General features: G+C 36.1%; 1 protein-coding gene across 2 annotated transcripts; it reads left to right on the top strand.

Moving 5' to 3' along the window:
• The first annotated feature begins 12,673 nt into the window (after window positions 1–12,673).
• LOC110695519 lies at window positions 12,674–26,674 on the top strand. Of its 2 annotated transcripts, none has more exons than XM_021872746.1 (8): window positions 12,674–13,131; window positions 17,278–18,026; window positions 18,936–20,278; window positions 20,857–21,029; window positions 21,207–21,858; window positions 21,964–22,045; window positions 22,789–22,833; window positions 26,030–26,674. In XM_021872746.1, the coding sequence occupies exons 1-8, from the start codon at window positions 12,813–12,815 to the stop codon at window positions 26,231–26,233; spliced, it is 3,567 nt and encodes a 1,188-aa protein (XP_021728438.1). In that variant the 5' UTR covers window positions 12,674–12,812; the 3' UTR covers window positions 26,234–26,674. The 2 variants fall into 2 exon arrangements, with proteins under 2 accessions (XP_021728438.1, XP_021728437.1); XM_021872745.1 differs by having other exon boundaries at window positions 12,677–13,131; window positions 22,786–22,833.
• The last annotated feature ends 45,415 nt before the right edge of the window (window positions 26,675–72,089 follow it).

Below are 72,089 nucleotides of genomic sequence, written 5' to 3' on the forward strand. Positions count from 1 at the left end.
ATTGCTGAAATGCGTGGGACCAACAGATGCAAATTATATCCTACGGGAGATTCATCTCGGCATCTGTGGGAACCACATTGGGGGAAGGACCTTAGCCCACAAGGAATTGAGGGATGGATATTACTGGCCCACCATGATCGCAGATGCTAAGGAGCTGGTTCGGAAATGCGAAAAATGTCAAAATTACGCTCCAGTTATCCATAAGCCAGCAAGGGATCTTCAGCCGATCCTTAATCCACTCCCGTTCGCCCAATGGGGACTGGATATACTGGGACCATTTCCAGAGGCTGTGTACCAGAAAAAATGGCTGATAGTTGGTGTCGACTACTTTAGTAAATGGATCGAGGCCGAAGCAGCCTCGAACATTACAGAGCAAACTGTCAGAAAATTTATCTGGCAGAATATCATCACTCGATTTGGCATCCCGAGAGTATTTGTCTTCGATCATGGGAGGCAATTTGATAACTTGCCGCTGAAGCGGTATACAGATCAGTTCGGCATCAAACTGGCATATTCGGCGGTATGCCACCCGCAAAGTAACGGACAAGCCGAAGCTGCAAATAAACAGATCTTAAATGCCCTCAAGAAGAGGGTGGAAGATCAAAAGTCCAAGTGGCTGGAGGAGCTCCCAGGAACCCTTTGGTCCCTTCGGACAACTGAAAAAGAGGCAACGGGCTATTCACCTTTTGAACTGGTGTATGGTGCCGAAGCCGTCCTTCCAGTGGAAATTGGCTCTTAGAGCCTACGAGTGCACCACTTCTCAGCTGAGAATGAGCGACTGATGAGGGAATCTCTAGATTTCCTCGACGAAGTAAGAGACTCAACCCGAGACAGAATGGCCGCCTATAAGCAGAGAATCAGAAAATTTTATAACCGAAGGGTCCATGCAAGGCCTCTCAAAATAGGAGACCTTGTCCTTCGGAATGCTGCTGCAGTTCAGAAAGGCCGAATCCATGGGAAACTCTCAGCTGCATGGGAAGGACCTTATGAAATTTATGATGAGCTTCAGCCAGGAACATACCGACTTCGGCAGTTGGATGGAACTGAGTTGAAAAATCACTGGAACGCTGATGTACTGAAAAAATATCATGTGTAAACCCTTCGGGGCAGAACAATCTTTGTAAGTACATTTTGAACTAATGAAAGGCCTTGGAGCCGCCATTTATATAAATGTTTACAACTTTTTATCCTTTCAAAGTTTTCTTTGTTCTATCTACTCTTTAAGGGTTTTTTATTTAGCTTCGTCTGAAACCTTCGCCTTCGGGTAACTGGGTTTCAGATTGCTGACAAAACTCGTCTTTTTAAAGAACACTGGTCTTTCAGCTGAAGTCAAACCTCAGTAAGACTTGTTCTCCAAAGACATGAGTCCATGGACAATTCTGGGATATTGCCTTAACTGAGCCTTGTATCCCAGAAAGCCATTATCTGAAACATTGCCTTAAGTTGGCCCTGTGTTTCGGGTATCCATTTTTCAAAGATAGACAGAAAATCAAGGATAGCAGCAATAGTTGAAAATTGTTTATTCAGCCTCGTCTGAAACCTTCGCCTTCGGGTTACTGGGTTTCAGATTGCTGACAAAACTCGTCTTTTTAAAGAACACTGGTCTTTCAGCTGAAGTCCAACATTCAGTAAGACTTGTTCTCCAAAGACGAGTCCATGGACAATTCTGGGATATTGCCTTAACTGAGCCTTGTATCCCAGAAAGCCATTATTCGAAACATTGCCTTCAGTTGGCCCTGTGTTTCGGATACCCATTTTTAAGAAGTAAAGAAATTGTTTATTCAACTGAAGCCATACTTCAATTTCTGGGGGGGCAAGAAGCACTATCAGTGCAAGTTTATGTTCAGCAGAATTGAAGAAACAGTAAAGCATTCAAAAACAAAGCAGCTGAAGAAAAGAGCATCAAATTAATAATTTATGCTCAGAAATTGAGCTACAAGTTCAATTAAACTGTATCGGCAGCCGCCCACAAGCGGAAAATAACAGCTGCCGAAATACGTACATAAGCAAAAAAATAAACTGTTGTACGACAAGGCAAGCTGAAGCAAAAAACAAGGCAAAAAATTCAGAAAAGCGGCAAGTCTAAAGTTAGGCGCATGATGAACCGCAAGATTCTGAAGACGACTGCCCGAGTTCCTATGCTTCAGCCCGAGGATCAGACTGATCAGCATTGTTGAGCCCCATGGTGGCCTCAACCCCAGCAGCAGAAGAAGCAGGCTTTGCACTCTGCCGAGCCTCCCTTTCCCTCTGTTCAGCCTCCAACTCCATTCTCTCAGCTTCTTCTTCGGCTTCCTCAGCCTTAAGAATTTCAGCTTCGACTGGAGTTGCATACTTCATATGAGGGTCTTCGGGATTCTGGACCCATTCAGCACACTTGGACCAGTCCAGCTTTGGCTCAGCATGAAGGCAGACTCTTCGGCATACTCTGAACCCGTTTCTGAAACCCATTTCATATTCTTCCTGGGTATAGACACGGACTTTGAGTAGAGCCTCAGCGTCAGCCAACTTCTTCTGGGTCTCCTCCAAGTCTTCCTTGGATTTCTTCAGCTCATCAGCGAGCTTGGAGGAGGAACCTTTTAGCTCATGCAGCTCCTGCTGAACTTGGGAAGCCTGTGTCTGAGCCTGGGCCATTTCTTCTTTTTTGGCCATCAGCAGATCCTCAGCCTCTTGGAGCTTAGCTCTCTAAGCTTCAGCAGCAGCAGCAGCCTCTGAGAGTTGGACATCCCTGGCCTGGAGCAGCTCTTCAGCAACCATTCTGCTGGCTTCAAGAGCTTCTAGCCGTTGCTGCACTTCAGCTTGTGCTGCAGCTCCTTCCTGAATACGGCTCTCAACGGCAGCCTTGAATTTGGAGACGTCCACTCCCATGTGCTCCTGGAGGAATTTTTCCCCTTCCATCAGTGGGGGAAAAACTTCCTTCTCCATAGCGTCGCAGAAGGTTTTGAGGGCTTCAGCAGCTTTTTTCTCGTACTCCTCACCCTTCTGCTGCTTCTCTTCAGCTGCTGCTTGCTTCAGCTTAGCAAGCTTTAATTCCTCTTCAGCTACCTTCTTGTCGTGCTCGGCAGCGTCTACCCTATCCTGTAGGGTATCTATCAGCTCTACAGTGAGAGTCTGATTATGCACGAACTGAAAACAGAAAGACAAGTTAAAAAATAAAAATAAATAAAAACAGAGTTGAATTTTAGAGGAAATAAAGGCAAGGAAAATCACCTGCATCATCAGCAGTTGGTTAGACCTGGCTGGGTCAGGAACTGATCTGCTGGATTCGCCCATCCCAGCAGTGGCCTTCAGCGACCAGATTCTTGCCCTATCTACTTCGGACATGCCAGCAAAATCGCCGAAGTAGGCTGCAGCTCCTTCTCGGTTCTGACCCCATATGAGGTCCCAGATGTGATCTGGGATTGGAATTCGGGGGGCCGAGAAACCCATTTCTCCAGATTGCAGAGTCTGGAAGGAGGGAAAGGATGACGATGGAGCTTGTTTAGCTTTGGATGGCTCAGCATCATCCTTCTCAGAGGAGTCAATTACTATGACCTCCTCTTCTTCAGAAGTGAGGACGAAAGCCTCAACCTCTCTTGCGATGTCTGCCGTGAAACCCTCAGCATTGGGCATCACGACATCCTTATTCTTGTGCTCAGCAGCACTCTCCTGAACTTCTTCTTGGACCCTTCCCTTAGATTCGGGAGTTTTTTTATCCACCTCCATCTCAAGAGGTGGCGGAGGGGTCTTTTGAGGTGATTGAGGTTGTGGCCGGGGAACCCTCGGCGATCCATTGCCTTCCTCGGGTTCCCTTATTTCAACGCCGATGGTCATCGGCCTCCGCTGAAAGTCATGCGGCCCGATGATGGCCATTCTTCGGCGCCTTTTCTGAAGGGGCTGCTCGTCCATGTCTGAGTCTGAAGACTCTTCTTGTATTTGGTCTTCGGGACGAACAGGGGCTTTCCCTTCTCTGTGTCTGTTACTCTCTTCAGACTGTAACAGACAGGGGGAGGAGGAATGTGAGTACAAAAAAAAAAAAAAAAAAGAAGAAGACAAAGTTAAGTCTGAAAGCTCACCGAGGTCTTCAGCAAAGCCTCGTCTTCTTCAGCTGCCCTAGCTGCAACTTCCTCTTCAGCAGCTCTGGAGGACCCTTCTCCTCCTTCGCAAGCTTCGAGAACCCGTGCAACCTCTTCGGCTGTACGGGCAGCTTCAGCTTCTTCGTCCAGCAGCTGAAACCAGGGGTCTCTCTTCTTCCACCAAGGCTTCTGCCTCTGATACAGAGCAACAGCCTCAATTTGGAAATGGGAAGAGTCTAGATGAACTTCCCTATGCCTCGGTTCAGTGATAGACGGGGCCCGATCAGTTACAACTCGTTCTCGGTTGACGCCAAGACGAGCGTAGTTAATGCCAACGTTGGTCTCGTCCCGCTCTGAAAAAGAAAAGGGGAAAGGTCAGTTCAGTTAGGTTGGCACAGCATAAAAAAGCGAAGTGAGGAGAAAAAGAGATAATTAAAAAGCCTCGGCCCCAGCCGAAGAAGCTTACCATCCTTAAACTTTCGGCTGAGGCCAACAGCTGCTAGCATGTTCTCTTGGAAAACATAATGCGTATCGGGGAGCCAAGTCTCCGGGATATGCTGCATTCGGCCGCTGCCCCCCCGGTTCGGCAGCTTGCCGAAGATATTTTGTTGATCAAGGTTCGGATCCGGCCCGTTATCTGCAGGGGGACCTAGACTTCCCATGTCGGGATCAGGCTCAGCAAGGTACCGGGGAGCGCTGAAGACGCAAGGGTACCTGGGGCCGAGACTCAATTCGGTACCACCCAGAACCATGGCTTCCGTGCCCACTTTGAATATTTGGCACTAGCCGATGAAGCTTTTTGAAGCAGTGCAGGTTCGGCACATACTTGAAGAACTTGCAGACCCATAGGTATGTCATCACCCTTCGGATGCTGGTAGGAGTTAGCTGACATAGGGAGATATTGTAATGGATCAGCAAGTCTCGGACGAATACGTCCAAAGGGAACCTCAGCCCGTACAGAAGCTGTCTTGTGTACACCCCCACATACCCCGGGGGTGGACGATGGATTCTATCGGATGCCGCGGGCATTCGGCACCAATACCCATCAGCTTCAAAAATGCCGTAATGCAACTCAATTTGCTCGGCAAACCGATATTGTTCGGAATTCTCCACCCACCATGAGTAGGGGCGGTTCTTTATCATGGCCGAAGCTACTTCGGCATTCTCCCACTCTGAAAACCCGGGGAGGATATCCCAAAGGACAGCGGGAACTTCATCGTCCCGTCCAGAAGCGCTCGGCCCCTCCGTTCTCTGAGGAGGAGCCGAGGAAATTGGAGTCGCCCTAATCCCTTCAGCAGGGTCAGACTCTGGCCTTTGTCCATTCCAGGTCCCAATCCTGTTCCTAGGATCGGGAATTGGCCTTGCTCTTCTTGGAGCACGGGCTCTACCTCTAACTCCTCTTGCCATAGATTATTTCGAAGAAAAAAGTCGAAGAAAAAAAGGGGAAGGAGTTCGAATTCAAAGAAAAATAAACTGAAATCAAAGGAATTTACCTTAATCTGAAGTGAAAGTTGCCGATTTACGAGTTCGTAGTGGCAAGTCTCAGTTTCTAAGCTTAATGCTCGGGGAATTTGCGAAGTTTTGATGCGGGTTCCTGGTTTCTCTCGAGAATTCTGGGTTTGTGTTGGTGAATAAGTGAGGAGAGATGACGCGCCTCTGTTTATATCTCCAGGAATGGGAATACGGGGAGTCCGCGTTTCAATTTCTCTTAAATACCCCACTAAGTAACCGTTAAACACACGACCTTGCGATTAAACTGCCCATTATCCGTCCAACTTCCACAATCATCCGCCTTAACCGTTGTTATCTCATTAATTACGGTTTAAATTCAAATTTTTGGATTAATTAAATCATTTACTTCCCTCCTTTTCTGAATTAAATCAAACCCGACCCGTCATCCTTCCAAATCGGGTCTGGGGGGCAAGTTGTTTGGGTCCAATTTAGTCCAATTGGGCCTAGGCATTAAATGATCCAATTAAAAGCCCAAGGTCAAGGTTCAACTCTCCAATTGTGTTAAAGTCAAAGGTCAGCCCTCAAAGCAAGCCAATTGGGCTAAGGCCCAACTTCTCCATGTATGAAGAGGTATAAAAGCCATCAATATTCATATATTCAGAGATTCATTCATAGGTTCATATATTCTCATATACTCAAATAAAGCCTCAAGCAACAAATTCTCTTGCATAGTGTTCTCTTTCTACACATTGTACTGACTTTAGCATCGGAGGGGCCTTCCTCGACAACACCCCCGAGGCTAGTTTACGTGTGTTTACTGTGCAGGAAACCTTCGGCCCAACATAACTTGGACCGAATCCAATCTTCTCCGTTTCATCGGACCTTCGGCAAGGTCCCATTGTTTTCACCCGAAACATCTATTATATTACTTTTATTGATTAGCATTATGTATATAATTAAGCTTTGATTTTTCAAGCACTATAGTGTGTAACATACACGGGATATATATTTTACAAAAAAGATATTTATGCTTTGATTTTCAAGCATTTTTTTATTAAATTGTTGTAAGGCGAATGATTGATAATATTTTAAACTACCGTCATGAATAGTTATCCTCTTATTGATCTTTTTCTGATTTTCTATGTCCTATTGTAGAATGACAAAGTAAACCTTATAACAATATAATAATGACGAGTAACCTTTATAGACACAGTAACCTTTATAATGCAATATTGGTTATATAGGACCACTATAACACTGACAAAGTAACTCCCATAATAGCTAGGTACATGATGTGGCTAGCCACAAACGTAGCATAATATTTAGTTACTATATCAAAATCAACTTCCTTTTTTTTTTAAAAATACAATTGTTGTTAATAGATTTTTATTATTATTATTATCTTTAGGTAAAATATATATCCCGTGCATTTTGCATGGGTACACTCTAGTGAGAGTAAAATAAGGAGAAATCAATAAATAAAAGCCCAGGGTACACTCTAGTGACAGTCTACAATTACCAACTAATTATCTAAGAAGTATTATTATAGCTATTAATAATTATACTCATAGTAAAGTTTAGTTTACATTTTTTGAAAATATTGTGAACTAAAAACATTACATATTATGTTAATAATAATAAAAAAAATTCTAAATCAGTCTACATTTTTTTAATATCTTCACTATTGATATATAGATATAAGTTTTTAAACATTTTTAATAAGTTTTTAAATTATCATACTCCGTATAAGTTATTAGACGCATTATCATGTATAACTAGTGTGTGCCCCGGGCGATGCCTCTGGTTCCGGGTTGATAGTTGTGTATTTTTTTTTTAATTATGTATTTATATAGTTAATGTGTGGTTCGTGCATTGCCTTATGTGTTAATTTTTTTTCCTTCGTATGTATTCATATTCTAATCTTGTAAAAAATAAATGAATAATATTACCTCTAATGTACGTAATAAGTGAAAAGAATATACAAATTAAATAAAAGTTGGTTGAGATGGTAAATGCATTACCTTTAGGTATAGGAGGTTTTGGGTTCGATTTTAGTTCAAAGCATGTTTTATTTTGTTAAATGAAACCCTTATCATATTAGTACAACCATTCAGCACTACAATTGAACCCTTTATCATTACAATGGAACCTTTTGCATTTGAGTGGAACCCTTTTGAAAACTTTGCTAATTAACTAATAAACGAGAACAAGGGGACCCCAAAAAACAAAACAAAATCAATGGCAACAGTAGATTGTCCCGAATCCCGATAAACAACCATTCAACATCAATACAACCGTCCGCGGCATCGTTCCTCTTCAGCCTGGAACTCACCTACATTAGGTCTCCCACCCTCACCTCCATGCCATGCTTCACCAAATCAAACACTGCAACGTTATCACCGGTGTCACTAACGACAAATCCGTCGCTGCAACACCCTCCATAATCAACTGCGAGCGACAATTAATGGGAATTTTTGGCCCTCCTTCCCACTTTTTTCATCCTCCAATGGTGGATTCAAGTTTCCACCTTCGACATTTTCGAGGACGAAGGCTGGAAGTCTGGAGCAAACTTTTCACTTTTCCCCTAACTTTTTCAATTACCCCTAAAGTTATCAAATGTCATTATCCTTCTTTTGGGACCACACCATTCTATATTTTACTATGTCGTTTTCTTTTCCCTCCAAAAACCATTTTTCCACTTATTTGCAAAAATGCCATTGTGAGGCACTCTCTATTTGACTCTCAACCCTTGAAATATACTTCCTCTTTAAAAATACAAACCAACACAAGCAAAAGTGCCACATGTCTTCCTTCCCTATACCCTTTTATATTCTTTTTCCTTGAATCTAATTAATGTTTTAATTTTTCTTTATGTTTTCATAGGATTTCTTCAGCTTCCCCTTTATCTCTTAAAAACTATTTATATTATACAACTTCTAATTTAATTCAACAAATTGAATTTCTTAACTTTCTACTCTTCTCTCTCCATCTTACATTACAATTAAATCACATTCATTCAATTTATTTGACCCCTTATCTTCCCCCGACCTATCTCCTAATCTATACAATTTTTCAATAACGTTTTTTTTTTCTTTTTTTTCACATCACCTAAGTTTCTTTAAAAAAAAATATTAGAGAATCCAAAATGTTTATGTAAATTAAGATTGCAAAGAAGGAAGAATTGATTTTGACATGAAAAATGAAGAAAAACCCATACATAATTTGTGAAGTTTGATATTTAATTTAATACTCCGTATTAACTTATGCACAGTCCATGCGTAGAACGAGCCAAAAAGCTAGTTAGAAAAAAAAAACGGAGGAAATTCACTTTTACCCATTGTACCCCACTGTTATCATACACTAAAGTATGGTGGCGTCCAAAGGGAAAGAAGATAGAGCAAAAGAGTCGCCTACAAGTTTTAGAAACTTGTAAATCATTCGCGAGGTGAAGGTTACACCCCTTAACGATCCAGGAGATCGTAAACTCCAATAGGTCTGGAACCATGACTAAAAGTTCGGAGATGAAGGTACAAATCCAACCTAAAGAGATTGAATCTGCCCTAATAATAGGCCTCTACTTTATTATTATCGTGTTCATGTGCGCTTTTTGACTAACATGCAATCAATAGGTTTAACCTTAAACCTGTTTAATCTATGTTGGTTGAATATTAATGCACAAATAAGCCTATTATTGACGATCACTTGAATTATAATCATATTAACTCTAAATTAGATTATTAATTATCTTATTAAGCGTGATTACAAGTACCAATTTCCTTTAAACATGCATAAAGGTGTGATCAAGCAATAAATAATAAATATATATAAAGCAACATAATCATAATCAATTATATATAAGTTACCTGCCAATTACTCCCTCCGTCCCGGTTTAGTTGCAACGGTTTGGCTGGCGCTGGATTTTATGCAAAGTAATTGACTTATTTATTATAATGTATGTAAGTTAGTAGTGGGCATTTTTTTATTATAGCTAGTGGAAGTGGGCCATAGCATTTTTTTGGGGGTGGGGGGGGGGTGGGGTGTGATGTTGGATACACGTGCATCTAACATGTGAATCCAAAAAATTTGATTCCTTTTTTATTTTTTGCCGGCAAACACCATAGTGGTAGCCACTACATCGAATTTTTAAATTGACGTCCGCTACTACATCGAATTAGCTTTGGAGCTACACACACAGGAGTGGTAGCCACTTCACGTTCTGGAGTGTTAGGAACAACTCACTCTTCGTGCTCTACCGAAAAAACGCACTTGGAAGAAAAACGTCCGGTGGAGTAGTCACTTCACGCTCTCGAGTGTGGAGAACGTCTGGCGGAGTTTCAGGAACTATTGAAAATGGTTCTACAGAATCATTGACCCAAACCCCAATTACATCATAATTGGGGTAGATGAATGAGCTTGATCTTTGTTTTTAGCTAAATCAGGATTAATTTGATGTTTTTCAGTATTATTCATGAGATTTTTTCTCAAATCTACAGTAATTTGTTTCATGATTTGGGGAAGAAGATGAATGGAAAGAACCTTGAAAATGGGTTAAAATAATTTGGAGTGAGAAAGTGAATTGCAAAAGTAAAAGTAAAATAAAAAAAAAATATATGAAGGAAAGAAAGTGGCCTGTGAAGTGAAATTAGATCAGGGGGTACATATGGGTAGGGGGGTGGGGGGTGTAAATTTTTTATCATTTTTTTACAAAAGTGAAATAATAGTGGGCCATTGATATTTGAGATAAATATTAAAAAAATAGTGGGACCATACCTTTATAGAAATGTTGCAAGTAATTTGGGACGGCCTTATAAGGAAAGTGATGCAAGTAATTTGGGACGGAGGGAGTAACAAATAACATTAAATAATTCATAAATTAACAAATTACGTAAAATAATTCGCTAATTAACAAATTACGTGAAACAATTTGCTAATTAACAAATTATGTGAAACAATTCGCTAATTAACAAATTACGTTAAATTATATAATTCAACACAACAATAATCATAATCATAATTATAATAATCATGTTAAAGCATAATATTAATAGCAAGATCTTAGGCATGATACTAACAAGATTAATAACAAACCCTAGCATGTCACTAAACATCAAAAATCAAATATATAGCCATAATATGATACTAACATGAATATTAGGAAAAAATATAGGAAGCATCGCAGAAATTATAATAAGCATATTTGATATTATAACTTTTTCCCTAGACATAATACTAGGAATCATTGTTGTCATTTAAAACATCTAGCATCCTAACATGATATTAGGAATTATAAAAACAAACTAGACATGATTTCTATATCATAATATCAATAAACAATTAAAACACTTATTTGGATGCCTCGTATCTCTTTCTAATAACAAAATACACACGTTAATAACTTCAAGAAAAATAATAAATCAAACAATTAAATTAAATAATTGAAGTAGAGATTTGGGACCAAACCCTCAGAAACTAAAACCTTTCACGTATAGGGCGAAAGCAACTTCGAACTTGGCTAGGTGTTTCTAGATCTTGTGAATGAGGAATTTCGTATGAGAGAAGGCTAGTTTAGAAAAGAGAGTAATCAAGAATTTCTTGATAAGAGTTGGTGAAAGAGAGAATTAGAGAATTGATGAGAAGAATTGATATTTGATGATTGAAAACGGAGGTTTAAGGAGGCTATTTATAGAGAAAATCAGCCGGACGGATAGAAAAACAAATCAGAGTTTCGACGAGAATAAAAATAACTTTAGCGTCAGGCGCTAATAACTGGCGTCAGGCGTTAATAGCCGTTTTCACGCGTTTTCTTAATTTTGATAAAATTTCGTCGTACAGAAGGGAAAAATCGTATTTTCCTTAAAAACACTTCTTTTATTTTGATTAGAACTCCAAAAAGTCAACCAAAGTCAATTTATCAATGCTAATTGAATTAGGAATGAAAAGAATCTTCTAGAAGAATCTAGAAGACTAAAATCAATTCTAATTGCATTAGGAATAATAAATCAATATTAGGCCCTCCTCTAGATAATTGGGCCGCATATAAAGATCAAACCAGGTCCAGTTTAGTAATTTGGCCATAACTTCCTCACTATTCATCGGAATTGGGCTTATAATATATCGTTGGAAAGCTCTTTTAAAGCCCCATCCAACTATACCATTATTGGACCCTTGCCATGGACCAAACCAAGCTGGATTGGATGTTTTCTTAAAATAGGTTTTCAAAAACAGAGAGAAAGAAAAGAATTAAAAACTATCCGCAACACTAGACTTTCCACACTTTCACCTCATTCGATTATGATTCGACGCGAAAGGTACTCATCATCGTGTTTTGGGGAGACACAAATGGGTGTCTAAGGGCTCATTTGTGCCAGCTAATCAATGACAGAAAAAATAATACTCCCTCCGGTTTCAATTATCTGCAACAATGGTACTTTTTACGGACTCCTAGGCAAAATTTCTTAAGCATGATTATTGAAAATTAAGAGGAAAGAAAAGGGATAATTAATCCAACACCCACACCCACACAACCCCCACCACGCAACCCCACGAAACACCGATCGACACCCACGCAACCCTCACCACTCATGCAGAATCACCGACCTCAGACCACTGAAACCACCACGCAACCCCCACTGACGGACGCAAAACCACCGAACTCAGACCACCGAAACCACCACGCATTCCCATTCACGCAACCCCCACTCACGCACCAGCCCCACTTACTCAGACCACCGACACCCACCACAAAACCCTTGACCCCAGGTCTTGAATCGAAACTGACCGCCCAACCCACGACCCCAGATCTTAAATCTAAACCACCGCCCAACCCATGACCCTGGGTCTTGAATCGAAACCGCCGCCCAACCCACGACCCCAAGTCTAGCCACGAAACCCACCGCAAAACCCACGAACTCTGATTAGTGGTTGTGGTGGAGTAGTGGGGTCCAGTCTAGGGTGCGATGGAGTCTGGTCTAGGGTGCGATGGGGTCTGGTCGGAGAATGGGGCGGCGAGCTAGGGTGTGGTCGGAGATTTATTGTAGATTATAGGTAACACCTATTTGTGGTCATTTTATTGTATAAAATTTACTAAAAAGGAAAAGAAAAAATTTATTGCAGATTATGGGTAACACCTATTTGTGGCAAATGTTGCAGATAATTGAATGCGTAGGGAGTATAAAAACACATTAGGCGAAAACCAAGGCGATTTAATTACTACTTTGCAACTTGATAACAGTCTAAAGATTATCATTTTGATAAACCGGATCGCCCTCAATCCAAACAGCCGGTACCTTTCATCTGCGGGCAGATCGAATGGCTTCGACGGAGCAACCTCTAAAGAAGAGGAAAGTTTACGAAACTCAACCACCACCACCACCACCACCACCGTCTCAGCCCCCCTCACCACCACCACCTCCTCCGCCTCCACCGCAGGAGAATTTCCCACCACCACCTCAAACTCCGCCTCAACTATCGCACGAAGAAATTCTTCGAAGACGAAGGAATCAGGAAGAAATTCGGAATGTCTACGAAAATTACAAGACTATTAAGCGCTGTATCTCCTCTGCCAAGGACCCCCGTTATATGCCTGAGCTTGAGCAAGCCTATCTTTCTCTAATTTCTGTTTCTAGAGGTTCGTCTTTCTCTTTCTCCCTCCCATTTTCTTTTAATTTTGTTTTGCAAATCTTTCTGAATTCGTGTAAATTAATCAACTTCTTGAAATTTTGGATTTAAAAATCTGGATTTTTGTGGAAATTTGGAGCTTTTTGTACTGGATTTAATTTGATCCTTTACTAGGGTTTTTCTAGGGTTTTGTTTTGTATTGCATGTTGACTTAATTGGTATAATTTGTGATGTAATATATAACATCTTGGTCGATGAAAATAGAAATCACTCTAAAAGTAAAGCACTTACTTTAGAGTGTTTTCTGAATCCATGTATGATTTTATTTGCTTTGTATATTTAGACCTTTCGTTGATATCTGTATAGACTACCCCGAATCATCAAGTCGTTTGTGGTTAAGATTCCATTAATTTGTATATATTTCTGGATGTACATGTAATTTTTGTGATTCATGGTTGAGCAAGGTATATATAGCTTGAGAATTTACTTGTTGAAACCCAATGTATTGTTAAATTGCTTGTTGCTTTTAATGGCATGGATGTGTTGGCTATGTTCCTTGGATTTAGGATGCAACAGGGCTTTTCCTTCATTTTCGTTGGTGAAAGGTTGTAACTATTAATCCTTCTATACACCATTTATGTAACTTGGAATTAAAGTCTTAAGGATATGGACCTAATTTCAATAAAGATGCTAGTCAACTTCCCAAAATCCCAAACATAAATATATTAATTGATCAAAGTTTGATTTGTGGACATTGTCACCGAACATGAACTATTATTCTGTGTTTTTGAATGATTTTCCTTAGATTAGTATTGGAGAGGGGAAAAAAACTTCTTGTTGCCCGGTAATGTGGCATGATTCAAGCCTACATGAAACCATAAGTTTATTTATATATTTATCAATAGGATATTTGGTAAGGAATCAATCTGGGAAATCTATCAATGCCTAGATGGGATATTATGAGAGGTATGGAAGTAATGTAATCGGGATGCTCTAATAGTAGTGGATTGCTAAAGTAGTGTACAATCAACCTTGAGTATGCGCAAATGCAATTTCACGATGGATAGCAATTGGTCAACCAGTCAGCTGAATTTTTCAAAACATAATTTCTGAATTATTTAAATAGTAAATCTATTTCTCAGTCGGAGAATTAGGGGGCTTTAAGCTGTATGTAGTTTAGATGTTGATATTTGATACTATGGTGGAAGTCGCACCATACGGAAAATTGCGTGTCCATTTATGAAATAGATATGTACTGTATTTGACACTGAGGTGGTTAGGATTGCGATACCATTTGGGAGTGGTGAGGCGGGGTAAGATCAAGTCTGTAGAAATGAGCCATCATGTTCATAAAATGTGACTAATACACATTGTTTTGAGTAAAAATTATGGTAAGAATACGCACTTTTGCTCGAGGCAGCCCCCATTTATCTCCTAGATAAACATAAAATGTTTATCTCAATGGCGAACTTGTAACTATATCCATTTGCTTTTGTGCCAACTCATTAAAAAGGAATTAAAAAATAAAAAATATTAGAAAAATAAAAAAAATGTTAACTTTGCTCGTGAATTTTCTGTCAAACATTCGTCCTCTCAACTTTCACTCTCCTTCCCTCCCATGGCTACCAATCTACCGCTTCCTCTCTAATATCAATTTTCTCTCTCATCCCCTCCCGTGGCTACCAATCTACCGCTTCCTCTCTAATATAATTTTCTCTCCCATCCCCTCCCATGGCAACCAAAAGCCCATAAGTTTCTTTAAGGGAGAAATTGTAATTGCCACTTTCTCTCTCCTCCCCTTCCATGGCGACCGAAAGCTTATAAGTTGCTTCAATGGATAAATCAGAGTTCTAAATTAGTGGAGGACACCGAGCTTAAAAGGCGCTTCATTAGGGGACTGAGACAAAGTTGAATACTCAATGAATTCAACCCTTACTCCATAAACATTTCAGTTAAAGTAGAAAAATGAATTTTTTTCTTATCCCCCATTCGTTTAGATAGAATTTCAATTTCATTTAGACAGTCTCATAATCAATCATTCACCATTGGACAAATTATGAATACAAATAATATCCAAATACCAGCTATATTTCGGAATTCGAAGACAAACTCCTAAGAAAATTATATAAATGAGGGCAATGGTTAACCCTATAGGGTAGGTGGTTGTGTTTGTTTGTGAGATTTCTCTCCACCATTGATTCACAATTGAAGATGGTTGTAAGCTTCTAGTATGTACATCACATCTTGAACGCTTCCATAAAATTTTGGTGATGATGGCAGCAAACGGAAATCGTTACATAATAGGCATAGTCTGATTGATTTTACAAATATAACCCCATTGTGCCACATGAATTTACAAAAACATCCCTTGATAAACACTACCTGTTTATTCAAGAAGATAAACTTGAATTTTCTCCATTTGCTCACATAAGATCAACGTTAGTGTGTTTCATTAGTTAAGAATCTAAGATAATATACATATAGTCTAAAGTGTACATAATCTAATAGTACAAGAAAAATATTGAGTTTGAGAATAATAATTAACAATCTATAAAATCAACTAGATAAATTCTTCATTAAAATCAAAGTTTTCTTTTGTGAGTAATCAATGCTCTTTATGTTCTGATCTTCTTGTTTCCGTGACTTTTGACATTGCCATCACAGTCCCCACATCCAAAGTTTGTTTATAACTTCCTGTAATTATTAACCTCATTCAAAACTACACAAATTTACTTTGTTGCTGTTGCGTTGTTATCATCACGAATTTTTAGTTGCTAAACATTCACTTTCACATTCACATGAAGGAGATGAAAGAAAGATGAATAATGTCTATTTATCAATTATTGCAATGTAAAATAGAATGATAACAGAAATATAATAAATCACCCAAAGAAAAAAACAAAAAAAATCACTTTGAGATGGGCTTGTTTGTCTTCTTTGTTTCTACTTAATATGTATTAGGCTTTCCTAGCTGCTCTTTTTTAGCTTGGGTAAATTTCCTATATTAGCAGCTCCTTTTTGTTATTTTGGCTTGAGCTTGAGGCTGTACAGCATACATCTTTAATGGGTGTAAACAATTCCTCTTCTTTGTATGTTCCTTCTAATAACATTGTATAAAACTTAAAAATTGTTATTTTAATATATGCTTACTTAATCAAGAAGCTATTGCTTAAAATTTGATATGCTTACATATTATTTGCAACGATTTGACATAAAGTTGAGAAAAAAAAATGTCTAATCGTTGCAAATAATATTAATTGGAGGTAGGGTTTTTTATTTTTATTTTTATTTTTATTTTTGTAATTTCCCTAACATAATTAGCAAACTTATTATCTCAAAGGTACTCAGTTTTTGCTCACAACTAGAGAGCTACATATTCAAAATTCGAGTAGCAAATTTCTGAAGCTTTGGTCTTTCATCTCTACTTGAATCCCACCAGTCAACTGCAGAATTAAGTACTTGAAACTTTAGGAAAAATGGGGGAATTGGGTGAACTTAGAGGTTTTTATTTATTTATCAATATTAATCACTGGATTAGGCAACCAAACACTCCAATTGCATTGTGAAAGGTATAGAGGTGCAAATCAATACAACTCATTCATCAAGGTCATAGACCATTTTGGTAAACACGCATACATTCTAGGGTATGAAAGTTGGTCTACAATGAATTATTGGGTTTAGATAATAATTGACAACTTGCAATGGCTATGGAGTTGGGACAACCCAAAAAAATAAAAAATCAGGCAATAAATTACCGGTGTAAAAAGATAATCTATTTTTGAGTGGGATGAAAATTTGTATGTAAAACCTTGGACATCCCCTCCAAAATCTGTGTAATTCCTTAAGTCATTGGAAAAAGTAATGGCCTCACAAGAATACAACCTAAATAACAAATTAATAGCATCTTAGACTGGTCTCATTTCTGTAATTACAGCATGTTTCCTAAGATTTATGAAAAGCATGGGGATGGCATCTAGGAATTGTACATATACTCTACCCAACCTCATGCAATCTTATATTTTTCCTACTTATCCTTCAATGGATTTGGTGTTACTGGTCAAAAGTGAACATTTTTCCATGAAAAGTTGTTTTATCCTAAACTTGGACTGAGAAGCTTGGTATTCAATACATATATCATCTGTGTCTCTTGTTGCAGGTTGTGCAAGTGTTAAGCGTATTTTATCTGAGTTTATCCCTCGGTATGGATCATACTGCCCTACAGCTCTTGAAGCTGCCGGACAAGTTGTAATTAATATGCATAATTGGAGTGTGCCTATGATAAGCAGAGGGGAGGATGCTGATGGAGTTTGCTTTGAGACTGCTAAGAATTGCGTGACTGGCTTGGTTGATATCTGCTGTACAGCCTCACTCGAGGCACCTTCATCATCTGTTATCCGAGGCATTTGCTCTGCTGTGTTTCTTAATGTTGTTACCTTCTTTTCATCATCACTTGATGGCAAAGATATTTTTCAGATTATGGATGGAGAATGCCTTAAGACGCAAGGCTCTGAAGAAACATTTAATCTACTAAAGCAGAGAATTTTAGAAGAAGATGTATCTCCACTACTTAAGTTATTGAAGTTTCGAGCTTTATGTCTTCTTAGGATCTTTTTTCTTTGCCCTAAAGATTTTCTTTCTGCTTGCTTTGAGCTCTTCAGTACCCATGCTGCAGATAGATTTTGTAGAGAAGGAAAATACTTTCTCACTCAGTTGTGTTGTGCACTCAGCATTGATGATGACTGTTATGTCTCCACTGTGAATGGAGAAAGTTCTGAGTCTGAAGCTAGCACAGGTTGTAAGGAATCAGACACTTTAAGAAAGAATGACAATAGCAAAAGGCCAGAGTCTGTTGGCGATTTTCAAGGAAACAGAAAAGGATTCATAAAAAGCTGCTTGCTGGGAGTGGTAAGGCTTTTAACTGACTTAGCCTTAATGTTAGTTTCCTCCCTCTTTAGTCTGATTGACAATTACTTCTCATTTCAAGGACACCATATCAGGGAAAATTGACTGAAGAACAAAAATATTAAACTGCATCTATATTTCGACATGTGACAACAAATTATGTTGTATACTTGTATAGGTTACCTACATAGAGTACATACATGTCACTCCCTCCCTAAAATTCAGTCCTATAACAGAATAGTTGTTGATTGGGTGTTATCGTTGTTGACCTTAGCTCAGTTAAACGTAATTTAAGCCGTGTGATTCCTTCTTTGGCTGATTTACCGTTTTACTTTTCCATTTTCTTCTGTTGATGACAGCAAGACGATCTTTTCTTTTTGTCTACTTATGTCTTATTCTCTTTGACTGGAGTGCTTCAATTTTTTTCTTCTTTCCTTTATTTTATAGAGGGATATGTAATTCTTAAATGATGATTTATCTTTGTATATTCTCTTTTATTTTAATATATAAACAGGTGAAGAATCAAACAGCCAAACAAACGAAGAGATTATTCTTAGTGGAGAGATGCTACCAACAAGATAGCATAAGTTCATCTTAGCCATTTTGTTTTATGTCATCCTACTGCCATTTCAACACAATCCAATGATTCTAGTCGGGTTACTATCTGGGCCTCTAGGGTCTTTTTTTTTTTTAATCTATTCTATTATAGGACATTAAGTCATCTCTGAGCTTTCTTTTTTTTTTTTTTTTTTTTTTCATTATTTATTTATTTTAATTTTGTTGTGGTTGTAGTTGTTGTGATGGTGGTTTGTTGGATTTCCTGGTTCCATTCTGGTTATGTGTCATTATACTAAATTGAGCAATACCAGCTTTTTCCTTTAGTTTTGAAAAAAAAATTATCTTCTGTTCCAGGTTCTTCACAAAGATCCTTCCTTAAAGAAGTGGATATTTTCTAGGTACCAAAGGCTGCAGAAATCTGCATCCTCTGAAGCTGTCTCTCAGGTCACCAACGCGTTTCAGGGAATTTTTGAATCTTTTAATGAACAAGTCCGTGAAGCTATAGAAGATAGTGATGAAGAAGGTTCAGATTCATCCAAATATGTTAGCAGGCATTATATGGTCCAAGGGATCTCTAATCAACACAGGGTCCTTCGTGAAGCACCTAGAAAAGATTCTTTGCAAATTCATGATAATTCATTCAAGGATGAGTTGGCAAATAAAAGTTCAGGGCAGTTTTTGAGGCGACATGGCTCTATGATATCTCTTGAAAGTAACCACCACTCAAATACGAGCTCTAACCATGATAGTGGAGGCTCCAAGTGCATGGAATTTGGTGGGAAGGAGCAAGATGTATGCCGTGGCTGGATTCCCATGGCTAAAGACCAACTTGGTGACCAGTTACTCTCCCCCATGTCCCAAAATTCATCTCAAATTAAGATAGATCCTTTTGAACAGCAAAGTCAGACAGCCCAACTTGAGAAAAATCATGCTTTGAACATAAATGCCTCGAGATTCTCTAGTGGTCATTCAGTTAATTCTGTTTTCGGAAGCAAAACAGGTGCCCCTTTCCCATCTGCATTGAACCAAATTATTTGGTTTTCAGATGGGGACCCTCAAGCAATGGATGTGTTTTCTGCTTCAAGACAGCTCTTGCTAGGTTCTTTGTCCTCTGACACTTCTGAGGCTGCAGTAAGATATGAACTTGAGAAATTTGGTCCTGTAGAAAACTTCTCAATTTATCCAGTCAAAAGGTTTGCACTTGTTGAGTATAGAAGCCTATTTGATGCCATTAAGGCCCGAGATTTCATGCGTAGATATTCTCCCTGGGGGTATCCAGTTCGTGTCAAATTCATTGATAGTGGGTTGGGAACAAGAGGCGCAGTCAATGGTGTTGCCATTGGCTCCAGCTGCCATGTGTATGTGGCCAATTTGATGAACCAGTGGGTGAAGGATGAGCTTATGCGTGAAACAATGAAGATAAGTGGTAAAGGTCCTCGTTTGATTACTGAATTGACCAGTGAAGCTGCATTGCTTTTGGAGTTTGAGACTCCTGAAGAAGCAGCTAATGCGATGGAATGTGTTAGGCTGATTCGGAGAGGGACAAATAGTTTTAAAGGCGCTGGTGCAGGAGCTGATATGTCCAGATCCCATCTTAACTTTTGGAATGTGGGTCCTCCTGTCAGCAGTGCCTTTGGGATGTGCAACACCGTTCTTGGTTCCCCTCATGGTCAAACAGCTGGAAGCCCAACTCACAGGTTTCTCCCCTGCCATGTTCCCCCCCCCCCCACACCCCCTTCCCCCAATAAGAAAAGAAACTTACATTTAACTAGTCCTTCAGATTTAGTCTATACCCCATAGGATTTTACTTCTTTCGTTCCAATTAAGTTGACATGTTTTGATTTTTGACTAACATTTGTGAAGTATAAATATGAAAAAACATAGTCATGTTGATTCTTTTTAGATCCTTTTCAATGTTAACTTAAAATTTAATTGTTAGTATATTTTTACAATGGGCAGTATAAAATCTTTGTTTTGGCCTTTGCTCTAATGTCGTGCTCTAACTCAAGCTGCTTCCCCATTAAATGTCTCTATGCACCTTCTTTCCCCACCTTCTGCTTTTGTAGTTTCTGTAAACTTTGTCATGTATTATTGTATATTGTGTGACCTTTATTTATTGTAATTCATGATCATGAATATGTATGGGCTCATTTATATTGATATATATGTCTACTTTTTGACTGGGAATTACTTTCAGTGCCAAGGCTAGTGTTTGAAACTAATTCGCTTCATATTAGTTCTTGATAAGACTTTTAACGCAGAACCTTTTTCACAGGATGCATAATGCAACTTTACCATTTACGATAAATTCTGAAGGCATTCCTCCTGAATATCCATCACCTAAAACAAGCTATGAGAAGCAGGGATATCTGCAAGGCGGACTAGTCTCTCAGCCAAATAATGCTGCTTCTTGTTGCATAGATACAAGAGTATTAGGGAGCAGCCAAGGTTTGTGCTCTTTTAATTGTGTGACATATCTAGGAATGCAGGAGCTTGTCATGTTAGCAATCGTCAATTATTTTTACATGTGATTTTGCTAGAAAATTTGCTCTCCATACACTGGTTTTCTGAATCAGTGGACTCTATTTAGATGAGTCATTCACACTAATATGTTTGATCTTACAGGTTACGCGCCGGGTATGTCAGGACAGATGTGGTTGTACAGGAAACCAGAGCCTGAAGTGCAAACTGCAGGAGGAACTGTTGCTTCTACACCTATAGCAACCCAAGGCCCTATTAATGCTCCACCTCAGCCTTTTCAAACTCCACCTTACATGCAACCTGTTTATCCACCACCCTCCAGTTCCTGGGATGCACACAGTTTGAGCTACCACATGTCTCTTAATCCAATTCATGCAAATGTTGTACCTACTAATGTACATAGTAATCCCATTCCTCCTTTTGCTCAAGCTTCAGTGACTCCTTTGTCACAAATATCAGGAAGCGGTATTCAGGCATTTAGTCAAATGGTTCCCCCAATTATACCTCCTCTTTTGTCCACAATGCCGCCACCTCAACCTGATATATCACCTCAGTTTCCTCCTCCACCTATTGTCCCTCCTCCTCCCTGTTCACCTCCGCCACCTCCTCCGCCGCCTGTTGTGGACCCACCCCTACCTGCTACCCAGCCTAATGACATGATAAGTTCAGTAGGTGGCATGCAGATCCAGTGGCAGGGTACATTATCAAAGAGTGGAGTTCATTATTGTAATATTTATGCACATAGGGTTGATTCAGATCTTTGTAAATATTCAATTTCTGTTTCAGAACCTGCTGGGTAAGGACTTTTCTTTCCTTTTCTTTTTCTTAAAAAAAAAAAAGGCAAACTATGGAATTCTCCTATATTTGTTAGTGATCAATGACAGGTATTTTGTTTTCTTAGGTGGCCAGCAAAATTGGACATGACAAAACGCACAGATTTTCGCCATGTTAAGGCTACATTTACCAACACCCCATCATCCAGAGTGAGTCATTTGTTTTTTTTTAATCAAAGATATGCAATCGAAGCCTAATAGGCATTGGACTTATAGTTAACTTCATCTTGAGTGAAAAATTGTTATTTCTAACCATGCATCTCCTTCCCTCTTTTTTCCACAAAGTATGCACGATAGGATAGATAGGGTGTATGGGGTATGTTTGTTTTGTTGTTATCCTAAAGAATGCTCATGATAAGATCACAAATTGCTCAATATTTCATCAACTAAGTAATACATTATTACATTAGTGTCAAAATTTTATTGATCGTGATACAAAGTTTTGAGAAAACTGTCTTGGTATTCGTTGATGGTGAAAATTTTTTTTAAAATTTGAGCCACTAGTACGACGGGGAATCACCAATTTTAACTTGCTCTCTCTCTCTCTTTTTGGGTGAGGGAAGAGGGGGGGGGGGGGGAGGGCGTGGGATGAGTTCGGCAGGGGTTTGTTAAGGTGTAATAAGTCAGAATTGGTAAGCAGCATTGTTATGCATTATAATAATATGTAATCTAAGCATGTATCGTCTAAGGTTTGACTTATTGTCTTTTTTGTCACTCCATTATATTGTTAGAAAGTAGAGTGAGGGTTGTGGTCATAACTTGTGATCACTATTACAGCTGCAATTATTGGCGTCAAAATCATACTCTTATCTTTTTTTATTTGGCTTATGTGGTTAAGTTGTATTAAACATGATTTTGACTAGCTTTATTTTTTTTTGGCTATGGGACAGAAGGAAGTATGCGTGCTTGTACCATCTTCAGCTGCTGATCATAAAGGAGTAAGTTACTTTATGTACCCAGAAATATATTCACGCCAAATAAAAAATACCAAAAATAAAAAGCTCACGTTAGCTATTTTTGTCTTAGGGAGTTAGGGGATGTTTACCATTATCTTGGTCTATTGGACTATAATTTCTCATTTTATGATCTATAGTACTTGTAAGAGTTACGCTGATGTGATGGAGAACCTAATTGGCTTGTGATGATGTTAGGAGACAAAACCTTCTTAAATGAATGCCCATATTTCCCATGTCTGAGAATAAATTGAACACTTTCCTCTTGCATTCATTCTATATTAATTTGAGAGTGCATATAGGCGCATAACACCGATTTGTTAGGCATATAGGTTTTTTTTTTTTTTTTTTTTTTTTTTTTTTTTTTTTTTTTTTTTTTTTTTTTTTACAGTGGTACATTTTTGTGTACTATTATGCATGCTTAATGTACTGTTAAAGTATAAGTTGTCTTAATAGTACTTTATGTGTAATATTATGCATGTAATGGTACTTTTTGCCGTCCTATGTCTTTGATTATTTTCTTCTAACATACTTATCACCCGTCAATTATTATGCAGTAGTGGTACGTTTTATCATCCTATTTGTTTCTAAAGCATATAGGCGCTATGCGCCTATGTTTATTCTAATTTGAGCACCTTATGAGAAAGGAACTAATTATTTAAATACACATCTCTTTTCATTACCAACAAGTTAGGGGCCCACTTATTTTCATTTGATAAAAATAATCTACATTTATTACATCAACATTTTCAATAAAAAAGTCACACTATCTCCTACCACATCTCTTTTCAGGGGCTGCCTGGAATGGGTGTAATGGGAGGGGAAAAAATACACGAGTAAAATTTCTGGAATTGTTTTTAGTATGGATCAAGGGTAATTAATTAGTGGGGTAATCTATTTCCTTAAAAAGGGGGTTAATAAGTACCCACCTCCCCCCTAGAGTAACAATCTCCCCTGTAAAAAAAAAATACTCTCCACTGTTATATTGTACCTTCCTTCTCCCCTGCTCATGCTATCTCCTTCACCTCCATATCACTCCGCCCAATTGAAGCTGTTGGCCGCCATTATTGCCGCCTGATGGAAGATGCTAGCCGCCACCATAGCTCATCAATTCCGGCGAATTACGAACAAATGTCATGAATTGAGCCATTGGTTGAAGAGATAGCCGAACAAAAGGTCAGGGCTTTTGATCTTTCAAGTGAGGTGATGCTTGTGGTGGTCTCAAATTTTGTCAACGACATGATGGTTGTCGTCGTCCGTCGATTGCCATGAAGTGGTTGTCTTTACCCAGGATACTTGCCAAACCTTAGAAAATGAAATATTACTCTCTAAATCAAAACTCAAGCAGAATCTACCCCATTAGATATTACCCCCTATTAATTTATGGAATTCCAGGCATGCCCTTAGTTGCAACAATTTTTCCTTTGCACTATTCACAAAATTCTATTTACCATATTTGTAAGAAAAATACATATAAGTGAGATCTTGCTAAAGTTTTGTCTTGATTCATTTTTCCAAAATACTATCTCCAATTTTTTTTTTAGTTGCAACATTGGAATATTTTATATCTCTCAAATAATACCTCAAAGTTGCAATTAAAAAAAATCGGAGGTAGTATTAATTTATATTTCCTTTGATCTTTTAGTTTATGCGTTTTTACTTTAGCACTATTCACACACTTTCTTTTGACCATGTTTTGTAATTTAAACATAATGAAAAATAGTCATGCAGAATCTTGTTATATTCATCACGATATATATATTTTCAAAATATCAATTGTTTACTCCCTTTGTGTTTTAATAAGTGTTACACTTTGATTGACACATAGTTTTAATTGATTCAAATAAAATAAGAGAAGTATTAAAAAATTTTAAAAGTATGAAAGCGGGGTTAATAATTTATTGAAAAGTAATGAATCTGAGAGTGAAGAAATAATAAAAAAGTAGTAATGGATTTGGGTGGGGACTATGCAATGAGAGAAATATAATATTAAAATGTAGCTTTTTGCAAAAAAATAAGTGTAACACTTATTAAAACACGGAGGGAGTATAATTTTTGTTTATTGGTAATCAAAGATGTTGGTGGTTGAATTTTTGCATTAGCAAATGTGACTAATGAAACATGTCAATTAATAGGAAACGGAGGAAGTATAATTTTACAATTTGGTAATTGAAGATATTAGTGGTTAAACTATGCATTGATAAGCATGAAAGTAGGAAAAAAAAAAAAAAGCATGAAAGTAGAATTGTTGCAAATAAAACCAAAATAAAGGAAGATCTGATAACATTTCAACTGCTTGTCACCTAAAATATATGCTCATATCAGTGCTCAAAATGTCTTGGTATTGCGGAAATAATAGTGTAAAAAGAACGGAGTGCAAAATACAATTAAATGCTGAGGAGAGTTCTTTCCCCTCATTGTAGTTTACTATCTTACTGTATTAATGTTGCTGATATCGTTCATGGCTGTTTGTTGAAGTTTTCCATTTTTAAGTGAACTAAACAAATTTGCTGTCTGGCTCACAAGTCACAACTACTTGACATCTAATTTTTAGGTGTTTACCCAAGAGTATGGCATCTAAAACCTAGTAAATTTACCTCGTTCTAGCTTTTCTAATTTCAATTGAACTTTTTTATTATATTTTTTTCTTTTCTATGATTAGAGCTTATTTATTATTATCTGAACTAATCTGATTAGATTGTTTGATTTGACTAAAATTTTTTCCTTACATACACATTGTACGCTAATCGGAATATGTAATTTTTGTATATTTTTTTATTTTATTTTATTCTGGAATTAAAGATATTGAACAATAAAAAATCGCTCATTAAATGATAAAATATGATATGAACTTTTCTTTCTGGGATCTAATCATCTAATCTGAAATAAGTATTAAGGTTTTTGATTGAATAAGGTGAACTAAACATTGCCTAATAGCTTCAGACCTTCAGCTATGATATTCTTGGTATGCTGTTTCAAACAGTATATGTCACCAACAATCAACTGTCCCTTGCCCCTTGTGTTCATGAAATTTCTTTTTCTTGATGTTTACAAGTATTGTTTTTCTTTAATGTTAAAATTCTTTTCCATTTTCACAAGCTCTTGTATCCCCTTGCTCCTTCCTGAAAAAAGTGGTTATGATGATTGTTGGCATGCTTACCTTATTCTTTTCTTGCTACAGTTTCAGGACTTTATTTTGTATCTAAATCAAAGAGAATGTGCTGGAGTTATTAAGATCCCAGCCACAAAAGCTGTATGGGCAAGGCTTCTTTTCATCCTTCCATGCTCACCAGAGGCTTGTTCGATGCTTTCCCTAAAGTCAAACCCTTCTGATTCCCTTATCACCGTGGTGTTGCCAAAAGATGCAAATGTGGAATCTGCATGACATATAAAAGACAATCCAGGAGGCATATATGTAAACTGGAAAGGCTTATCACATTCAACCTGCAATTCAAAAAGTTTACTGATATGGTTTCAAATGCAGTGCATGGAGTTAAAATTCAGTTAAAATAGTGAAGCTCAACTAGCGGCAAAAATATATTCAGTTATAGTACAGTACATAGAGTTATCAGAGCAAACATGTCAATTGCGGCTGCTTTATGGTACATGCAGTTTGAACCCTCAACTTTGTGAGGTGAATTCTTAGGCCAACAACTTCACAAAAGATGATTGTTAGTATAGTCTGTAAATTCTTGTTTGTAACTTTACAAATTCTGCATTAGGTACCATGTAACCTTGCACAGCTAACAACTTGGATGTATTGCAAATGTAAATAGTTTCCCTTGTTGCTTTGTAATTGATGGGATTTTTGAGTTACAATGATGTATTTGCTTGGTTACAATTCAGAATTAAAACTCAGTACTGCCGAGCAGTGGTGGTGCCATGTGGGTGCGAGATTGACTTCCCTCTTAGGGAATGGCAACCTTAGTACCAACTCCCGACTTCCCCAAAGTCTTACGAGGGTATTTCGCTAAAATAGGTAGACAATTCTTTCGGTTTCGTAATAATGACAACACTTTATTTATACATGTGTTTTATAAAATTGCAATACTTTTATATTTGATAAGTACTCACTATTATTTTAGAAGAATAATTCAGAATTTTTTTTTATGTAGGTGTTTTGGTTGTAAAGGCACAAAATGTCCTTTTAACAAGATTAGGGTTGTAACAAGGGTCTTTTGACTGGATTTCGGCCATTGATTTTTTTTTTTTTTTTTTTTTTTTTTTCGGCCAAAAAATATTGAAAAGAGGGCTTTAATTATATGGCCAATAATTAAGTTATAGATAAACCGCTATAATTAAGTAACTTTTTATATCAGTTTACTTTTTTTTTGAGGGGGAAGATTAAAATTCATTAATAATAAGCCATACGACACTTACATAAGAAATCGTAATAGAATATTACTAAGACAATTGAACCAATTACAAGTTCGAAATAAAATAAACTACAATTGCACGCGCAAATCGACTTCTTGAAATACCCTTGTCTCATATAACGCTGTCCTATGCAGCCTCTTGCAAGGGGGTCTGGCAATAAGTTGTAGTTTCTGATGTGAACCTTAATTGACTCAGAAGCCTGTACTCCTCGACCTGAATTCAAATTTGGTGTCGTACAATTTATCATTGACAAAACAATCTCCGATTCAAACACGGGTTTCGGCTTGGAAGCATAACCCTTCAGCCCAAACCAAAAGAAGATCAAACCAAAGCCCCATAGCCAAAAAACCCGGCTCAAATCCTGCACCAGAAGATCGGCACACCGATCTGCACTCCCCATAGCACACAAACGCACCACACAAAAAGAAAAAATAACAAACCCGAAAAACCACACACACAAACAAAGAAAAAACAGACCCAAAAACCGCACACATCCTTAATAGAAAAAATAGAAGGAAACCTAAAAAAGAAAACTAAGAACGTAAACATAACAACCGACCCCGCAGCTCATCCGAGCACCACCACCAATTCACCGAGATTCACCAACCCAAACCACACACCGCCGGACAGTAAGGCCCGAAGCACAGATACCTGCCCGAGAGGCCCAAACCCCTGAACCGTGGCAGCGACGGCTGGAAGCAGCAGACTGAGAACGGCCCTACGCGAGGGACTCAGAGGGAGATAACTCTCCCTCTCCATTCTCATACAAAACGTCGCGACGGCGGGCGAGGCGGTGGAGCAAAGAAACGGCGGGGAAGCGGAATATAAGATCGGCGGCATGCCAGCTTCAAGGCCGGTGAGGATAAGAGGCGGCCGAAAAGGGGCAGCGGCGCTTGTTGCTAGGCCGACCTGACAAAAAACCAACACGAAAAACGAAAAAAACACCTTAAGAAAGTAGATCAGAGGCTCGCTGACGATGTGGCATGGGCGGTGAGCCACACGCCCACCGGCGAGCCTCATGGCCGGAGAAGTTTTTTTGCGAGAAGGGTAGGGTTTTGGGAGAAGGGTAGGGTTTTTTATATCAGTTTACTTAAAACCACTATAATTAACTTTTTATGTCGGTTTTCTTAAAACAGCTATAATTAAGTAACTTTTCTATATAATAGGAGTCATGACAAAACCGCCATAAAAAATTGCTATAAAAGCTGCTCCCTTTTGTTTCAATTTATTAGTCCCATATACATTTTTTGGCGTTTTACAAAAATCTACCCATATTTAATGTATTCCACTTTTAACTTAGTTTTTATTTCCTATTTTATACATATTAAATTCTGATTGGTTTAATTAATTGATTGTGAATTGATGACATTACTCTAAGTAAACAAATTATTCCCTTGAATTATGCAATTATGTTTGATGGTTTCCTAGAAGTTCAAAACAATTTAAATAAGGCAAAATTATATATGAATTTTTTTTTACTTTAATGTTAGATTCCAAATATTCATGTTTTCTTATTTTATGTTATTGATTCCATATGGAACTATCATATTGAAATGGAGGGAGTATTATATGGCGTAGCTTGAAAAGAAAATTTGTTCTTTCACATGTGATGATCAATAATTATTGTGTGACCTGCCATCTCGAAATTCTGGATCTGCCAGTGTCTATAATCAGATGATATGGATATAGAGTCCTTAAAAAACTTAACTAGATTACACTATAAGATCACATTAGTGTTAAAGTAAAATGTACATATGTATGAATGTGAACCATTCTATCTAGCATTGTTATAGCAAACGGTCGTGTAAGCTTGGAGAATAAATTTATCATTCTATAATTAAATTTTTCCTCATCTTATTTTCCACAAAATCATGGAATTAGAAATGGAGAAATCCGCTTGTAGAGACTGATATCAACTCCATTATAAGCAATAGGTGCATACATCCATAAGTCATCTGAGCTCAACAGCTACAAAAATCAATAGAAGTGGTTTAGTTTTACATGCCATTTTAGTTAATAATTTCGTCCTTTTAAAATTTTCGTTCTAAATTAAAACCTTACCCGTATTTGAAGTTGTAAGAATTTTACATATTGAACAGCCTCTTCTAGCATTGTGCTAATGTCAACCTGCACCATAAATTAATTGAATCAATGTAACTAATTTAGGGACTAAGATTAAATTCCAGATTCCAGTTGCAAGAATGTCAAAGTGAACTTATAATTACCTTCGTTCCATTAGGAACTAGATTCTGTAAGATTTTCAATCTTTCATTTATTTTCTCCCTTCTTTTCTGCAGTAAATAAGTACAGAAATATATGAGCAAAATTGATGACATTCTTTAGGTTCTGTATTCATTGTGACTTTGTGAGGAAGTGAGTGTTCAATAGTTAGTTGGTGAATTGAATGCTTGGGTGAAGCTGATGAACTTACCGACTTTGCCGTTCCTCACGAGTACCCCGGTCGACTCATGTTCTGAACCAAAAGGACAAGGAGAAGGTGATAGACATGGAGGAGATGAGATATGTGTTGTACTATGTTGAACAGAGTATCAGGGAATCAGTGCGTGCGGGAGTCAAGTTCATATTCGCCCCATGCTATAGAGAGTAAGTCTAACAATGTAAAATTCAATCGATTTGGCCTCATTATATGTTGACTCCTAAATATTAATTTGCTTGTCTATTGTGAACTTATGTAGGGAGCATTGGAGCCTCATGGTGATTTGTAATTCCACTAACACAATTTATCACCTTGATTCAGCTCGATCATCGGAGAAGTGGCTCGTGAAGTCTATATTGCAAAAGTAAATATATATAGCAACCTAGTGATAATTATTTCTAATAATAACTAATTTAGTAATCATACGACTAATCAAATTTGAATGTACTTTTTTGTACTACAGTGTTATGAAGAAGCTACATTGTCGTGCTCCAAAGGGTCCAACATGGAAGTCACCGTTGGTAATTTACATGATATTGTGATTATCTTGAAAATCTATGTTAGTATATATTTGCTCATTTCCTTTGAATGTTTCACTGATGTGATTTGTTTGTCATATGCTAGTGCGCACAACAAAAGAATGGACTTGATTGTGCTTTGTATGTGATGAGATTCATGCTTGACATTGTGACTCATTGTACGGACACTCAACAGCTTGATGAGGTAAGTCCTAAAACTTATTAAAATGCTATATTGATGTGATTTATAGCCTTAGACACCTAATATTACCCAACAATGGCATGTTAAGAGAAACAAAAAGGCCATTTCACAAGAAAGGTAGAAAATGGGTTGAATAGAAGTCATAGGGGCCATATTTGGGCCATTTTGTGTTAATATTCTCTTTTGATGTGATTTCTTTCCTTATACACCTATAACTAGATAATATTGACATGTTATGAGATAAATAAAGTTCATTTAATAAGAAATGTAGGAAATGGGCAAAGTAAAGTCATATAGGCCATTTTCGGGCCATTTTGAGTAAAAAGCGTCATAAACCTTAATAAAATGCTCTCATATACAATTTTAGGGCTTACACACATATAACTACCCAACATTGACATGTTATGAGAAAGAAATAGTTCATTTGATAAGTAATGTAGGAAATGGGCTACATAGAAGTCATATAGGTAATATTTCATAAAATACATATTTTTTTGCCTAATTAATTAATTTTAATATAATGTTTTTGTATTTCAAGTTTTGCAAGGTCCAAAAGGATGGTCCGTTGACAATCAAGGAGCTTAATGAAGTTCGTGACTTGTTGGCGTCTTTTATCACCTTCAACATGTAAATGGCATTGTAATTGTAAATTATTTATGTTAACTTTTGAACTATATAACTTATTATTCATTATATATTTACTTACTATTATTTGTATATGTAAGCAACTTTTTTGTTTTTTTGTATTGCGTTTGGGAATATTTATATCTATATATATAATTGAATTCTTGTTTTTAATATTATTTTTGTATCTTATTGTAATAATTAATAATATTATTATTAGTTATTATAATAATATTATTAATTATTATATTTAATAAATTGCTGGAATTACAGGTTATTATTATTGCTGGAAACCGGTTTTTTTTTTAAATATTATTGCACGAAAATTGTAAAAAAAAAAACGAAAAAAGAATTATTTGGTGAATAGGCACCGGTTAGGCACCAATCGGTGCCTAAAAAAGCTACCACCCAAAAATAAAATGGCGGGAGACCAGTCAAAGGCACCGGTTAACCGGTGCCTAATTGGGCATATGGCACCGGTTAACCAATGCCTAATTGGGTATATGGCACCGGTTTTGAACCGGTGCTAAAAAGTTGGTTTTTGGCACCCCCCACATAGGCAGCGGTTCAAACCGGTGCCTTGGACCGGGTTTGAACCGCTGCCAAAGCACTCTTTTCACCTAGTGTTCTTTTATGTTAAATCTCCATTTAATGTGTTTATGGACTTAATTTCTTCATCATACCTCCAAGGACTAAAATGGATTAAATTAGGGTTGGAATGTATTTGGGAAAAGAGAAGAAAAATAGTATGATTGTAAGAGAAGTTGAGAGATTAGGGTTTTGAGAATACTAGGGCTTTAATTCTGAATTTTTGGTCCCCATAATGCTGAACAAAGACCCCTATTTATAGGTGTATCGATCTAGGTTTAGGGTTTTGTAGCCGCGCCATCAGGTGACGCAAGCAACTCTCTTAGTGGCGCTGGGTTCCGTGCGCATCTCAATGAGTCTCACGCTCCAAGCGCGCACAACTGATTGAGTTGCGCTGGTTTACGGGTTGCCTTATACGAAAACGTGTTTTTAATAACTTCCATAACTTTTGATTGTGGAGTCGGATTAAGGCGTGTGAGATAAAATTGGAAATCTCTTGACGTCTACTTTCCAATGCCGTTGGAATTAGGTTTAAATATGTTATGGATCAAAAGTTATGTTCGTTAGATTGCAAGGGGTCGGTTTTAGGGCTTGGTTTAGTCTTTTGATCATGACTTCTTCGTTTTGGGTCGGAATTGCATTGGAATTTGATGTTTGGTTCATCTCTTTTTGGCTCGATTTTTCAACAATGTAGGTTCCATTGGATCCCATTATTGCATTTGACGCATTTGGGTCCGTTATTAATCAAGTTTAAACATGTATAAACATATTTTAGGCCTAATTAGTAATCAGACAAGGCTCTAAGATAAATTGGTCTCAAATATGGGTTTTAACTTACTTCATAATTCTTCTCATAGTCCATAAACATTTCAACTTTGATCTAACATGAAGAAAAAATTTTTATAACATCATCGCACTTCCTTTCGGGACAAGAGGCCAAAAGTAGGTGTCTACAGTTAGCCCCCACTTTGATCGAGTCTAGAATAGACGATGATCAAAGTAGTCAAGGAAATAAATCCGAGACTCATTCTGCGAAGTTCTCAAGGAATAGAGAATCTTTTAGAAACATTAAGGATGTCAAAACGATCCTTGATTTGCTAAGTGTTTGAAACAAGTAGCTATTAAGGCTAGAAAAAGTTATCTCTAGTCTCAACGCGCTAAAGAATCTAGAATGATCCTTTACATTTGTAGAACACTTTTACATGTAAAGGTATTCTAGGTGATTTCAAGTCATGAGAAGAGATCAACTTAAAAAATGAGGAAAGGGGATTATTTCCTCTCAATCATGTCATCGTTGGTCTAAAGTCCCTCGATATGTCATTGAAACTGTAGCCTGACTTTAACAAAGTAAAAAGATGAAAAAGGTGTTTTTGGCATTCGAGCCTAGACGTTTTTGGCATTCAAGCCTAAATGTTTCAGCATTCAAGCCTAAATGTTTCGTTATTCGAACCGGATGTCCACAAGAAAGAAATACATGTCTTAGGACTAGAGGCACATATCCAAATCCAGTGAGAGAAAAGAAAGTCAGCAACTCTCTCAGCAGTTTTGTCCACATGATGAGTACACGTGTCTCATGACTTGGGGTACGTGACTACATAGGCGCGACATCGTCTCGTCGCTTCTTTATACAGGGGGTGGACGGACACCCCAACTGTACGGTAAGCTAGTAAGATCACTAACTACAATATTTGCTTCCAATCAAGAAGTGTCTGCACCTGATGGTTCGGTGCGCCTAACGACTCGTGAGCTAACGCCTAAAGTAATCTCTTACCTTTTAGTTCCGAGAGGTAGATCTTGCAAAGCTTGGGATGAAGTGAAATTTTACACAACACCTAAGCCGTACAATTTTACGTCATACGATGAACCTTTTTCATTTTTACGTTGCATGACAACGCCTTCCTTTTTGCTTCGGACGTGAAAAAAGAAGAAAGCCAGACATTTATAACGTCAGTACAGTAAAATGACAAACATGTCTATGGGTGCTTTTACGTAAATCACCACTACGGAACGTCTTAAGACACTCGTACGAAAAACGTTCAAAATGTATGCTTAGGGAAGGCACAAAGCACAGTGTGCATGCAAAATGATGCAAAAAACTATCAAAGAAGAAAAGAAACTACTAAATGTAAGGCAATTTTAAAAGATTTCGATAATTCGCGCGTTATTACATCTAACAACGTACAAAACCGTTGGGAAAAATTCAAAGCGGATCGAAATTTGATTACTGGTCTGTTAAGTGACCAGTGTCCGCGCGCAACATAGTAAGTCGAGCTGGCCAGGCTTGCGCAAGAAACTAAGTAGCGTCGGGATGCCACGCGCAACTTAATGAGTTGCTCGCAACATTTGAGTTAGTTAAATGATTTGGAGAAGCGCGATCTGCAGCTCACTCTCTTCTTCTCCTCTTTCTCTAATTTTGATCTCTTTCCATTTTGGTTGTCGTTTGAAGCTAAGGAAATTTAATCTTTCTCCTTTTATTCTACCAGACTTTGATCTTGGTCAATAAAATGGAGAAATTGAATGAAGAATCCTATGGGGCTTTCGATTTGATTTGTTGTCATGAATTTGTTTGTTTGTTGTGGTGACATGTTTAAGCAATATATTGCAACAAATTTCATGTGAAGTGATAAAGTATTGATCCTGTATGAGCATGTCAAGCATATATGTGTTTTTTTTCTTCATTTTAATTTTGACTTTGTGCTTGATCTTTATTTCTCTCTTTTTTACTTACATAGACTATACTTGTTAATTTTAATGTAACTTGAAGTGTTTGGAACAACAATTATGCATTAAAATTATAAATGAAATTTTGAACTTTTATAATCGCATGAATTTTCTTTATTGCGACTAATTTTTTTTTATGCGTAAGTTGCAAAATTGGTTATATCAATGATAAAAAAAAACCGATGGTTATTATTATTCACTTATAAAACCGTGATGTCAAGATTTCCACAAAACAAGTTAGTTTTTTGAAATTCTTGAAGAGATCATCGAACTGGAATAGTTTAGCTATACTTTGGGCTTTTGAGGCCCCCATTTTATGTTTTCGAATGTTGTACCCCCAATGTTGGGTGACTTCGATGACTTCTTTGTTTTTTAATAATTAGACCCTTTCATGTTGCTTGAAATGGGTCTAGAAATCCCGTGTTTCGTCTTATTATGATAACAACTAGGATATTGGAAACAATTAAACTAGTGTGTTTAAATTGTTTTTTTGACCATTCATAGTTTTAACAAAGAAATTTGCTAAGTCTAGTAATATTGGTCATACGTTAGAACAAGTAAGGGGAAAAATAAAATGTTGTTCAAATTTTCGTCTATTCTTGCTACTTTTGAATTCTTCTTTTTGGAGTTCAAATTTTGTCACTGTCTTGAAGCTCGAGAAAGTAGATGTTATCCTCCTTGCGAAATTCCAATGTGTGCAACAATGGAGAATAATTTAGAATGAAGACTCCTTTATTTCGAATTTAGGAGTCTTTTGTTTACATTCTAACTAATGAAAATGTTTGTCTTATGTTAATAATGTGTCTTCATACAATTTTCATGATGAATGATTGAGTACTAAACTTTTGTATGAGCAAATATCATGATTTTGTTGCTCTATACTAGTCATGATCTCTAATCTCTAGTGTAAATTGACGTATTGAAACATCAATTATGCACTAAGATTAGTTCTTGATGTTGAACTTTAAAATGGCTCGAATATGTAACTTGTTTCATGGCCAAGTTCAGTTGCAAACTTAGTTTTCATTGGAACAAAATGATTATTAAATTATTGTGATGCATTTGAAAGTTATAAGGCTCGAGATCTACAACTATTTAGGCGATTCTCGAAAGTAGCTCGAATGGCATCAATATCTTATTTTGTTTCTTTGTGGATATTGGAGCCCCCATGTGTCGGGTTATGCGCATTCTTGCTATTTCTCAAGTCTTGGAGCCCCCAATTTGGGATAGTTCTAATGACTTGCTATTGTTTAGGCCATTCATATAATCATGATATTGAGATGGACCTATGTATATGTCCTATTTTTGTTGAGATATTTAGGACAATGACATGGCTTTCACATTTTAGTTAAAGTCATGTTCAAGAAAGCAAGTTAGTTCTTTGCTTGTTTATAAACCAAAACAATTGTGTTTAAGCTTTAGTATATAATACCTAATGTCTAGAAATTTGTAAAGATCATTGTGGTGATTTTATTCTCAAAGTTGATTTAGGACATGAAATATTTTCTTTGTTCTTATCAATCATTAATTTTGGTCTTGCAGGTGGTTTGTTTACAATCCCTTAGCCAATATTCGCAGGAGAACTAAGTGAGAATAATTTCGAGTCAAGAAGAAGTCGGATGTTAACTCATTCCTTTTGGAAATATTTATGTATATACATGTATCATCCAAACAATTATTGAGAATATGAAAAATTATTTATTTGAGAAAACAAAAATTCTTAAAGGAAATTTTGAATACTATTTTTATTATAAACAAGTTGTTTCGAACTAGAATTCAAAATTTGAAAAGGGATCCAATAATTATATTATTTTCAAAACTAGACCCAAAATGGAAAGAAAAGTCTAGCTCGTAATTGAGTGTGACTTTTTTGTCCAAGATTGATGAAGATAAGTCGTAATTTGCAACTTATTTCAACGGTGAGCAAACTTTCGTATATCTAATTTTGTTTATGTTTTTCTGCTTGTCATCATTGTCATATTTTTCTAATTAAAAGTGAAGTTCTTTCAATTAATTAAGCACTGTAGTTTGAAAATGAATGTTTATCAAACCTTGGTTTGGTGAAGTGTCAGAATAATTTATAAAATCATTCGTATCACTTTCTAAAATATGGTCTCATTTTAAAATGAAAGTTAAGGTGAGACCTATATTTTTAATTTGAAGCCCCCAAGTGTAGACTTTAAGTGGATTTTGGAATTCATGTATACATATGCTAGGGGATGTTTCTCTTGTTTACTTAAGGCCCCAAGATTTATATTTTCGATTTGCGGAATATTGCATATGTTTATCATAAATTGTTTGATCAAGTAACATAATTAATTATCTTAGTGAAATAATAGGAAGTGGTATTCTTCCCTTTTGTCATTTAAAGTTATCAAGATGGTTTGTAATAAGCTTTGCATGACATTGATTTTGCAGCATAAATAGCGTGTTCAAATCTGTAAATTGAGAGAAGTAGGGATGTCCTGGCTTTTTTAAGCCCCTAATTTGAGGCAAAGAGCGAAAAAATTATACTATTTTTGAGTATTTTAGTTGCCAAATGGAAGGAATCATCCCGACTTACCCCCTAAAACAGAAATGAACAAAAAAGACGGATTTGTATAAAAAGGAAGGGGAATCCAATTTTCTCATAGAAGAATAAAGAAAGAAAATTAGACATGTTTTTTGAAAATCAAGGATTATTGACTTAATATTTGAATCATCGTGATGACTTGGCAGTGAGGTATACGTGTAATAGCGATAACGATCATTTTTTTCCATGTAGCAATCATGTTCAATCAATATTCCTCACTTAGAGAAGATGGAGATATCCCACGTAGGCAGATATTTTAGTTTCTCATGACAAATGAAAAGACCAATTCTCAAGAGTCGTAAAAGTCATCTAAAGTTGACGTCGAGGTTGTCGATATATCAGATCAATTTATTGAATTAATTCTTTTTCTTTCTAGACAATGTATATAGAACCTGAACTACCTTGGAAATAAATAGCCCTATTATTAAAAGAAAATAAGATGATTGTGTTTTTTTTAAAGTGATAATCATCTCATTTTTCTTTGGCAAATGACTTTTAAAATATCGAATTTAGTTTGATTCGATTGGTTTACTAACATGATGTAATCAAGCCAATGACTATCTAATCATCAAAATCATTTGAATTTTTTTCTATGATTTTGTAATCATAACTCAACACTTCATGCATTTTATATATGGGCATGACTACTCAATAGTAGGTCCATATATGATTGGCTATATTTTCGTGGAATGATGATTTTGGTATATGGTTATGGTCTACCTTAAGGAGGGCCTTTCCAAGGTTGTAACATGGCTATGCTTGGGGTTGTGAACAATGTACAGGCTCAAGTATACTCCCAAAATACTTTACTTTTGGTGCTAATCAAATTATAACCTTTTTGCTTTGTGTGACAACTCCTACATTAGGTGCGTTTTCCTTGTCATCTCTCCTTGCTTTTTTTTTTTACGTGTTTTGTTTTGGGTTTAGAACGATATTTCTTTTTTCTTTTGCATTTGATATTTCCTTTTGGGTTTAGACTAAATTTGTGTCCCCCTTTTATGTTTCGTTCCCCTAATTTCCTATTTATATCTTTGCACCATTCCCATCCAAAGGTATGGAATAATGTAAATAACTAAAGCTCAATAGACGAGGCTTAAAAGGGCCGCCAAAAAGATGGATTTCTCTAAGGTTAAGAACATGGGATTATATTTGTGGAGTTTCAAGTTGCCTCCTGTGTTGGAGAAATCATCATATCCTTTCTTTGTGGGCCTATGATGGACCTCTTTTTATTCTGAGTATGCCTTTTGATGGGCCTCTTTTTATTCAGAGTATACGTTTTATTTAATTCAATTCAATAACAATAAAGAGATTGAAAAGAGAACAAGATAGACGTACTTGAAAATATATTTTTTATTCATTAATTAATGAGAGCACAAAATAAGTAGATTTGACAGCATAAATCTCTTAGTATATCAATAAAAAAAACAAAGGAAAGAAATAAAACAAGACCTAGGGTGCTACATCCTGAATTGTTGACAACTTCTTGAGATTACATCTTTGAACTTTGTCCATTTCCAACGTAGGTGAAATCCTCTCTAAAAATCAAGTCCATCTATATGATTCTTAGTTTCATTTATCAAGTCCCTTTCAATTAATATTCCCACAGTATAGACTTTTTGAAATGTGTCTAAACCAAGGTATTGTAAATGGCACTTGTATGGTGAAGACATATTGTCTATGAACTTTGGGAAAAGTTAATGATTCGGAGGTTTTTTTTTTAATAAGAGCAACCTTTGATCGCCACCTGGAAAAGAAGTCAATGAAGCCTTCTTCTTCCCCTTGCTTAAGCAATTCGAGATCGCGCAAGGTAGTTGTGAGCTTGATGTTATCTCCATATTGGGTTAAAAACGCTTTTACAACGTCACTCCAAGTGAAAGTTTGTTTTGCAACAAGGTTATAAAACTATGATCTAGCAATTGGGTCCGATGAAAGAGGAAAAGTACATGCATATAGGCTTGGCTCAACCCCTTTCACTGCAATAATTCCAATAAAGCTCATTAAGTGTGTCCTAGGATTGTCTGTAACCTTAAAGGTTGGCAAATCCGTAGTCAAGAACTTTTTTGGGAGAGTATTGCCACTAGGCTGTGGTGCAAGCTCATAATTAAAGTACTTATTCCTTGAGTTAGCTCGTAAGACAAGTTTCTCCAATGCCTTTACTCATTCGGCTCTTGTTTTTTCTTACAGAATGTTTTCTTTTTCATTTTCTGCTTTTATTTAGCCTTTTCTGCTTTTTTACGAACCTTCATTTGGGCTTCGTCTTCTTGTAGGGCCTTTATGTTTTGGAGTTCCCCTCTAAGTTTCTCCAATGCTTCTTTGTCACCCATGATTGGACTAGTTTGCGAATGTGGAAGATGATCTAGTAATGTGTATCACGAGAAATTGAGCGCGTTCACTTAAATCTTTTCTGCCAAGCATTCAAACAATGAACCAAAGTCAAAATGATTGTTTCATTTATTTTTTTTACTCGTTGTAATACGAATTCACTTTAAGCAAGTTTGTTGATGAAAAATGTTAAAAAATTCATGAACAATTATTAATGGAATGTCATGATTCGTGTTGACTTTAACAAGGAAATCATCTAAGGATTTTACTTTAAATGAATTGTTTTCGTAAAAGGTAGAAGAGAAAGACAAGAAAGTTGGATTGAAAATGTTCATTAAATTTTAGAAATATTAATCAGCCCGAACATACTCCTTAAAATGATCAAATATACTATGGTATTTGTTGATCGCTTAGATTGCAATAGAGATCTATATCATTTTTTTCAATTATGATTCTCATATTTCTCATCTTTAAAGGATAATATTTTATTATTTGCTTAAATCGAATGATGGCCTCCGAATGTAAAATCCAAGAAATAATTAAATCATTTTCTAGGTTTTATTATTCATTATCTTCTCTCTTTTTTTTTTTTGAGGACTATAATATAATTTTTTTCTTTTTTTTTGTATCATTATTTTTGTGAGGCAAACATCCCAAGTAAGGTTCTCGGGATTTTCTTTTTAAACCATAGAAGAGGTAAATCAATTATATACTTAAATCAAGGTTGATAAATTACAACAAAAACATGATGAACACGAAAATACGCACGTTTAAGAATAAAGATATTTATGACGTTCTATTAAAGGATGTGAACTTCTAATGACGAACCTCTTAAGAATTAATCTCATTAGTTTGATTATGAAGTACGTAAACAAATCATCTTAACCAAAAATAGTATCGCGCGCAATTTTCTGTCTTGCGCTAAGGTGGAAAGTGCACATTCAAGATTAGCATCTACCACATTTACTTTATTTTTATATTATTTTATTTTATTTTTAAGGAAAACGCAAAAAGAATGATTAAAAAACGTTTTTTTTTTTAATTTTTTTTCTTGCGAAAACGCAAAAAGAACGATAAAAAACATGTTTTAGGATTTTTATCACCTACTTAATGATTAACCTTGAAGCGGTAGTATCGTTTTCTCTGTATGATATTGCTCGTAACGAGTAAAAGTGAACAGTGGGCGCACGCAACACACAATGTTGCGCAGAGGTGCCGCACGCAATTTCTAAACTTGCGCTAGGAGGGCGCGCACAACTTTGAAAGTTCTGCGTGCCACGTGGTAGGTTCGACAATTTTTTTTATTATTAATTTATTTTTTTTCGAAAACGCAAAAAAAAAAAAACAATAAAAAAACTCTTCTTTTTTTTTTTTTTTTTTTGTCGAACCATAATTTTTGCGAATTTTTATTATTATTATATCTCCAGGTAACAAGTTGGAATTAGTTAGATTAGACACGAAGCACATATTCATGTAGTCACATAAGCACATAAAAGGAACCGTCAAAGCATACAATGTCATTCTAAGGTCAAGGCTTGGGTGTCCAAAGGTACCATATCTTAAGGGACGATGCACGAATCAATCACTCAACGTGTTGACCCACGACATAGCCCGCCCAACATTTTGTTGGCGATATGGGTGGGATGATTATTATTGATTTGGGATAGAAGCCTAGTGTTCCCAACCCCTAGTCCATGAGCCAATCCCCAATGATAAAACTGTGTTATGATTATGCATGATGTAATGATGCTTGTTTGATTTTTACTTTTGTAAAAAAAGAAGATATTATGCGTTCGAGTTTCGCTCTCTAACTAGAGATTATCCAAGTTAGTTCTCGTTACAATCCGTGGGCAACCTAGTGTTGGAAACCTTGAACCATAACTACGAACTAATCTTGTAACCTCTAAGTCCCCAGTGTAGTCGCCACTGTAAAGAAGGTGTTCCCATCGTAAGGGGATCCTTCTTTAGATGCCCATTGGCCCTTTAAAATCCTAGGAGTTTAAAATTGTTAAGGTGTAGTAGTATTTGAATTCCCGACTGTTTGGGGGACCTTGAAATAGAATTGATTTTGTCATCACAGTTTTTTATAAGAAACAAGTAGGGAGTCGCCAATAAATTTTAGGAAAACTCATAAACCTTGTTCATGCCTTTCTCCCATGTGGAGTTCATGGGATAATAAGCATGAATCGTAAGTTTACCCATGCCCAAATTGGTCTACATAAACCAGAAATGAGTTCAGGGGCGAGGGTACTAAAATAACGTTCCTTTTAGGGAGGAATCTCTATTCTAGCCCTAGTGAGGCCTCTAATAGCTCTTCCTTTTTCACAATTTCATCACCAAACAATACATGCAACCTGATACCTAAAAAAAAGTCAGTCAATTTTATTTACACGCATGAATCATGTAGGAATTACATTGCAAAAGTCGTTATTATTATTTAATCAATGTTCGTGAAAGAACAATAAATAAACAATATTCGCCTTGTCTTAAGTGATAAAACAACAACTAATTATTCAAATTCTAGTCTTGATTAATGAAAGAGTACTATGTGAATTAATTGATTAAAATTTTGTTTAAAGTGATCAAACAACACTATTTATTCAATTAATGTTATTTAAACAATAAGGGAAAAGTGATTTATCTAAGTGCTCAGGAAACTAACTGTTTTTCTTTTATGTTAAATCTCCGTGTAATGTGTTTATGTACTTTCTTTCTTTTTCGTACCTTCAAGGACTTCAATGGATTCAATTAGGGTTGGAAAGTATTTGGAAGAGAGAAGAAAAAGTAGTATTATAGTAAGAGAAGTTGAGAGATTAGGGTATTGAGAATACTTAGGTTTTAATTCTGAATTTTTGATCCCCGTAATGCTGAACAAAGACCCCTATTTATAGGCATAGGGAACTAGGTTTAGGGTTTTAGAGCCGCTCCATCAAGTGGAGCGCGCAACTCTCTGAGTTGTAGTGCTGGGTGCCGCACGCATCTTAATGAGTCGCGCGCGCCAGGCACGCACAACTGATTAAGTTGCGCTGGTTTGCGGTTTTCCTTACACGAAAATGCCTTTGTAAAACTTCCATAATTTTTTATTGCGGAATCAGATTTAGACGTGTGAGAAATCATTTGAAATATATAGATGTTTACAATCCAATTTCATTGGAATCAGGTTAAAATATGTTATGGATCAAAAGTTATGGTTGTTAGAGTGCAAGGGTGTCGGTTTTAGGGCCTGGTTTAGTGTTTTGTTCATAACTTCTTTGTTTTTGCTTGGTATTGGGATTATAATATACTGTTAGAAAGTTTTTGAAAGGGCTATCCATTTGTATAGGCCGTGCGTGGGAATTTGATGTTCGGTTCATCTCTTTGGCGCGGTTTTTCAATAATGTGGTTCCATTGGATCCAATCATTGCATTTGACGCATTTGGGTCCGTTATTAATCTAGTTTAAACATGAATTAACATTTTTTATTTCCTAATTAGTAATCAGACAAGGCTCTAAGATAAATTGGTCTCAAATATGGGTTTGAACTTCATAATTCTTTTCATAGTCCATAAACATTTCAACTTTGATCTAACATGAAGAACGGATTTTTGTAACATCATCGCACTTCCTTTTGGGACAAGAGGCTAAAAGTAGATGTCTACATAGTCCGCCACAAAGTTACCTATCTCCTCACCCACGGTCCCTTGCATCATAGTTCCTTCCGGGTGAGCCCGGTTTCGTACTTTATTTTGCAATGTACCCATGTGTCTTTCAAAAGGATAGCACCACCTCATGAACACTGGACCGCACAACTTAATCTCACGCACCAAATGATGAATTAGATGAACCATTATGTCAAAAAAGAGGGTGGGAAATACATCTCAAATTTTCCCAAAGTCACAACCACATCCGCTTGCAAATCATCTAGTGTACAAGGATCAAGCACTTTGCTGCATATTGTATTGAAAAACGAACAAAGGCTTGTAAATGGCTTCCCTCACGTGCTTCGATAAAATACCGGATTGAAATCGGTAGGAATAATTACATCATAATGTGACAATCATGGGATTTCATACTTGTCAGCTTCAATTCTCCATTCAAGGATACAAATCTTTTCATGTTAGATGAGTACCCTGATGGAACCTTAATGTCGTATAGACATGCACAAAACTTACGTTTCTCTACCCTTGACAATGTATAGCAAGCCGAAGGTAAATAAGTCTTTTCATCCTTCCCTTTACCCTCAACTTTCTTCTTTGACGCATCTATGGCCTTTCTCTTCCCCATTCCCTTGCTCTTCTCCATCCCTGTTTTCGAAACATTTTCATCTTCTTTTCCCGATTCCTTTCCCTTTCTAGCCTTTTCCTAAGCCCATAATTCTGGACGAATCCCCATCTCTAGCAAATCTAACCGTGCACCCTTTCCGTCCTTGGTTTTGCCTTGAATATTCATAAGCGTTTCCAAAATAACATCACACACATTCTTCTCTATATGCATCATATCAAGATAGTGCCTAACACCATTTTATTCCTTCCAAAAAATTAATTCTTTCTTAAACAGAGCAGCTAAGACCACAGTTTTTTTCTAATTTTCCAAACACCATTCGTATACCTTTCACCCGAGCACAAATCTTAACACCATTCAATGGTCTAAGCACAGTATCCTCTTCCACTGTCCCATCGAAAGCCTTTTTCTGCCTACGATACGGGTGATCACGCCTAAGGAACCTTCGAGTCCACAAGTAGACATCTATGTGAATAATCTTAAGGTATTTTCTTGATGTGTCATCAATACATATGGGGCATGTTTTTTTTTCCTTTGACCTTGTACCCACACAAATTGCCATATACAGGGAAGTCATTCACGGTCCACATAAGGGCTACACACAATGTTAACACCTCGTTCTGATGAGCATCGAAAACGGAAACCCCTTCGTCCCACATTTTTCTCAAGTCATCAATAAGCGGCGCAAGGTAAACATTTAAGTCGTTTACAAGTTGGCTAGTGTAGGGAATATTTCAAGCATTACCCTAAACTTGAACCCCATTGTGATCATACGCTTAAGTATGGTGGCGTCAAAAGGGAAGACAACTAGAGCAAAAGAGTCGCCAACAAGTTTTAGGAACTTGTAAACCGTTAACAGGGTGAAGTTTGCACCCCTTAACGATATAGGAGATCGTTAACTCCAATAGGTCTAGAACCAAGACTGAAAGTTTGGGGATGAAGGTACAAATCCAATCTAAAAGAGATTGAACCTGTCCTAATAATAGGCCTATACTTTATTCTTCTCGTATTCATGTGCGTTTTCTGACTAAAATGCAATCAATAGGTCAACCCTAAACCGGTTTATCTATGTTGGTTGAATATTAATGCACAAATAAATCTATTATTGGCGATCACTTGAATTATAATCAAATAAGCCCTAAACAAAATTAATCATTATCTTATTAAGTGTGATTACAAATACAAATTCCCTTTAAACATGCATAAAAGGTGTGATCAGGCAATAACAATAAATAATATCCAACAACATAATATTCATCATAAATAATAATTATAAAAATTATAAAAATAACAATCATAACTAAAATAATCATAATTGAAATAATCATGTTAAAAATAAAGCATAATAATAGCAAGATCCTAGACATGATACTAACAAGATTAATAACAAACCCTAGAATGTCACTAAACAACAAAAATCAAAGCTTTAACCCTAACATGATACTAGCATGATATTAGGAAAAGAAAATAGGAAACATCATAACAATCATACTTGATTTAAGGAACTTATTCTTTACCCTAAACATGATACTAGGAAGCAATAAAACATCCTAACATGATATTAGGAATCAAAATAACAATCTAAGCATGATTTCTATATCATAATATCCATTAAGCAATTAATGAAGTTACTTGGATGCCTCGTATCGATTTCTAATAACAAAACACACACGTTAGTAACTTCAAGGAAAATAATAAAACAAAGAATTAAATTAAATTATTGAAATAAAGAATTAAGAATACTTAAACTAGATATGGGACCAAACCCTCATAAATCAAACCTTTCACATCTAGTGCAAAGGCAACTTCGAACAATGCTAGGTATGTCTAGGTCTTGTGAATGCGGAATTTTATTTGTAAAAAGGCTGGTTTAGAAAAGAGAGAGAGAGTAATCATGAATTTCCTGATGAAAGTTGGTGAGAATTATATGGAGAATTGGTGATTAAAAACGGAGGTTTTAGGAGGCTATTTATAAAGAAAATCAGTCGGATATGATAAAAAACGAATCAGAGTTTCGAAAAGAATAAAACACGACGCTGTCGCCAAACACGTGCCTGTCGCCAGACGACAGGGCTATCGCCAGCCATAAAACGTGTAGCTGTGACGCCAGGTCTGTCGCCAGATGACAGACGTGTCGTACGGCGCTGCAATCAATTTTTCCACGCGTTTTCTTATTTTGTTAAAATTTGAGCGTACGAGAGGGTAAAACTGTAATTTATCAATGCTAATCAAATTAGGATTCAAAAAACCTTATAGAAGATTGTAGAAGACTATAATCAATCCTAATCACATTAGTAATGATAAATCATAATAGGCCCTCCTCTAGAACATTGGGCCGCATATAAAAATCAAACCGGGCCCAGTTTAGTAATTTGACCATAACTTACTCATTAGTCATCGGAATTGGGCTTATAGTATATCGTTGGAAAGGTCTTTTCAAACCCCAACCAACTACATAATTATTGAACCCATATCATAGACCAAACTAAAATGGAATGCATGTTTTATTCGATAATCAAATGACGTGAAAGGTATTCATCATTAGACTTTTTACACTTTTGCTTTATTCGATAATCAAATGACGTGAAAGGTATTCATCACTGAGTTTGGTTTTGGGGAGACACAAATGGGTGTCTACAGAAGCCCCCACTTTAACTGAGTTTGGAGAAACGCAAGTTTCGAAAACAAAAGTCAAAGTATCGATAGGGACGGAGAATGATTCAGAACGTTCTGCGATCCTAAATCATTCTTGTAACGCCGATACCCGCAAAACTAGCATTAGTTAAAACAAATAAGAGAGTTAAAGAAATGCGTATGTTGTACCGTCGAGCACACGTCTCAGGGGTAACCGTTTTGTTGCATTTTGCTGTTGTGACAACCTTCCAAAAACTAGGGAACGCCATCTTGCTATTTTGATGTTCACTCATCTCTTAAGAATAGAGCATTTTTGGATATGTTCACTCGTCTCTGAACAAAGAGTTTCTTTTTAATATGTCCACACGTCTCTAAACAAAGAGCTTCTGAATGATATGTCAACGCGTCTCTAAACAAAGAGCTTTTGAATGCTATGCCCACGCGTCTTTGAGCAAAAGAGATTTGATGATATGTTCACGTGTCTCTAAATAAAAAGCTTTTGATATGTCCACGCATCTCTGAACAAAGAGCTTTGAATAATGTGCCCACACGTCGCTGAGCAAAAGAGCTTTTTTTATATGTCCACGCATCTTTGAACAAAGGAGCTTGAAAGGATTGTCCACGCGTCTCTGAACAATAGAGCTTTGATACTTTAATATTTTTTGCGATCGTTCGGTTGGCTACGAACAGGAGCTTTGCTGAATAGTTGTATCTTGTAAAAAATCAAAAGATTACCAAAAGACTTTGCTAGTGCTTTTCTTAGGGTTGACCTAAGGCTTTATGTTTTTTCTTAGGGTTGACCTAAGTGATCGACTTACTTGGGGTTGATCCAAGGTGAATAGACACATGTGACTCATGATAGTGTGTGCATTGTATTGTGATCGTGCGACTCGAAAATGCAAGAAGACAAAAATTTTCCATCATTTTTATGGAGGGTACCGACTTTCTTCCGAAAAAGAAAGACGCGAAAAAAGAAAGAAGCAAAGTTTTTGAAGGTGCATGTTGAATGAGCTTAATCCGTTGATGTTGTCTCTCATAGTACAAGGATTGTAACATCTTAGACTATCCTAGTTGACTCGATAATGAAAGTATTTAGGTAACTTATGAGCGTAGGCTAAGTACTTCATACTTTGTGATGCAATGATGATTGATGTTGATATGACAAGGCATGCTTCAGCGTTGTTTTAAGATTTTATGACAAAGGGTTCCTAAGGGAAGTATATTTGGTCATGTATCTGTGATCTGTGATGTGTGTGATGGTGATACTAAAGTTAGGCCGTAAGGGCTAAGTGTGTGGAAAAAAATATATTAAAAAGAGTCAAATGGTGGTGACTCTTAGTCCGGGTAGGCTAATAATGTAAGGATCAAGCCCCCAAGTCTAGCTCTAAGTAAATAAGGATGATCATAGGAGATCCCCTTGATATTATCAATTATGAACGTAAACATGAATGCATTTTTATTATGGCGCCACCTCGATGTGAGGTTGCCTACGTATCCATTAGGAATCAGGCCGAACGTAGCTCTAGCCGAACCTCGCACAAGTGTGTGTATACCTCAAAAAGGTCTTTTTAAGGGTTGTAACGTGATTAGGCTAAAGGTTGAAGAAGAAGGGGATACAAGGCTCAAGACCCTACATAAGCCCCCAAGATGTGCAACTTTGCTTTTGAATATATGTATTTTCATGCTTGAGGTTTCTCACTATTTTTTAGCTCTTTTTGTATTGCTTTATATATTTTATTTTTATAAGTATGGGCAATCCCGATTATGCGGTCTATCACTCACTTGGCATTCATGTTTCACAGGCACGGTACCAAGCACTCGATAAGAAACGCAATCTGAGACGTGTTCGTATCAAAGATAAATTCATATCAAAGACATTGGAACACTTGCCCTTTTGTACACTTTTATTTACTTTTTTGCTTATTTTTTGCTATTTTAATATTTTGATGTCACTCAAGCTTTTTATGAAATTGAAAATTGCATAAGTTGCACACCATCCCATCCCAAGGTTATGTAGATATGGGTTGAAAAGTGAAAGGTCTATCGTTAGGCGAGGCTCAAAGTGGGTTATCTAAAAAGGATTGCATATTTTAAGGGTGAAAGGTGATATGATATGGCTACAAGGGGTGTCTGAAATAATTGGTATATCTTGTGCTTAGTTTGACATGGATTTTTGTTTTTTTTTGTTTTTTTTTTTGTGCAATGCAATGATCGTAAGGAAATAAAATGCTCATTTTATTAAAGGTAAAAAAAAATGAATGATCCTACAAAATAAATCCAAGGGAAAATAAAAGGCGCCTATGCTAGACTTATTGTTGAAAAGGTTTGAAAAAAAAAGAAGAAGAAAGCATGAAATCTTGGTGAGAAGCTTGCCTTGTGCATTTGTTTCATTATTACCCTCATTTTTTTTTGTTTGTCAATCACATGACTCAAACTCGATTCAACATGCATTGATGGAAGAAGGTATGAAGAATGAAGGTTGTGATATGGAGAAAGCATGTAGAGAATGGAAAGATGATGTAGATGGAAAGATATGAAAAAATTAGGAATAGAATGTACCCCCAACTCAAATGACGGAAAAAAACCGACTCATACATAAACCTAAGACATGATCATGGTGACATATAAAAAGTGTGTGCTAAGGCTAGTGAGTGTAGGTGATATGTTAAGACTTTTTTCATGACCATGTAACTAGACTATGTGACTAGACTCAAGCAAAGACTAAGTTAAGACTTCATGTATATGCATTAAACTGGAAAGGCTGTGGTATTTTAGTCATAACTTTTTATCTGTGACTCTGATTGGTACGGAACTAACGCCAAATTAAAGATACAACTCGGGGCTACAGATTCATAGTTGTACGACTCGTAATTCTTCCTAGAACTCCGGCTATGACCAAAACAATTTGACGCTTGTGTAGTATACGAGAATAAAAATCCGGGTTGACTTAAAGGAACTATGACTCGATTTAAGGTATATTTTTTTAGCTGAAATTAATTAATCATTTAATTAAACAAAGCTCTTTAGTCATTGGTTAGTTTATTAAGACTTATTGACAAACACAAGTCAAACCAAACGGTTAGTTTAGTCACTTAATAAGTATGCACAAGTAAGGGATGCACAAGTAGTCAAGTAGTCACAACATGATGCAATGAGTTTGCAACCTAACCATGGCTCTAGTTCTCTAAAGTTCGGGATATGGGTTAGTCAAAGAGGGTCCATGGTTATGAGTCCGAAAGAACCGCGCGGAAGACTTATCCTTGAAAGGGTTGGCGTGAGTGGATAGGACCCCGCGAGTTAAAAACTCGCTTCCATGGTTTGTTGAATTCAACATTCTCGGATGTACCCTTTGTTGCACAGAGCGTTCAATCGGTTAGAGGGAGCATGAATTCCCATAGGGTTATGTCCATATGTATAAAACATATGGGTTTCAGAAAAGTGAGAAAAACTTAATCAGGAAGTAGAATCGAGCTAACAGTGCTAGAACTAGTCAAAATTAGAACTCATATTTCTGGCTCGGTATTGGAAGAACGCAACGCCTACAAACAGAGACCGTCGCAGCAATATATCCCTGTCGCTTGGCGACAGAATTGTCACTCGGCGACACAACCATATTATCAGCGACATGCTCTGTTTGCTAGACACCAGTTCCTTCATGCCTCAGCAGCTTTCTTTGTTCGATAAAATTTTCTAGTTTTTTTCCCAGTATTATTTCTATCCTAGTTGTGAAAGATATTCCTCAAATTTGCTACATGTAAAAATCCTATGTTTTTAACTCATTACGGATAGTCTTTCCAATGAGAACTTTTTTATGCATATGACAATAATATTAATCAAAATTACGCACATGAAATACTTAGAACTTTTCGAGTCTCATCCACTTATTCTAAATAATTGCCGAAATAAATTTTAGGAATTAAATAGAAATCCTCCCCATTAGAGTCGCCAAAAGCTGTAGGGAATATTTCAAGCATTACCCCAAACTTGAACCCCACTGTGATTATACACTTAAGCATAGTGGCGTCCAAAGGGAAGGAAGCTAGAGCAAAAAGGTCGCCAACAAGTTTTAGGAACTTGTAAACCGTTCAAAGGGTGAAGGTTACACCCCTTAACGATCCAGGAGATCGTTAAATCCAATAGGTATGGAACCAAGACTGGAAGTTCGGGGATGAAGGTACAAATCCAATCTAAAAGAGATTGAACCTGCCCTAATAATGGGCCTCTACTTTATTCTTCTCGTATTCATGTGCGCTTTCTGACTAAAATGCAATCAATAGGTCAACCCTAAACCGGTTTATCTATGTTGGTTGAATATTAATTCATAAATAAATCTATTATTGGCGATCACTTGAATTATAATCAAATAAACCCTAGTATGTCACTAAACAACAAAAATCAAAGCTTTAACATTAACATGATACTAGCATGATATTAGGAAAGAAAATAGGAAGCATCATAACAATCATACTTGATTTAAGGAACTTATTCTGTACCCTAAACATGATACTAGAATGCAATAAAACATCCTAACATGATACTAGAAAGAAAAATAACAATCTAAGCATGATTTCTACATCATAATATCCATTAAGAAATTAAAGCACTTACTTGGATGTCTTGTATCTCTTGCTATTAACAAAACACTCACGTTAGTAACTTCAAGTAAAATAATATAACAAAGAATTAAATTAAATAATTGAAATAGAGATTTAAGTCAGTTTAGACTAGATTTGACACCAAACCTTCAGAAATTCAACCTTTCATGTCTAGGGTGAAGGCAACTTCGAACAATGCTAGGTATGTTTAGATCTTGTGAATGCGGAATTTTGTTTGGAAAAAAGCTAGTTTAGAAAAGAGAGAGAGAGAGAGAGAGAGTAATAAAGAATTTCCTGATGAGAGTTTGTGAGAATTATATGGAGAATTGGTGATTAAAAACGGAGGTTTTAGGAGGCCTTTTATAAAGAAAATCAGTCGGATAAGATAAAAATTGAATCAGGCCAAACACGCGCCTGTCGTCAGACGACAGGGCTGTCGCCAAGCGCCAAACGTGTCGCCGGGACGCCAGGTCTGTCGCCAGGCGGCAGACGTGTCATATGACGCTGCAATCAATTTTTCAACGCCGTTTTCTTATTTTGATAATATTTAAGCGTATGAGAGGGTAAAACTGTAATTTCCTTAAAAACACTTCTTTTATTCTAAATAAAACTCTTAAAAGTCAATTTATCATTGTTAATCAAATTAGGATTCAAAAGAACCTTATAGAAGATTGTAGAAGACTATAATCAATCCTAATCACATTAGGAATGATAAATCATAATAGGCCATTCTCTAGATCATTGGGCCGCATATAAAAATCAAACCGGGCCCAGTTTAGTAATTTGACCATAACTTCCTTATTATTCATCAGAATTGGGCTTATAATATATCTTCGGAAAGGTATTTTCAAGCCCCATCCAACTACACCATTATTGGACCTATATTATCCACCAAACTAAAATGTAATGCACTTTTTTCAGAAAGGGTAAGAAAAGAAATACTTTCAAAAACTGAAAGAAGAGATATTTTAATAAAAACATCCTCATAACTAGACATTTCACACTTTCTCTTTATTCGATAATCAAATGAAGTGAAATGTATTCATCACTGGGTTTGGTTTTGGGGAGACACAAATGGGTGTCTGCACCAAGGCCTCGTTATTAGCAATGAAAGCATTACATACTTAAGCTTCTTGCATTGTCAAGGAGGCAAATTATAAATCACTAAAAGTACCGGCCATGTGCTGTGTTGGGTACTAAGAGTGCCAGATGGTATCATCATATCCGTGAAGAATCGAAGCATTAAATTTCTGACTTTATCACCAAATTTCTCAAACTTCAAATCACTTTTCTTCCACTATGGGGAGTTAGCTGGATGCTTTAGAATTCTGTTTTTCTTTCTTCCCTCTGCATGCCACCTGAAGTTTTTAGCGTCTTTTGGTATTAAGAATAGACGCTTAAACCTTGGAATAATGGGAAGATACCACAACACCTTAGCAGGAGGTCCCTCCGTACAAGGATTGCAACTTATGCGCTTGTAGCGCGATAGCTTGCATCGTGGACACTCCTGCAATTGTTCATACTCATTTCGATAAAGAATACAATCATTAGGACATGCATTTATCTTCTTACACTCCAAACCAAAGGGACACATGAGCTTCTTTTTATAATAGTAAGACTTAGAAATTTCATTCCCATCAGGCAACATATCACTTAATGTCGTCAACAAAGAAGTAAAACTAATCTCCGTCCACCCATGATTCGACTTAATGTTAAAAAGTGCTAGCATGACCGATAGTTTGGAGTATTTTTTGCACCTAGGATACAAAGGCTTTTTGGAAGCCTTCGATTATAACTCAAACACGCCACCTTCAACACCATGCAACATCTCATCCACGTCTTCATCCTCGACCTCATCCACCCGATCATCATCGGCTCCATCCTCGTCCACATGAATCTCATTACTTCTAACACACACATCATTCCGATCAAGATCGCCACTGTACTTTCCACCTTCACTGTGCCAAATTCAATAAACAACCAAAAATTAAGAAAAATTAGGGTAAAATATATTCAAACCTTAACTTTAATTTGCTTAACAATTGTTCAAAATACAATTGAAAACAATATAAGTACATATTTCAAAATAATTGTTCAATTTTTAACAAAAAAAAAAAAGAAACTTAACCTAATTAAGCTAGTTGGAGGTGGAAGCTTAGGGGAGAAAAGACTAAGGACGACCCAGCGATGGTGATGTTGGTTGTGGAGTGGTGAAAGCAGCTGTGGTGGAGGCTGTGGTCGAACCTCCGAAAATGAAGGAGAAAAAAAGGGGAAAGAGAAGGAAGGGGGAGAAAGAGAAGGAAATGTACTTGAATTCAAACCAGTTGCAACTATCATCAATCACCAATCATCAATCTTCAATGTTTCTCTTAGTACAAAATATAAAATCTATAGTTTCGCTTTCTAAGAAAATCAAACCTAAATCTAATTCCAAACTCTCTAATTCTTTTTTCTCTCTCTAAAAATTCATCTTCTCCATAAAAATAAAAGAAAAGTCAATATATAGTAAAACTTACAAAGAGAAATTAGTAAGATCGTCAAAAATAGATCCGTACAGGCGAGATCCTCTTCAAAAGAATGCGCGATCGCGCAGAACTAGGTACGAAACAGGGAAAGCTGGTGGCACGCCCACACTAGGGCCACACGCGGTCGTGCCATAGTCGCGCACGCCCACGCGTGGGAACAGGGCTGCCCCCTTCACCATCACTGTGATGCTCCTCATGCGCTCCACTCCATGCTCTTGATTAACATGGGACATGGAAAACCCAAAATCATCTCGACAGTTGGTTCAACACGAGAATTTGTGCCCCCACGGCTTCAATACACGACCTAAGGTCAAATGGAACTTGCACTTCTCCATGCTTGAGCTTCAAATAGAGAACACTAGGCATCCTAACCATTGCCAAACTTGGGAAGAGGTCTTGAGAATCTTTGGATAACGACCTTAACTTGACAAATGAAAGAAAACAAACAAATAATTTGGAAAATGACAAGAAAAACATGGAAATGCATGAAAATGGAAAATCAACTAAGTAAAGACCAAACTAAAGAAGTAAAGATCAAAACTAATGAAAAAGGAAAGAAAATAAATATAAAGCAATAAAAAATCATCCTAAAATAGAACAAATGAGAGCGGTAAATGACACTCACCTGAGACTACAGTGCCCGTCGCCAAACTATGACTATGTCGCTAGACGATAGTTACTATCGCCAGGCGATAGAGCAATCACATTGCGATTGCACTGTCTTCTCACCGCCAGTTCCTACATGCCTCAGCGCTTTATGTTCTTGAATTTTCTAGTTTTTTGGAGAGTTATTTCGATTCTAGTTTTGAAAGATATTTCCTTAATTTCCAACGTGTAAAAATCCTAAGTTTTTGACGCATTACGAATGGTCTTTCTAATGCGGAAGTTTTTATGAATATGTCAATAATGTCAATCAAAATTACGCACATGAGATACTTAGAAATTTTTGAGTCTCAACCACCCATTCTAAATTATTGCCAAAATAAATTTCAAGGTTAAAATAGAAATCCTCCTTATTGGAGTTGCTAAAAAAAATGTGGAAAATATTTCTAGCATCCCATACTTAAGCCCCACAGTGACCATAAACTTAAGCATTGTGGCATCCAAAGGGAAGAAAGCTAGAGTAAAAGAGTCACCAACAAGTTTTAGGAACTTGTAAACCGTTCACAGGGTGAAGGTTACGCCCCTTCAAGATCCATGAGATCGCTAACTCCATAGTGGTTTGGAACCATGACTGGATATTCAGGGATGAAGGTACAAATCCAACCTAAAAGATATTGAACCTGCCCCAAAAAATAGGCCTCTATTTATTCTTCTCATATTCATGTGCACTTTCTGACTAAAATATAATCAATAGGTTAACCCTAAACCTATTTTATATATGTTGGTTGAATATTAATGCACAAGCAAACCTATTATTGGCGATCACTTGATTTATAATCAAATTAGCTTAAACATGATTATTATTTATCTTACTAAGCGCGATTACAGGTACAAATTCCCTTTGAACATGCATAAAAAGCGTGAGCAAGAAAAAATATATATCAAGCAACATACTATTAACAATAATAATCATATCAATCATCATAACAACCATGTTAAAAATAAAGCATAATATTAATAGAGAAATCCTAGGCATGATACTAACATGATAAATAATAAATCCTAACATGTCACTAAATATTAAAGATTAAAGCTTTAACCCTAACATGATACTAACATGATATTAAAAATAATAGGAAGAACCCTAAAACATGATACTAGAAAGCATTAAAGAACATCCTAACATGATACTAGGAATCATTGAAGATCATCCTAACATGATACTAGGAATTAAATAATCAAAATATGCTTTCTACATCGAAATAATAAATAAGTAATTGAATAACTTACTTTGATGCCTCGTATTTGCAAGGAGGGTGTTCTCATCGTAGGGGATCTTTCTCCTTAGATGCCATGGTCCTTTAAAAGCCTATGAATTTACACTTGTTAGGGTGTATTAGGATTTGAATTCATGAATGTTTCGGAGACCTTGAATTATAAATGATACTCTCATCATGCATTTTTGTAAGAAACAAGTAGGAATCATAAACTACCCATGCCCAATTGGTCTACATGTATAAGAAATGAGTTCGGGAGCGAGGGTACTAAAACAATGTTCCTTTTAGGGAGGAATCACTAATCTAGCCCTAGTTATGGCCTATACTAGCTCTTTCTTTTTCACAATTTCATCATCGAACAATATATGCAACGCAATACCTAAAACTAAGTTAGTTGATTTTATTTATAAACGCCAATCATGTAGAAATTACATTGCAAAAGTTGTTATTCTTATTTAATTAATATTCGTGAAAAGAACAAAATAAACAATATTTGCCTTGTCTTAAGTGATAAAACAACAATTAATTATCAAATTCTAGTCTTGATTAAAAAAAGAATAATATGTGAATTAATTAATTAAAAGTTTGTTTAAAGTGATCAAACAACACAATTTATTCAATTAAATTTATTCAAACAATAAGAGATGAATGATTTATTTAACTGCTAAGGAAACTAACTGTTCTTCTTTTATGTTAAATCTCTGTTGAATGTGTTTGTGGAATTTCTTTCTTCTTTGTACCTCCAAGGATTTCAATGGATTTCATTAGGGTTGGAATGTATTTGAGAAGAGAGATAAAAAGTAGTATGATATTAAGAGAACTTGAGAGATTAGGGTTTTGAGAATGTTAGGGTTTTAATTATGATTTTTTTAGTCCTCGTAATGCTGAACAAAGACCCCTGTTGATAGGCATACGGATCTAGGTTTGAGGTTTTAGATCCGTGTTATAAGTTTGCGCACGCTACTCACCGAGTCGCGCTGAGTGCTGCGCGCGCCTGGCGCGCGCAATTTACTGAGTTCCTCTAGGATGCGATTTTCCTTATACGAAAACACGTTTTTAAAACTTCCATAACTTTTGATTGTGAATTCGGATTCAGGCATGTGAGATATCATTGGAATACTCCTAATGTCAAAAAGATATGGTTGTTTGAGTGCAAGGGTATCGATTTTAGGGCCCGGTTTAGTGTGTTGATCATAACTTCTTCATTTTAGCTCGGAATTGGGATAATAATATACCGTTGGAAAGCTATTTTAAAGGGATATGCATCTATATAGACCATGCAGGATAATATGATGACTAGTCTGTTTGCTTGGCTTGGTTTTCAACAATGTAAGATCCATTAGATCGAATCATTGCATTAGCCGCATTTGGTCCATTATTAATCATGTTTTAACATGTATGAGCATGTTTTAGGCCTAATTAGTAATCGGACAAGGCTCTAAGATAAATTGATCTTAAATATGGGTTTTAACTTACTTCCTAATGCATTTAGTAGTCCATAAACACTTCAACTTTGATCTAGCATGGAGAACGGGTTTTTGTAATATCATCGCACTTCCTTTCGGGACAAGAGGCCAAAAGTAGGTGTCAACAGTTAGCCCCCACTTTGATCGAATCTAGAGTGGACGATGATGAAAGTAGTCAAGGAAATAAATCCGATACTCATTCTACAAAGTTCCTTAAGAATAGAGAATCTTTGAGTAACATTAAAGGACGTCGAAAAGATCCTTGATTTGCTAAGTGTTCGAGAAAAGTAGATGTTAAGGCAAGAAAAAGTATTTTCTAGTGTTAGTGCGCTAAAGAATCTAGATTGATCCTTTGGAAATGTAGAATGCTTTTACAAGTAAAGTTGTTCTGGGTGATGTCACATCATGAGAAGAAATCAGTCTAAAAAGGAGTAAAGGGGATGATGTCTTCTCAGTAAAATCATCGTTGGTCTAAAGTCCCTCGATATGTCATTGACACTTTAGCCCAATTTTAACAAACTGTAATGATGATAAAAAGAGTGTTTCTGCTTTTGTAGCCTGAGTAAAGTTCTCGACAATTTGCTTGTCAAAACCCAATACTCGGTTTCCACAAGATAGAAATACATGTCTTGGGATTAGAGACATATATTCAAATCCAGTGAGAGAGAAAGAAAATCGGCAACTCTCTCAGCAGTTTTGTCCACAAGATGAGAACATGTGTCTCAGGACTGAGGCCACGTGCCTACATAGATGCGACATTGCACGTTGCTCTTTATACAGGGGGTGGATGACACCCTAACTGTCTGTCAAGTTAGTAAGCTCACTAACTGTCGTATTTTCTTTCTTTATACAGGGGGTGGACAACACCCTAACTGTCTAGTACCAGTAAGCTCACTAACTATCGTATTTGCTTACAATCAAGAAGTGTCTGTTCTCAAATGGTTTGGTGCACCTGTCGACTCGTGAGTTAATGCCTAAAGTAAAGTAAAGAAATTATACCTTTTTGCTACGAGAGTTAGATCCCGTGTAAGTTGGGAATAGGTAAAATTTTTCCCAACACCTACGCCATACATTTTTATGTTGTATGATAACGCCTTACAATTTTACGCTGTATGATAACGCCATCCTTTTTTCTTTGGACGTGCAAAAGGAAGAAAAGACCGGACATTTATAAAGTTAGTATAAAAAAATGACAAACCTGTCTATGGGACGTTTACATAAAGAACCACTACTAAACGTCTTAAGACACTCTTACGAAAAACGTCAAAAACGTATGCTTAGGGAAGGCACAAAGCATGGTTTGCATGCAGGATGATGAAAAAAACTATCAAAGAAGAAAATAAACTACTTGATGCAAAGCAATTAAAAAGATTTTGATAACTTGCGCGCCATTACGTCTAATGACGAACAAGAAACAGTTAAAAATTAATCAAACGAATCAAAATCTGAATACTGGTCATTTAAGTGACCAGTATGTGCGTGCAACTTAGTCGGTCGCGCTGGCAGATGCGCGCAAGAAATGAGGTTGCGCTGGGACGCCATGCACAACTGATGCATTGCGCACAACATTTGAATTAGTAAAAGAGTTGGAGAAGCACAATCTGCAGCTCACTTTCTTTTTCTTCTATTTCTCCAATTTTGATCTCTTTCCATTTTTTAGTTTGTAATTTAAAAGCTAGGGAAAGTAAATCTTGGTCCTTTTATTTTACCAGACTCTGATCTTGGTAAATAAATTGGAGAAATGAAATGAATAATCCTAACTTGAAGTTGGGGGTTTTCGATTCGATTTGTTTTCATGAATTTGTTTGTTTTTTGTGGTGACATGTTACAACAATATATTGCAAAAAATTTCATGTAGAGTGGTAAAGTATTGATCCTGTATGAGCATGTACAAACATATTTTGAATTTGTGCTTGAACTTTATTTCTCATTTTTTGCTCACATACACTATACTTGTTAATTTTAATGTAAATTAAAGTGTTTAGAACAACAATTATGCATTAAAATTATGAAATTCTGAACTTTTGATAATAGCATGAAATTGTTCTTCAACTCATATTTATTTTTTTTTCTCGCGTAAGTTGCAAAATTGGTTTTATTAATGATAAAAATAACCGATGGTGATTATTATTCACTTATGAAACTATGGTTTTAAGATTTGCACAAAACTAGTTAGTTTAGGAAATTCTTGAAGACATCATCGAACTAGAGTAGTTTGGCTATACTTCAGGCTTTTGAGCTCCTATTTTATGTTTTCGAATATTGTAGCCACCAATGTTGGGTGACTTTGATGACTTGTTTGTTTTTAATAATTAGACCCTTTTATGTTACTTGAAATGGGTCTAGAAATCCTGTGTTTTGTCTTATTATGATAACAACTAGGATCTTGGAAACAATTAAAATAGTGTGTTTGGATTGTTTTGACCATTCATAGTTTTAACAAAGAAAATTTGCTAAGTCTAGTAATATTGATCGTTCGTCGGAACAACTAAGAGGGAAAATGAGATGTTGTTCAATTTTTTCCTCTATTCTCGCTACTTTCAAATTCTTTCTTTTGAGTTCAAATTTTCTACTGATTTGAAACTCGAGAAAGTAGATGTTATCCTTCTTGTGGGAAACAATGGAGAAAAATGAAGAGCTCTTATTTAGAATTTAGGAGTTTCTTGTTCTAACTCTTGAAATTGTTTTTCATATGTTAATGAAGTGTTTTGATACAATTTTCATGATGAATGACTGAGTACAAAACTTTTGTATGAGCAAGTATGTTGTGTGAATTTGAATTCTATTTTGAAACTCATGATTTTGTTTCTTTTTCTCTATACTAGTCATACTCTCTAACCTTTTGGGTCGAACCCAAAGGATCGGTAATGTTTAAGTGCTTTCAATTTGGGTTCCTAAGCTAGGTTGAAGACGAAGGAAAGGAGGTGACACTAACAACTACTTAAACGAAGAAACCGAACAAATAAAGTGCTAGGGATTAGGATTCACATATAATAGCATTGAACATAGCAAATTGGGATAGGAAGTTGACTAAGTCGAGTGATGCGAGGGAAAAACAATCATGCAACCAAAAGAGCATATCAAGATATTTTCCTAGAGGTCTAACTAGTGTCAACTACGATAAACTCTAGCTAAGAAAGTCTCAAGACACCTCAATCGTTAAATGCAAGCCACAAATCAATGGTCCGTATCAATGTGAACCTACAATGCAATCTTGTGTAAAGAACTAAGGTGAACAAGCATAAATCAAACACACACACAAGCACATAATCAATCAACCAATTTAATCACATCATCAACTCCATCAATTTTCCCCCAGTTTACATCAATCCATCACATCATATAAGCTTCACCATCACCCTTGCAAGAAAACTACTCTAACAACATCATCAAATCAACAAACAACTATAGAAAACATGAATCAACAATCTATCAAGATCAATTACTCTAATCAAAGATCAAACATCAAAATCCAAACAAATCCAAAACAAATCAAACAAACATGAATACTAAACAAAGCAATAAATGTGATAGATTTTAGAAATGCTCATTGATAAAAGAGAAGATCTCCAATACAATTGTCACCATTGAATCTTCAATCTCTCAATCAACATTGAAATTCCTCACTTTCTCTCTCTAAAATCTACTCCTAAAACTAACCCTCAAACAAGAGAGAGAAGATCTCCACTAAGCTGAGAATATGATCAAAATTTAATATGAAACTTATTTTAAACTTGCCCAAAAAATTGGGTTACAAAGATATTTATAGAGGCGCGAAAACACCAAAAACCGAGCAATAAATTCCCAAGGAGGCGCACCCGCACCATGGGGTTGTGCGCCCGGGCCACCCAGTGGTGTGCCCGCGCCAAGGGGTGGTGCGCCTACGCCACCTTGTGGTGCGCCTGCACCCGAGCTCTGCGCCCGCGCTTCTCTGGGTTTCTTCGAAATTCTCGCGGCTTCGTGCCTTCGCTAAGGTCGCAGGACTATGATGATGATGAACACTAGGAGTAGCTTAAGCTCTAGATTAGTGGGTACACCACTTCTTAATGGTAGCACGACATGAGAGCGCAAGAGCCAAGACTTGGAATTTCCACTTCCTTGCATCTTGAGCTTTCCAAATGCTGTGAGCTTGCTCCAAAGGCTTTATCCACCTTAGTAGATCACAAATATCAAGACCCAAACCTCGTACAATACCTACAACCACGAAAATAGAGCAAATAAAGGAGAAAAGGCTAGAAAACCAACGAAATACACAAAAACTACAAAATAAGAGTGGAAAGGTAAAACTAAGCAACAAAGCATAAAACTAAGCATTTATTAAGCAAGAAAGCTATGAAAATGGGATGAAATCAACCTAAATGCTCATCAAATGGATTCCATATATGACACCCATCAAATGCCCCCAAGCTTCTTTTTTGCTCGTCCTCGAGCAAAACATAACCAAGGGAGTGAAAATGACGAGCTTATTCAAACAAGCTAAAGAGGAGAAGAGACAAGAATATACACTAACTCACTTTCGCAGGAATCACGGTCAATTTTAGCAACTAATGACAAGCCATTTAAACCCCTAGATCGCCTTAGAGGACGAGTGATGCTCTCGTAAGGGTTTTCTAAGAGTTTAACCCATAACTCTCATAATAATACAAACAAGGAAAAGCGCGAAAAGAAACCAAAATATAAGAGAAGAAAACAAATGTTCATGAAAGGACTTTTCAAAATGTACAAGCACAAATGAATGCAATTCTTTTTAAACAAGTAAGGGAGTGCTCGTTCCAAGATATACAAGGTTGATTGAAACATAAAAATGCTAAGCATAGGAACTATCATTCACAATCCACTTTCATCCCAAACGATCTTAACACGTTCTTCCTATTAGCTTTAAATCAACCTCTAGTGAGCATCCCAATGATTCCTCGAAGGAACCGGAAAAAGATAATTTTTAGGCTACTCGACATCTTGACTATGCATCCTTTCTCCTTAGGTTAAAACTCATATTTCTCTCCACCGATGAATGACTCAACCACTTAGGTCAAAAGGTCTTTCCCCAAGGTTGTAACGTAAGGACACAAGGTGAGGGTAGGATAAAATTTAAAATTTGGTGATTTTCCTAATAGTGAAGCAAAGATTGGCCAAATCTTAACACCAAAATCAAGTAATCACCAAAAAAACAAACTAACACCCCCAAGCTTATTCAAAGCTATACTCACAAACGGATACACAAAAAGCATGAGAACGCTTCCCCCCAAGCTTAAATGGAGCATTGTCCTCAATGCTCAAAACGGAAGAATACTCACATCAAAATATTTTTGCATTTTTCATTTTTCACTTTTTTTTTCTTTAATAGTGCTTTGTCCTCGCCTCTTTTAACTTTTGACGGCTTTTCAACTTTGCACTTTCTTTGTCCTTGCCTTTTTTAACTTTGGACGGCTTTTTCATTTATTCACTTGCCATTATTCACAAAAATATTCAAAACACAATCTTTCATTCATTTGAACCAATAACCATACTCCAAAGGATGACCATTTGCTTCACTAAAACCAAAAATGGAACAAAAAGAAACAAAGGTTCAAGAATCTAAAGACGTGGCTTGAAAAGAAGGGAAAAAGCTCAAATGGTTAGCAAGTAGGCAAATAAAAAACCAAAAATAACAAAAATGATGAATACTATCCTAGAAAAAGAAAAATTACAACCCCGAAAAGATGTCTTTGTCATCCCTAAATGGTTCGGTCTCGGTCTTAAGAAATATGAGTCAAGATTCTAGATTAGGTCCGCAATAGTCAAGGATCCATGCCGCTCATGAAAATAAATGTTGAAGGCTTAAAAAAGTGTAAACCTCACATGGATGTAGCAAAAACTCACTATTGGTGTCAAATCAACTATAGGGAGCAACTACTAAGCATGCCACAAACAAGTAGAATCCAGCTTCATGTTCCCACTAGTTCTAACCAACTACCTTAGCATGCTTTATCCTAGAATCAACCGAGCATACTCTCAAACCGTGCATACCGTTACCATTTAGGAAGAAAAGCATTCAATTATACAAGTCTAAATGTTATTATGTCCAAAGTAAGAACAAAACAAAACACATTGCAAATTTGCCTTGAAAGAAATAAAATCTTTTTAGAGTTTTTCAAAATAAAAGAACATTGAAAAGCATATACAAAGGTGCATAACATATATGGATCAACATCCCACAAAACATGATAGAATACTCTCCCCCAAGCTTGAATGAGACAATACACTCTAACATAAATCATATAATCCATGGGAGGAGAAAAAATGGACATCAATCCAATCAACTAACATATGTCCAACAAGTCATCATCCACTAGAGAAAGAGCAAGGAAGGATATTACCGGATATTAGGTGGGTGTAAATACCCGCAAATGACCCAATCAAACATTTCAATGCTAATTTCTCAAGAATTGAACCCTGTTTCCATGTGCTAGCAAAAATAGGAGTCAACCTTCCTTGATTCTTGATCCAAATCGAAGCACCAAAGTATATCAACTCATGAACCTAGCAAAAGGCACACAAACATTTCCATGAGAGAAAATCTATTCTAAAAAGAAGAGGAAAATCTAATCTAAAACACGGGTTAGTTCCCGAGAAAAGATTGCTTAAGGTCCAAGCTTTACCGCTCTAGTAAATAATATTGCAACGAACGCAAGAGCTTGTCAAATTCACTACTACACATTTCATATGAAAGTGAGTATGCACATGACAAAAATAAGGCATGCAACAAGCATAGAGCTCACCTATGAGGAGAGAGACGCCAAGAGAAGGAAGAAGAATCAAAAGAAAACTCAACAAAATAAGAAGAAAAAGGAAAAGAAGAAGAAGAAAAAGAAGGCAAACTCTCCTAAAAATATTATTGGGTGGCAACATCACCCTTTTCCTCAATTGGAGACAAATGAGCCTCATAAAATCATCATAGACAAGGAGGTCCCCAATAGGCTCACTAACAAAGGAAGGGAGGAATAAAGGAGTGTAGGAGATATGGTTGAAACTCCTTGAGAAAGGGGAGTTAGAGGAGGAAATAGGGGCTATGGTCTCTCTAATGGACTCTTCCTCACCACCATGCCTCAAATCACCTATAAGAGCATGTAAATTAAACATAGAATCCTCAAAAGAAGAACACTCATGATCGCCATCTCCCTGAAACATCCAACTCCCAACAAGAACCACAAAATCTCCTCCACTACATTCATGAACAACTACTCCCTCAACTTCCTTAAAGCCCAAAGTCTCAAATCCATGCATGAATGGATGCAAATTTAACTCAAAATCATCTCTCTCCCATGAAGCATCCTCAATGAACTTTCTTAAAAGGCTATGGCTATTCCTTATACACTTAATAAACACATTTGACATAACCTCAAACGAGTCCAAATACTCATGGATAGAAGAGTCACATTCATACACTTGAGACTCATCACAATCAACAAATGAAGAGATGTCTAGACTTAAAATATCATCAAAATCATCATCACTCTCGACTCTCTTTCCTTCACTCCTATGCTTAACAATAGGATCCTCACATACTCTTGGTTGCTATTATCATCATCACCCTCAACACACACATTGGATTTGAAATTTTCCTACACAAGCATCAAAGATGACAATTGGCTTTCTAGCTCTTCATTTCTCTTTCTTCCCTCTTGAAGACGCTCCTCACTCTTTTTCATCACCTCCAATTGACTTTTCATATAATTAAGAATCGACTCCTTTTTAGGACCTAGATCGTCACTAAGCTCAATATGCCTAATTTGAGTTTCCAAAGTAGCAATAAGAGATTCAAAAGGTGTGGGAGATTAAGGCTCAACAAGAGATGGAGAAGTACAACCAAAGGTAGGATTATCATCATTACAAACATGAGCATTTTCTTTAAATATTGGATTGGGAGAATTTTCAAATGTATGAGATTTGTTAGCTTGAATATGCAACGCATTAATATGAACAAAAGAGGAAATAGAATTGGAAGTATTTGTTCTAGGTTCATCTATGGGATCATGTGACACATCATGGTAAATCATGCTAACATTGGAAGAATTAACAAATTGCATATCAAAAATAGAAGCACGATTACCCTTATTATAGACTTCACAAGCAAACCAAACATAAACTTCCCAACCTTCTTCAATAGAAAATGCTATGAATCTACCATTATGCATTCCTTCAACTATATCCCTAGTTTTCTCATTCAAACCAAAATAAAAAATCTCACAAGACTCCCAAAGACTACAACGATTATAGTCAAGAAATCCCTTAAGTCTATTGAAATATTCAAATAAAGGCTCATCATCATATTGAGAAAAAAATAGACATGCCATTTTTACAAAGCAAACAAAAACAAATAAAAGAAAAGTATAAACAAAGACCTAGACTCAAGCAATCAAAAACACTCTAACAATGAAACTGTTCCCCGGCAACAGCACCATTTTGGCAAAGGTCGGAACTAGGTAATTGGACTAATCCTCCCTAAGCCAAACAAAATTTATAAACACTTAACTAACCTAATAAAAGTATGGAGGTAAGTCAAGGGTCTAACCCAAAGGAAGCGTAATGTCTAAGGGCTTTAATTTTGGGTGCCTAAGCTAGGTCAAAGACGAAGGAAAGGAGGTGACACTAACAACTACTTAAACGAAGAAACCAAACAAATAATGTGCTAGGGATTAGGATTCACGTATAATAGCAATGAACATAGCAAATTGGGATAGGAAGTTGACTAAGTCGAGTGATGCGAAGGAAAACCAATCACGCAACCAAAAGAGAATATCAAGCTATTTTCCTAGAAGTCTAACTAGCGTCAACTACGATAAACTCTAGCTAGGAACGTCACAAGACACCTCAATCGTTAAAAGCAAGCCACAAATTATTGGTCCGTATCAATGTGAACCTACAATGCAATCTATTTCGAATAACTAGGGTGATCAAGCCTAAATCAAACACACGCATGCACATAATCTATCAACCAATTTAGTCACATCATCAACTCCATCAATTTTCCCCCAATTTACATCAATCCATCACATCATATAAGCTTTCCCATTACCCTAGCAAGCAAAATACTCTAACAACATCATCAAATCAACAAACAACTATAGAAAACAAGAATCAACAATCTATCAAGATCAATTACTCTAATAAAAGATCAAACATCAAAATCCAAACAAATCCAAAACAAATCAAACAAACATGAATATTAAACAAAGCAATAAATGAGATAGAGTTTAGAAATGCTCGTTGATAATAGAGAAGATCTCCAATACAACTGTCACCATTGAATCTTCAATCTCTCAATCACCATTGAAATTCCTCACTTTCTTTCTCTAAAATCTACTCCTAAAGCTAACCCTAAAACTAGAGAGAGAAGCTCTCCACTAAGCTACGAATATGATCAAAATCTAATATGAAACTTATTCTAAACTTGCCCCAAAAATCGGGTTACAAAGATATTTATAGAGGCACAAAAACACCAAAAACCGAGCAACAATTCCCAGGGAGGCACACCCGCGTAGCAGGGAGGCACGCCTACACCATGGGGAGGTGCGCCCGCGCCAATGGGTGGTGCGCCTGCACTCGAACTCTGCGCGCCCACGCTTCTCTGGGTTTCTTCGAAATTCTCGCGGCTTCATGCGTACGCTAAGGTCGCACGAGTATGATGATGATGAACACTAAGAGTGGCAGTAGCTTAAGCTCTAGATTAGTGGGTACACTTCCTTCCATCTTGAGCTTTCCAAATGTCGTGAGCTTGCTCCAAAGGCTTTCTCCACCTTAGTTGATCACCAATATCAAGACCCAAACATCGTACAATACCTACAACCACGGAAATAGAGAAAATAAAGGAGAAAAGGCTAGAAAACCAACAAAATACACAAAAACTACAAAATAAGAAAGGAAAGGTAAAACTAAGCAACAAAGCATAAAACTAAGCATTTAATGAGCAAGAAAGCTATGAAAAGAGGATGAAATTAACCTAAATGCTCATCAAATGGGTGCCATTTATGACACCCATCACTTGATATTGTTTAGGACATTCATATAATCATGATATTGAGATGGACCTATGTATATATCCTATTTTTGTGTTAGAATATTTAGGACAATGACATGGCTTTTTAATTTTTGTTAAAGTCATTTTCAAGAAAGCAAGTTTGTTCTTTGCTTATCTACGTCTATAAACTAAAAACAATTGTGTTTAAGGTTTAACAATCTTATCTAATGTCTAAACGTTTGTAAAGATCATTGTTGTGATTTTATTCTCAAAGTTTATTTAGAACATCAAATATTTTCTTTAATCATATCAATCTTTGATTTGGGTCTTGCAGGTGGTTTGTTTACCATCCTTAAGCCAATGAGAACAAGTTCGAGTCAGGAAGAAGTCAAATCTTAGTTCATTCCTTTTTGAAATAGTTATGTATATACATGCATTATCCAAACTGTTATTGAGAATCTTAAAATTTATATATTTGAGAAAATTGAAACAAAAATTTAGAAAGGAAATTTTGAATACTATTTTTTGTTAGAAACAAATAATTTCGAATTAAAATTCAAAATTTGAAAAGGGACCAATAACGAAAATTTGTTTTGAAAAGCAACTTTTTCTAATACGTAGGCAAAACACGTAATTATATTTATTTTCAAAACTGGACCTAAAATGGAAAGAGAAGTCTACCTCGTAATTGAGTGTGACTTTTTTTGTCCAAGATTGATGAAGGTAAGTTGTAATTTTAATATTATTTCAACAAAGATATGAAAATGTGAGCAAACTTTCGTATATCTGATTTTGTTTATGTTTTTCTTTTTAGTGTTTGTCATCATTGTCATATTTTGTTAATTGAAAGTGAAGTTCTTTCAATTAAAAAATCACCATAGTTTGAAAATGAATATTTATCAAACTTAGGTTTGGTGGTGTGTTAGAATAATCTATAAAATTATTCTAATCAATTTCCAAAATATGGTCTTATTTCAAAATGAAAGTTGAGGTCACACCTATATTTTTGTAGACCCCAAGTGTAACCTTAGGTGGATTTTGCTATTCATGTATACTCATGCTAGGGGTTATTTCTCATGTTTTTTTAAAGCCCTAAGATTTGTATTTTTAATTTGTGGAATATTGCATATGTTTATCATGATTGTATGATCTGATCAAGTAACATAATTAATTATCTTTGTCAAATAATAGGAAGTGGTATTCTTCCCTTTGTAATTTAAAGTTATTAAGATGGTTTGTAATAAGATTTGCATGACATTGATTTCGCAGCATAAATATCGTGTTCAAATATGTAAATAGAGAGAAGTGGGGATGTCTAGGCTTTTTTAGCTCCTAGTTTGAGGCAAAGAGCGAAAAAATTATACTAATTTTCAAGTATTTAGTTGCCAAAAGGGAGGGATCATCTCGACTTAACCCCTAAAAAAGAAATAAACAAAAAGACGGATTTGTATAAAAAGAAGGGGAATCCAACTTTCCCATAGAAGAATAAAGTAAGAGAATTAGACATGTTTTCAAAAAACAAGGATTATTGACTTAATATTTGAATCATCATGATGACTTGGCAGAGAGGTATACGCGTGATAGCGATAACGATCATTTTTTCATGTAGCGATCATGTTTAATCAATGTTCCTCGCTTAGAGAAGAGAGAGATACCCCATGTAGGCGGACATATTAGTTGCTCATGATAAGTGAGAAGACCAATGCTCAAGAGTTGTAAAAGAAATCTAAAGTTGACGTCGAGGCTTTTGATATATTAAATCAATTTATTGTATTAACTCGATATTTTTCTTTCTAGGTAATGTAAATAGAATGTGAATTACCTCAGTAATAAATAGCCCCATTATTTAAAGAAAATAAGATGAGTGTGTTTTTTAAAGTTTTTAGTCATCTCATTTTTCTTGGCGAAAAATATGGAAAAAATCGAATTCAGTTTGATTCGATTGCTTTACTAAAATGGTGCCATCAAGCCAAGGGCTATCAAATCATCCAAATCATTTGATTTTTTATATGATTTTGTAACCATAACTCAATACTTCATCCATTTTATATATGGGCATGACTACTCAATAGTAGGTCCATATGTGCAAAGGCCTAAGATTAGCCATATTTTCACGGAATGATGATTTTGGTATATGGTTATGGTCTACCACAAGTATGCCCTTTCAAAGGTCGTAACGTGGCTACGCTTTGAGTTATGAAGAATGGACAGGTTCAAGTATACTCCCAAAACCCTTTACTTTTGGTGCTTATCAAATTAAAAGCCTTCTGCTTTGTGTGGAAACTTCCTACATTAGGTGCCTTTTCCTTGTCCTCTCTCTCTCTCTTTTTTCTATTTCTCTCTTTTTTTGACAAGTTTTATTTTGGATTTAGAACGACTTCTTTCTTTCTTTCGCATTGGGACTTTGGGTTTAGCCTAACTTTGTGTCCACCTCTTATGTTTCGTTCCCCCAATTTCCTATTTGTATCTCCTTGTAACATTCCCATCCTAAATCATGGAATAATGTATGTTGAATAACTAAGGCTCAACTGACGAGGCTCAAAAGGGATGTCAAAAAGATGGATTTTCTCTAAGGTTAAGAACATGGGATTATCTTTGTGGAGTTTCAAGTTGTCTCCTGTGTTGGTGAAATCATCAGATCCTTTCTTTGTGGGCAAAAGATGGGCCTCTTTTCATTTGATAAATCTAGTAAGCCAAAGCTCATTAAGATTCTTAATGTATTGAGTATGTATGCCTTTTGATGTTGCTTATTTGTATGTATACGTTTTATTTAATTTGAGTAAATAAAAATAAATAGATTGAAAAGAGAACAAGATAGACGTACTTGAAAATATATTTTGTATTCATTAATTAATGAGAGTACAAAATAAGTTGATTCGACCGCATGAATCTCTATATCTGTCATAAAAAACAAAGGAAAGAAACATAACAAGACCTAAGGTGATACATCTTGAATTGTTGACAATTTCTTGAGATTGCGTCTTTGAGCTTTGTCCGTTTCTGATGTAGGTGAAATCCTCTCTAAAAATCAAGTCCGTCTATATGATTCATGGTTTCATTTATCATGTCCCTTTCAATTAATGTTCCCACAGTATAAACTTTTTGAAATGTGTCTAAACCAAGGTATTTTAAATGGCACTTGTATGGTGAAGACATATTGTCTATGAACTTTGGGAAAAGTTCATGATTCGAAGGTTAAGAACATGGGATTATATTTGTGGAGTTTCAAGTTGCCTCCTGTGTTGGAGAAATCATCATATCCTTTCTTTGTGGGCCTATGATGGGCCTCTTTTTATTCAATACATCTTGTAAGCCAATGCTCATCAAGATTCTTTAAAGTGTTGAGTATGTATGCCTTTTGATATTGCCTGTTTGTATGTATATGTTTTATTTAATTCAATTCAATAACAATAAAGAGATTGAAAAGAGAACAAGATAGACGTACTTGAAAATATATTATTTATTCATTAATTAATGAGAGCACAAAATAAGTAGAATTGACAGCATAAATCTCTTAGTATATCAATAAAAAAAACAAAGGAAAGAAATAAAACAAGACCTAGGGTGCTACATCCTGAATTGTTGACAACTTCTTGAGATTACGTCTTTGAATTTTGTCCGTTTCCAACGTAGGTGAAATCCTCTCTAAAAATCAAGTCCATCTATATGATTCATAGTTTCATTTATCAAGTCCCTTTCAATTAATATTCCCACAGTATAGACTTTTTGAAATGTGTCTAAACCAAGGTATTGTAAATGGCACTTGTATGGTGAAGACATATTGTCTATGAACTTTGGGAAAAGTTCATGATTCGGAGGTTTTTTTTTTTATAAGAGCAACCTTTGATCGCCACCTGGAAAAGAAGTCAATGAAGCCTTCTTCTTCCCCTTGCTTAAGCAATTCGAGATCGCGCAAGGTAGTTGTGAGCTTGATGTTATCTCCATATTGGGTTTAAAATGCTTTTACAACGTCACTCCAAGTGAAAGTTCGTTTTGCAACAAGGTTATAAAACCATGATCTAGCAATTGGGTCCAATGAAAGAGGAAAAGTACATACATATAGGCTTGGCTCAACCCCTTTCAATGCAATAATTCCAATAAAGCTCATTAAGTGTGTCTAAGGATTATTTGTAACCTTAAAGGTTGGCAAATCCGTATTCAAGAACTTTTTTGGGAGAGTCTTGCCACTAGGTTGTGGTGCAAGCTCATAATTAAAGTACTTATTAATTGAGTTAGCTCGTAGGACAAGTTTCTCCAATGCCTTTACTCATTCGGCTCTTGTTTTTTCTTACAGAATGTTTTCTTTTTCATTTTCTGCTTTTATTTAGCGTTTTCTGTTTTTTTATGAACCTTCATTTGGGCTTCTTCTTCTTGTAGGGCCTTTATGTTTTGGAGTTCCCCTATAAGTTTCTCCAATGCTGCTTTGTCACCCATGATTGGACTAGTATGCGAATGTGGAAGATGATCTAGTAATGTGTATCACGAGAAATTGAGCGCGTTCACTTAAATCTTTTCTGCCAAGCATTCAAACAATGAACCAAAGTCAAAATGATTGTTTCATTTAATTTTTTTAATCCTTGTAATACAAATTCACTTTAAGCAAGTTTGTTGATGAAAAATGTTAAAAAATTCATGAACAATTATTAATGGAATGTCATGATTCGTGTTGAATTCAACAAGGAAATCATCTAAGGATTTTACTTTAAATGAATTGTTTTCGAAAAAGGTAGAAGAGAAAGACAAGAAAGTTGGATTGAAAATGTTCATTAAATTTTAGAAATATTAATCAGCCCGAACATACTCCTTAAAAAGATCAAATATACTATGGTATTTGTTGATCACTTAGATTGCAATAGAGATCTATATCATTTTTTTCAATTATGATTCTCATATTTCTCATCTTTAAAGGATAATATTTTATTATTTGCTTAAATTGAATGATGGCCTCCGAATGTAAAATCCAAGAAATAATTAAATCATTTTCAACGTTTTATCAGTCATTATCTTCTTTTTTTTTTTTTTTGAGGACTATAGTATATTTTTTTTCTTTTTTTTTGTATCATTTTTTTGTGAGGCTAACATCCCAAGTAAGGTTCTCGAGATTTTCTTTTTAAACCATAAAAGAGGTAAATCAATTATATACTTAAATCAAGGTTGATCAATTACAACAAAAACATGATGAACACGAAAATAGGCACATTTAAGAATAAGAAGTAATCTCATTAGTTTGATTATGAAGTACGTAAACAAATCATCAAAACCAAAAATAGTATCGCGCGCAATTTTCCTTCTTGCGCTAAGGTGGAAAGTGCACGTTCAAGATTAGCATCTACCACATTTACTTTATTTTTATATTATTTTATTTAATTTTTAAGGAAAACGCAAAAAGAATGATAAAAAAAACATTTTTTTTATTTTATTTATTTTTTTTTGCGAAAACGCAAAAAGAACGATAAAAAATATGTTTTGGGATTTTTAGCACCTACTTAACGATTAACCTTGAAGCGGTAGTATCGTTTTCTC

Source organism: Chenopodium quinoa, unplaced genomic scaffold (assembly GCF_001683475.1).
Source record: "Chenopodium quinoa cultivar QQ74 unplaced genomic scaffold, ASM168347v1, whole genome shotgun sequence".
NCBI lineage: Eukaryota > Viridiplantae > Streptophyta > Magnoliopsida > Caryophyllales > Amaranthaceae > Chenopodium > Chenopodium quinoa.

Coding starts and splice junctions, on each gene's coding strand:
- LOC110695519 (XM_021872745.1), top strand. CDS start 12,813: ATGGCTTCGACGGAGCAACCTCTAAAGAAGAGGAAAGTTTACGAAACT. Junction 18,027..18,935: donor AAAGCTGCTTGCTGGGAGTG/GTAAGGCTTTTA, acceptor CTTCTGTTCCAG/GTTCTTCACAAAGATCCTTC. Junction 22,834..26,029: donor CAGCTGCTGATCATAAAGGA/GTAAGTTACTTT, acceptor TTCTTGCTACAG/TTTCAGGACTTTATTTTGTA.